Source organism: Macaca thibetana, chromosome 2 (assembly GCF_024542745.1).
Source record: "Macaca thibetana thibetana isolate TM-01 chromosome 2, ASM2454274v1, whole genome shotgun sequence".
Classification (NCBI taxonomy): Eukaryota; Metazoa; Chordata; class Mammalia; order Primates; family Cercopithecidae; genus Macaca; species Macaca thibetana.
The window spans coordinates 11445355-11508292 of record NC_065579.1 but is presented as its reverse complement, the minus strand read 5'-3'; the positions used below and the strand labels follow the sequence as shown (position 1 = coordinate 11508292).

General features: G+C 43.4%; 2 protein-coding genes, 6 non-coding genes and 1 pseudogene across 11 annotated transcripts; 7 read left to right on the top strand and 2 right to left on the bottom strand.

Moving 5' to 3' along the window:
• The first annotated feature begins 16824 nt into the window (after positions 1-16824).
• LOC126946432 (26S proteasome non-ATPase regulatory subunit 10-like) lies at positions 16825-17692 on the top strand (annotated as a pseudogene).
• Positions 17693-27063: 9371 nt separating this feature from the next.
• On the bottom strand, positions 27064-27170 carry LOC126949453 (U6 spliceosomal RNA). Its single transcript, XR_007723751.1, has one exon. It is a non-coding gene; the product is annotated as a U6 spliceosomal RNA (small nuclear RNA).
• Positions 27171-38281: 11111 nt separating this feature from the next.
• EIF4A2 (eukaryotic translation initiation factor 4A2) lies at positions 38282-44590 on the top strand. Of its 3 annotated transcripts, none has more exons than XM_050776650.1 (11): positions 38282-38344; positions 39139-39184; positions 39271-39403; positions 39677-39816; positions 40599-40767; positions 40877-40986; positions 41215-41358; positions 41820-41957; positions 42184-42273; positions 42494-42573; positions 43815-44590. In XM_050776650.1, exons 1-11 carry the CDS (start codon positions 38316-38318, stop codon positions 43957-43959), a joined length of 1224 nt encoding a protein of 407 aa, XP_050632607.1. In that variant the 5' UTR covers positions 38282-38315; the 3' UTR covers positions 43960-44590. The 3 variants fall into 3 exon arrangements, with proteins under 3 accessions (XP_050632607.1, XP_050632599.1, XP_050632617.1); XM_050776642.1 differs by having other exon boundaries at positions 39136-39184; XM_050776660.1 differs by lacking the exon at positions 43815-44590 and adding an exon at positions 43001-43118 and having other exon boundaries at positions 39136-39184.
• Positions 39508-39576, top strand: LOC126949568 (small nucleolar RNA SNORD2). Its single transcript, XR_007723843.1, has one exon. It is a non-coding gene; the product is annotated as a small nucleolar RNA SNORD2 (small nucleolar RNA).
• On the top strand, positions 41032-41158 carry LOC126949497 (small nucleolar RNA SNORA63). The gene has a single exon (XR_007723776.1). It is a non-coding gene; the product is annotated as a small nucleolar RNA SNORA63 (small nucleolar RNA).
• Positions 41384-41561, top strand: LOC126949565 (small nucleolar RNA SNORA81). Its single transcript, XR_007723840.1, has one exon. It is a non-coding gene; the product is annotated as a small nucleolar RNA SNORA81 (small nucleolar RNA).
• Positions 41993-42124, top strand: LOC126949496 (small nucleolar RNA SNORA63). Its single transcript, XR_007723775.1, has one exon. It is a non-coding gene; the product is annotated as a small nucleolar RNA SNORA63 (small nucleolar RNA).
• On the top strand, positions 42301-42439 carry LOC126949512 (small nucleolar RNA SNORA4). Its single transcript, XR_007723791.1, has one exon. It is a non-coding gene; the product is annotated as a small nucleolar RNA SNORA4 (small nucleolar RNA).
• A 2-nt stretch (positions 44591-44592) lies between the features above and the next one.
• RFC4 (replication factor C subunit 4) lies at positions 44593-61321 on the bottom strand. 2 transcript variants are annotated; one of them, XM_050776682.1, is made up of 12 exons: positions 61056-61132; positions 60921-60974; positions 59205-59347; positions 55915-55993; positions 51859-51938; positions 48955-49074; positions 47331-47474; positions 47017-47137; positions 46251-46376; positions 45017-45097; positions 44832-44945; positions 44593-44754 (listed from the first exon to the last, which is right to left on the bottom strand). In XM_050776682.1, the coding sequence occupies exons 3-12, from the start codon at positions 59333-59335 to the stop codon at positions 44659-44661; spliced, it is 1092 nt and encodes a 363-aa protein (XP_050632639.1). In that variant the 5' UTR covers positions 59336-59347; positions 60921-60974; positions 61056-61132; the 3' UTR covers positions 44593-44658. The 2 variants fall into 2 exon arrangements, with proteins under 2 accessions (XP_050632639.1, XP_050632633.1); XM_050776676.1 differs by lacking the exon at positions 60921-60974 and having other exon boundaries at positions 61056-61321.
• Between the last annotated feature and the right edge of the window lie 1617 nt (positions 61322-62938).

Genomic DNA, 62938 nt, shown 5'->3' with positions numbered 1-62938 from the left:
TACAGTGAGCCAAGAGTGTGTCACTGCATTAAGGTGTGGGCAATGGAGTGAGACCCTGTCTCAAAAAAAAAAAAAAAAATTAGCCAGGCATGATATACAGTATAGTACAGGTGTTTACCTGTAGTCCCAGCTACTCGGGAGGCTGAAGTGAGAAGATTGCTTGATTCCAGGAGGTTGAGGCAATAGTGAGCCTTGATTGCACTACTGCACTCCAGCCTGAGTGACAGAGCAAGATCCTATCTAAAAAAAAAAAAAAAAGAGCATCCTAGGCGCAGTGGCTCACACCTGTAATCCCAGCACTTCGGGGGCCGAGGCAAGTGGATCACAAAGTCAGGAGATCGAGACCATCCTGGCTAACACGGTGAAACCCCGTCTCTACTAAAACTATAAACAATTAGCCGGGTGGCTGAGGCAGGAGAATCACTTGAACCCGGGAGGCAGAGGTTGCAGTGAGCCGAGATCACACCACTGCACTCCAGTCTGGGTGACAGAGCGAGCCTCCATCTAAAAAAATAAAAAATAAAAAAATAAATACTCATAATAAGCAAGCATTAGTAGGGGAGGAGGGATTGAACCCAGGTATCTCTGACAACAGAGTCCATGCTTATAACCATCATATGTCAGCACCACATGGGCCTCACAGAAACACTGCCCCTGATTTGAATATTGAATGGTGAGTAGAACTTCTCCAGGCAGGCAAAGGAGGAAAAGCATTTAAATACTGAGCTCCACACCTCTGGAGATGCCAAAGGAGAGGCAGGAAGTTAGAGGTATACTAGGAGGGATTTCTGAGCTAGGTAGGAGGGCAGGATGAGATGATCACTGTGGCCCACCTTCCTCCAAGAGCCTAGAATTGTAGAATGAGGCAATCTAGAACCTGATGGCTGCTTTATTTGTAGAAACCTTTCAAGAGGAAAAGGAGAAAAATAGGAGCGCTGACATTTGCTCAGAGTTGCCCTCAAAGAATAATGAGCATATGCTCATTTACAGCATTTAGTTATTTTTTGAACATCTACTGCTTGGTCCTGAAATCTTATCCATCCGAAAACAACTTTATGCTAGTTATCATGCTCTATAAATATTCACAGATAAGAGCCAGGAAAATGTAGGACAGAGGCTACCATATTTATTCATTTAAGTGTTAAAATCATGATTAATTTTTCTCCAAGTTTCCTGATACGTGTATTCTTTCTTTTCATATGCTAGTTTATATTATACACTTTAGTGTTTAATGTGGAAAATTTAGAAAATACAGAACAATGCAAAGAAGGAAATAAAAACTATTGTAATCTCACTGGCCAAAGGAAACTACTGTTGAAATTTTGGGCTGGGTGTGGCGGCTCATGGCTATAATCCTAGCACTTTGGGAGGCTGAGGTGGGAGGATCGCTTGAGCTCAAGAGCTCAAGACCAGCCTGGACAACACAGTGAGACCTCACCTCTAATTTAAATAAATAAATAAATAAGGCCAGGCATGGTGGCTCACACCTGTAATCCCAGCACTTTGGGAGGCTGAGGCATGTGGATCAACTGAGGTCAGGAGTTCAAGATCAGCCTGGCCAACATGGTGAAACCCCGTTTCTACTAAAAATACAAAAATTAGTTGGGTGTGGTGGTGAGCACCTATAATCCCAACTACTCAGGAGGCTGAGGCAGGAGAATCATTTGAACCTGGAAGGAGGAGGTTCAGTGAGCGGAGATCATGCCATTGCACTTCAGCCTGGATACCAAGGGTGAAACTCCATCTCAAAAAAAAAATTAATTAATTAATTAAAAACTAAATTAAAAAAAATAAATTTTGGTTATGACTTTCAGAAATGTTTTCTCCAAGTGTATGTATGTATTCCAAAAACGAAATCAGGCTGTAAATACAATATGTAATCTCTATTTTTTACTTGATATATTGTGATCTTTTTTAAGTCTTTAGATTTAACTCCTATAAATTATTTTATAATTATAAATATGTGAATACTTTTGTTTTTTTTTTTGAGATGGAGTCTCGCTCTGTTGCCCAGGCTGGAGTGCAGTGGCACGATCTCGGCTTACCGCAAGCTCTGCCTCCCGGCTTCACACCATTCTTCTGTTTCACTCTCCTGAGTAACTGGGACTACAGGCACCCGCCACCAAGCCCAGCTAATTTTTTGTATTTTTAGTAGAGACGGGGTTTCACCATGTTAGCCAGGACGGTCTCGATCTCCTGACCTTGTGATCCACCTGCCTCGGCCTCCCAAAGTGCTGGGATTACAGGTGTGAGCCACCGCGCCCGGCCGTGAATACCTTTTAATAATGATGCACTGCCGGAAAACTGCAGTGGGTAAGAAAAGTCAGTCAGTATGGTATTTGTCATTGTTATTATTGTACTGTCCTGAGGCTGCCGTCATGAAGTGTGGATCCATAAAATAGGTGGAGACTCATCTGTGAGTCATTAGTAGCTGACTCAAGAGGAACCAACAATGTTTACTCTCTGAATAGGTGTTTCTACATTTGTGAGGTGATTCAACTTACATTTTTAATCTTGTTGGAGTGAGTAAGGATTGTGAACTTGGAGCACTGGTAGAGTACTTTTCCTCGTTGCTAGTAAAATAGGAAATGGAGGGACTCAATGCAGAACTCCCTTCCCAGGGAACTGCTTTCCTCCTTCGCAGGGAACTGCTGCCTCCCAGAGGATAAATGCACAGTGAAGGTCTTAATGCGAAGCCCGTGGCCACTGCATGTGTTTCCCTTCTTAATGAATGCATTTCCCTCCTTTCTTTTACTTGTTCTTACAGGGTTTCTGTGTAATTTCAGTTTACCCAAGAGTTTTCTAATTTCTTTTGTTATCTGCCTGTGATTTTTCTTTTTTTTTCCTGAAGCCCATATGTATCTGGGAGGACCTGTGACTCCAAAAGGGACTCCACCCTTTCTGAAGACTTCAGTAGTAAAATCTTTCTATTCCTGGAGAATTGCTGTGGATATGTCACAAATAACAGAGGCAGGAGCCTCCTTCGAGAGAGGCCTTTGACTTAAATATAGAATAACTCACCCATGGAAAAATGAGAAAGTCAAGTCCAGTAAAGTACCTAAACTCGAGGGGGCTTTTACAATTGCTTTCAAAAGACCACTAAGACATTACACATATCTAAGAAAAACAGTCGTAAAGATTATCAAGAAGAGCCCGGGCATGGTGGCTCATGCCTGTAATCCCAGCACTTCGGGAGGCTGAGGCAGGTGGATCACCTGAGGTCAGGAGTTTGAGACCAGGCTGGCCAATATGGTGAAACCCCGTCTCTAATAAAATACAATAAATAAATAAATAAATAAGCTGGGTGTGGTGGCGGGCACCTGTAATCCCAGCTACCTGGGAAGCTGAGGCAGGAGAATTGCTTGAACCTGGGAGGTGGAGGCTGCAGTGAGCCAAGATAGCATCATTGCACTGCAGCCTGGGTGACAGAGGGAGACTCTGTCTCAAAAAAAAAAAAAAAAAAAAGATTACCAAGAAGAGTGAGTCATTGGCCAGGCACGGTGGCTCATGCCTCTAGTCCCAACACTTTGGGAGGCTGAGGCAGGTGGATCACTTGAGGTCAGGAGTTCAAGACCAGACTGGCCAACATGACGAAACCCCATCTCTACTTAAAAGCACAAAAACTAGCCGGGCATGGTAGTGCACGTCTATCATCCCAGCTACTCAGGAGGCTGAGGCAGGAGGAGAATCGCTTGAACCTGGTAGGGGGAGTTTGCAGTGAGCCAAGATTGCACCACTGCACTCCAGCCTGGGCGACAGAGCAAGACCCCATCTCAAAAAAAAAAAAAAAAAAAAAAAGGTGAATAATAAAACCTGAAAGGAAAAGGTAAATGCTCTTCTGTTACCTTGTCTATAGGTGCCCAGCAGTAAAATTACACTCTATGCCTTATGGAAATGCATCCAGTACATGCTCGTCTTCAGAAGATGAAAACTTTAAAAAACTTTATTTAGGCCAGGCACTATGGCTCACGCCTGTTAATTCCAGCACTTTGGGAGGCTGAGGCAGGCAGATAACTTAAGGTTAGGAGTTCAAGACCAGCCTGGCCAATATGGTGAAACCCCATCTCTACCAAAAATACAAAAATTAGCCAGGTGTGGTGGTGGGCACCGGTAGTCCCAGCTACTCGAAAGGCTGAGGCAAGAGAATCTCTTGAACCCAGGAGGCGGGGATTATAGTGAGCCGAGATCGCACCATTGCACTCCAGCCTGGGCGTCACCGAGAGACTCTATCTCAAATAAATAAATAAATAAAAAGTAAAAAAATTTTTAAAAACTTTTTTTAAATGTATATTTTTTCTTTTTAAAATAATCTAAAGATTACTTTAGAACCTGTGGTGGAAAAGCAAACAAAAATTTTGACTAGGAAAACATTATTTCCAAGAGGAAAAACTTAAGTTCAGATGAGAGTAAAAACTATATGTGACCAAAATAATATTTAAAAGATATAAATTGGCTGGGCACGGTGGCTCACACCTGCAATCCCAGCACTTTGGGTGGCCAAGGCGGGTGGATCACCTGAGGTCGGGAGTTAGAGACCAGCCTGACCACAGCCTCGACCTCCCAGGTTCAAGTAATCCTCCCTCCTCACCTCCCCCAGCAGCTTCTCTTAATGTTAACACCTTACAGGATCAGAGTACAATGATCAAAACTAAGATATTAACATTGGCGCAATGCTATTAACAAAACTACAGATTTTATTCTGGTTCCCAGTGAGCTTTTATTCATTTTATTTTATTATTATTATTATTGAGACAGTGTCTTGCTTTGTTACCCAGGCGGAGTGCAGTGGCGCCATCTCGGCTTACTGCAACCTCCACCTCCCAGGTTCAAGGGATTCTCCCGCCTCAGCCTCCTGAGTAGCTGGAACTACAGGTGTGTGCCACCATGCCCAGCTAATTTTTGTAATTTTAGTAGAGACAGGGTTTCACCATGTTGGCTAGGCTGGTCTCGAATTCCTGACCTCAAGTGATCCGCCCACCTCGTTCTCCCAAAGTGTTGGAATTACAGGCATAAGCCACAGTGCCCAGCCTATTTTTATTTTTATTTTTGAGACAGAGTCTCGCTCTGTCACCCAGGCTGGCTGAAGTGCTACGATCTTGGCACACTCCAACCTCTGCCTCCTGGGTTCAAGTGATTTTCGTGCCTCAGCCTCTGGAGTAGCTGGGATTACAGGTGTGCACCACCACACACACCTAATTTCCTGTGAGCTTTTAAGTTATGTTTTAAAACCTACTTGGTTGGGTGCAGTGGCTCATGCCTGTAATCCCAGCCCTGTGGAAGGCCGAGGGAGGCAGATCACCGGAGGTTGGAGCTGTACAGCAGTGATTTTGTATTTAAATTTTAACTTTCTGTCACAAATATTTTTGCAAATGTTTAAAATACTAGATGATATTCTGAAGATTTTTAAATTTTCATATATGTAAACAACAAAACATACAATTTATATTGGAAAAAGTGGCACGTTATAAAATTAGGAGTTTGGCTTAAAGGATCCCTTAGATTATCACCTGAGAAAGACTTTTATCTGTTTTGTCACTTGATCACAAGGTGGGTTTTTTTCTTTTTCTTTTTTTGTTTTCAGAGACAAGATCTCAGTCTGCGGCCCAGGCTGGATTACAGTGGTGTGACAATAGCTCACTGCAGTCCCAAACTTGATCTTCCTACTTCAGCCTCCCAAGCAACTGGGACTACAGGCAAGTGCCACTGTGTCCAGCTAATTTTTTTTTTTTTTTTTTTTTTTCTGTAGAAACAGAGTCTCACTCTGTTATCCAGGCTGGTCTTGAACTCCTGGCCTCAAGTGATCCTACCATGTTGGTCTCCCAAAGTGTTGGGATTAAAGGCGTGAGCTGCTGTGCCCGGCCAATCACAGGTTTTGAAAGTAAGAAACTATAATTATCCACTTAATTGTAAAGATTCCATTCCTAAGTCTCTCATCAAAAACAGTGGTTCTCAAAGTGTAGTCCTCAGATCAGCAGCACCAGCATTATCTGGGAACTTGTTAGAAACGCAAATTCCCAGCAACCTATGTTTTAACAGAATTGGGTGATTCTGAAGGCGAAAATTTAAGAATTTCTGATTTAAAGAGTTGTCTTGATGACAAAAGGAGGTGAGGGGAAGAAGAGACTAAAAGAGAAAAAAATTCCAATGGGACATTCAACCTGACTGTTAACAGGAAGGTCTGTTTCACACTTTGTTTTTAAGGATTTAGATTGTACTGGCGGGGCACGGTGGCTCACGCCTGTAATCCCAGCACTTTGGGAGGTCGAGGCGGGCAGATCACAAGGTCAGGAGTTCGAGACCAACATGGTGAAACACCGTCTCTACTAAAAATACAAAAACTAGGCCGGGCGCAGTGGCTCAAGCCTGTAATCCCAGCACTTTGGGAGGCCGAGACGGGCAGATCACGAGGTCAGGAGATCGAGACCATCCTGGCTAACACGGTGAAACCCCATCTCTACTAAAAAAATACAAAAAACTGGCCAGGCGAGGTGGCGGGCGCCTGTAGTCCCACCTACTCGGGAGGCTGAGGCAGGAGAATGGCGTGAACCCAGGAGGCGGAGCTTGCAGTGAGCTGAGATCAGGCCACTGCACTCCAGCCTGGGCGACAGAGCCAGACTCTGTCTCAAAAAAAAAAAAAAAAAAAAAATACAAAAACTAGCTGGGCGTGGTGGCACGCACCTATAGTCCCAGCTACTCAGGAGGCTGAGGCAGAAGAATCACTTGAACCCAGGAGGTGAAGGTTGCAGTGAGCCTTGATCACGCCACTGTACTCCAGCCTGGGTGCCAGAGTGAGACTCCATCTCAAAAAAAAAAACAAAATTCCAATGGGACATTCAAGCTGACTGTTAACAGGAAGGTCTTGTTTCAGACTTTGTTTTTAATAACTTAGATTGTACCGGCTGGCCGCGGTGACTCACGCCTGTAATCCCAGCACTTTGAGGACAGTGTAATTTGTACTTTATGTAAGTCGTTACAGATAAATGTACTTTGGTAACTGAAATTTGCACTGTGTTGTGGGAGGACTGGTCATGTCTACCTGACATTTTTGCATATTGGAACCATGCAAAGAGAGGATTGCCTACATTGATTTCTTTTATTTTTCTGAGATGGAGTCTCGCTCTGTCGCCCAGGTTGGAGTGCAGCTGGAGACAGGTGGATCACAAGGTCAGGAGTTCGAGACCATCCTGGCCAACATGGTGAAACTCCACCTCTACTGAAAATACAAAAATTAGCTAGGCGTGGTGGCACGTGCCTGTAGTCCCAACTACTTGGGAGGCTGAGACAGAAGAACTGCTTGAACCCAGGAGGCAGAGGTTGCAGTGAGCCGAGATCGCACCACGGCACTCCAGCGTGAGCAACAGAGTGAGACTTTGTCTCAGAAAATTTTAAAAAATGAAAAAAAAAATTAGATTGCAGTTTGTTTCTCGTAAGTACAGACTCACCTTTGTGACACAGCAAGGTTTGGACTTGGCCACCTTTGACCTGAGTGAACTGTTTCCAAAAACTACAAAACAATTTACATACACCTAATATATTGATAGCCTCTTCTGCCAGAAACCAATTTGATCATTCTCTTGTCAAGAAATCAATGTAGGCAGGTCGGGCGCAGTGGATCACGCCTGTAATCCCAGCACTTTGGGAGGCCGAGGTGGGCAGATCACAAGGTAGATCAAGACCATCCTAACTAACACGGTGAAACCCCGTCTCTACTAAAAATACAAAAAATTAGCCGGGCATGGTGGTGGGTGCCTGTAGTCCCAGCTACTTGGGAGGCTGAGGCAGGAGAATGGCGTCAACCTGGGAAGGTGGAGCTTGCAGTGAGCCGAGATCGTGCCACTGCAGTCCAGCCTGGGTGGCAGAGCTAGACTACGTCTCACAAAAAAAAAAAAAAAAAAGGAAAGAAAGAAAAAAGAAATCAATGCAGGCAATCTTCTCTTTGCATGGTTCCAATATGCAAAAATTTCACGTAGATATGACCAGTCCTCCCACAACACAGTGCAAATTGCAGTTACCAAAGTACATTTATCTGTAACCACTTACATAAAGTACAAATTTCACTGTCTTCAAATAACAGATACGTGTTGTGAGCAGTTACCAGTCACATCAATTCTTTCAAAGTGTATTGATGAGTCACTGTGTACTTGTTATTTGGTTCATCCACAGTCTAGCAGAGTATGTAGTTGCTTCTTTGTCTCCAAGTGATAAATCCACATGACAGTTTGCAAAAATAGGTCATCAAAAAAGGGAGGAGCTGGGTAGTGGCTAGCACCTGTAATCCCAGCTACTGGGGAGGCTGAGGTGGGAGGATCGCTTGAGCCCGAGTTAGAGAGCAGCCTGGGCAATACAGTGAAACCCTGACTGCAAAAAAAAAAAAAAAAAAAAAAAAAAAAAATTTAATTTAAAAAGAGGGTACTGCTCATTAGCCAGGAATGGTGGCGTGCACCTGTAATCCCAGCTACTCAGGAGGCTGAGGCAGGAGAATCACTTGAACCGGGAGGCAGAGGTTGCAGTGAGCCAAGATTGCACCACTGCACTCCAGCCTGGATGACAGAGTGAGACTCTGTCTCAAAAAAAAAAAAAAAAAGAGAGAGGGAATTGCTCAATGAAGATGAAAGTGAAGCAAAGAAAGAAAAAGTGATATTGTTAGAAGTGGAATGGGATGTGAGTACAAGATACCCCACTTGGGAAATGTTGATCCTGCTGTCATTCTTGAGATAAGATATGAAGCCAGAGGAATTTTGTGAAGGGGAATTTATCGACATAAATGTGGAACATGATTGTGAGAAAAAGGATAAAGATGTCCCAGATAAAGTGATGTCTCCAGAAAAACTTCACATTGAAGAGATCCCTCAGATGTCATAGCATTGAAAACACAAAAGATAAAACCTTGTAAGCAAAAATAAGTTGTCAAATTGTACTACCCAGAGAGCTGGGACCTAGATCAATAGGTTTTCAGGGAATTAGGGGTTGACAAATTTTATATTAAATTGGGAATGTGTTAGTTCAGAAATTGTTGTGTCTTATATGCATTACCTTTATCCTCTAAAGTTTTGTGTCCTCTTGGTTGACATTCTTAATAAGTAATTGATCTTATAATAATATTTAATTCGTTGTCTTTTTTCTAAAACATAGAAATACTTGTGAATTTTCTTAATTAAGCCAGCAAAGGATTTTTGGTGCTTCTCTCACATTTATGTTGGTTAAAAAGAAGGAAGTGGAGGAGAAAGGAGAGAGAAAGGGGAAGACTCTCGCTTCCATTTTTTTTCTTTCTTCTTCTCTTGAGACAGGGTCTCATTCTGGAGCCGTGACCTCTCCTGGGCTCAAGCGATCCTCCCATCTTAGCCTCCTGAGTAGTTGGGGCTACAGACATGTGCCACCATGCCTGGCTAATTTTTGTATTTTAGTAGAGACGAGGTCTCTGCTATGTTGCCCAGGCTAGTCTCAAACTCTTGGCCTTAAGTAATCTGGTCACCTGGGTATCCCAAAGTGTGGGGATTACAGGCTTGAGTCATCATGCTTGGGCTCAATTTTTTTTTTTTTTAGACAGAGTGTCACTCTTGTTGCCCAGGTTGGAGTGCAATGGCACAATTTCAGCTCACTGCAACCTTTGCCTCCCGGGTTCAAGCGATTCTCCTGCCTCAGCCTCCTGAGTAGCTGGGATTACAGGCATGCGCCACCACGACCGGCTAATTTTGTATTTTTAGTAGAGATGGGGTGTCTCCATGTTGGTCAGGCTGGTCTCAAACTCCCAACCTCAGGTGATCTGCCCACCTTGGCCTTCCAAAGTGCTAGGATTACAGGTGTGAGCCACCGCACCTGGCCCACGTTTTCTTTTTTGTGTAGTATATAATTACTATCTTAGGGATTCAATTCTTCTATGTCTTAGTCTTTTTTTATTATTTTTTATTTTTATTATTATTTTTTTAACAGAGATGGGTTTTTGCCGTATTGCTCAGGCTGGTCTCTAACTCCTGAGTTCAGGAAATCCTCCTGCCTCAGCCTCCCAAAGTGCTGGGATTACAGGCATGAGCCACTGTGCCCAGCGTATTTTAGTCATTTTAAATGTGCTCATTGCATGTTCTCTTTTAGATAATCTTTCCATAATCCGAAATTCACGACCATGCACCTGGCTGTTTTTTGTTGGGACTGACTCACAGGCATGGTGAGCAGTTTCCATGTATGTCTGGAGCACAAGTTCATCGGTAGCAGGGCTTGCTTTTTCCTGAGAGAATTCATCGTGAGAAAGAGTCCTGGCACGTCTGTTCTCTGTTGACTTCTGCCGAGAGTCTTGGAACGTCACTGGGCTTGTACACATTTCTATAAGTTCTCATATTAGAGTTTGGGGTACCACATAGGTAAAAAAAATTCAAACTCTAAACGCCTATGAAAAACTAAACTCTGAGATGTTAACAGTGAGGGAACACAGGTGAGACGAATATGGAGAAACTCTGTGTACTACCTGTAGCTTTTCTGCAAACTTACAGTTATTCCTAAATAAAAAGTATTTTTTAGGCCGGGCACAGTGGCTCATGCCTGTAATCCCAGCACTTCGGGAGGCCGAGGAGGGTGAACCACTTGAGATCCGGAGTTTGAGACCAGCCTGGCCACCATGGCGAAACCCCGTCTCTACTAAAAATACAAAAATTAGCCGGGTGTGATGGCGCATGCCTGTAATCCCAGCTACTCGGGAGGCTGAGGCAGGAGAATTGCTTGAACCTGGGAGGCAAAGGTTGCAGGGAGCTGAGATTGTGCCACTGCACTTCAGCTGGGGCGACAAAGTGAGACTCTGTCTCATATATGTATGCATATGTACACACACACACACACACACACACATATATATATATATATATATATATATATTTTTTTTTTTTTTTTAACGAAGCCCCTAGATTACTAAAGCCAATTCAACCCTTAGGTCGTTTGGAAGGAAAATAAATCTCCCCAAAATCAAAGTCAAGCTGGGAACTGCGTAGGGCAAACCTGCCTCCCGTTCCATTCCTAAATAAGATAGCTACAAAGAGTTTAAAAAGCTACACACCTCCCTCGCAATCTGCCCACCAGGAAATTCCCTGCGGACAAAGTACAGGCTGAACTCAAAGTCATCGCTCTGCTCACATGAGACAAATGCATATCTGATTGCTTCCTTTGCCCTGCTGTTTCACCAAGCCAGACTAAGACATAAGTGACTATTCTGGTAAATTGTGCCTTCAGTGAAAGGCTAATCAGAAACTCAAAAGAAAACATTTGTCTCTTATCTACCTATGACCTGAAAACCTCCTCCTTGCTTCGAGTTGTCCCGCCTTTCTGGACTGAACCAATGTACATCTTACAATGTACATCTTACAATGTACATCTGACATGTCTCATGCCTCCCTAAAGTGTATAAAGCCAAACTGTGCCCAAACCACCTTGGGGCACCTGTTGTCAGGATGTCCTGAGGCTGTGTCACAGGTGCATCCTTAACCTTGACAAAATAAAGTTTCTAAATTGAATGAGACCTGTCTCAGATACCTTTTGGCTTACAGTAGTCAGAGTCAGCTTATATCCTTGTTGGTCTTCACTTTCCTCCTCATTTGATATATCTGCCAATAGTCCTTTTGCCTTGCACGCTCAGCTATGAATTTAAAATAATTTGTGTTCACCAGGTTCAGTGGCTCACATCTGTAATACCAGTGACTCAGGAGGCTGAGACAGGAGGATTGGTTGAGATTAGGAATTCAAGACCAGTCTAGGCAATATAGCAAGATCCCCATTTCTTAAAAAATTAGCCAGGTGTGGTGGCACACGTCTGTAGTCCCAGCTACTAAGGAGACTAAGGTGAGACTATAGCTTGAGCCCAGGAGTTTGAGGCTGTGGTGAGCTACGATTGCACCACTGCACTCCAACCTGGGCAACAGGCCAAGACCCTGCCTCTGAAAAAGAAAAATTGTGTCATAATTTATCTAGTATTTGTGAAAGTTATCAGGTCATGTTAATTCACTACACATAGCCTTAATTCCACATTTTCTCTTTAACCGGCACTAATCAAGCTTTCATCCCTACCACTGAATTTTATGTTTAGTCAACATTACCAATAGCATCCATCTTGCAAATCCAGTGGTCATTTCTTAGTAGTCATATTAATATTTCATCAGCATTTAAACCTTTGAGAAATCCCTCCTTGAAACTCCATATTCTCTTGGTTTGTCACACTCTCTTCTTTTTCCTACCTCTCCTCAGTCTTCTCTGTGGACTCATACTCCTTTGCTGACCTTTAAATGTTGAATATGGCCGGGCGCGTTGGCTCACGCCTGTAATCCCTGCACTTTGGGAGGCCGAGATGGGCGGATCACCTGAGGTCAGGAGTTCGAGACCAGTCTGGCCAACAAGGTGAAACCCTGTCTCTACTAAAAATACAAAAATTAGCCGGGCACGGTCGCAGGCACCTGTAATCCCAGCTACTCGAGAGGCTGAGGCAAGAGAATCACTTGAACCCCGGAGGCGGAGGATGCAGTGAGCCAAGACCTTGCCATCGCACTCCAGCCTGGGCAACAAGAGTGAAACTGCATCTCAAAAAAATTAAATAAGTAAAAATAAATGTTGAATATTTCTGGACTCAGTCCTCTATCCAGTCTCCTAATTCTATGCTCATTCTCTATTTGATCCCATCCAGTCCAGTGATTTTCAATGCCATATATATGTCAATGACTCCCACACTGAGATCTTCCAACCTGATTTCTCACTCCCAGTCCCTGTTTCAGGCTTACATATACAACTTTATATAACTGCCCACTCAACATCCCTGTTTGAGTGTCAGACTTAATATGACCCAAACAAAATTCTCAGTTTGGTGTCAACAATAGCAGCAAACAGAAGGGAGAAGTAAATCACTATGGCATAGCAAAAACCTCTTCGTGGGATACTAGGTAGGCTTTTGAGTGCACACATGGCCCTCCCCAAGTCTAACAATATGACACAGAAAAAAAAAAAACAGTTCTCTACATGATCACCAAATGTCAGGTGTACCTTCACGAGGGCCCTCAATCCAGAGGTCTTTTTATTCACTATTTTTGGAGAATAAACCTCTAGCCAGAGTGGAGGAGGGAAAGTTGCCTAATTACCTGGGGCAGGGGGAGAAATTCCTGAAGTTCCACTGCATTTTCAACAGATTTTCAACCCGCGTCTGTGTTTTACTCTCACGTCCCCATGTCCAAAGGCGCCTGGTGCCACCAGTTCCTGGTTTTTGGGTCTTTCCGCAGCTTAGATGAAGTTGCTTATCAGCTTTCCTCACTTCCCTTTTAGGACTAAGCTTTCTCCCATCTGCTAATTTCGTCATCGTTTTCCCATTTGCTTTCCAATTTAAGCAGCTTTGTGGGCTGTTGTCTCTTTTCCAATTTTTTTTTTTGAGACAGGGTTTTTCTCTGTCACCCAGGCAGGAATGCAGTGGCATGATCTTGACTGACAGCAGCCTCCACCTCCCCGGACTCAGGTGATCTTCCCACCTGTAATACCACACCCAGCTCATTTTTTGTTTTTTTTGTTTTTGTTTTTGTTTTTTTTGTAGAGGTGGGGTTTCGTCATGTTGCCTAGGCTAGTTTCAAACTCCTGGGCTCAAGGCATCCACCTGCATCAGCCTCCCAAAGTGCTGGGATTACAGATGTGAGCCACCATGCCCGGCCTTTAAGTCCTTTTTAATAACACTTTTTACTGTACTTTAGTGAGCTTTCAGGAGAGAGTAGAAGTTAAATAGCAATATTCCGATTTTAACCAAAATTCAAGACTGTAATCCATAGAGACGAAATTCCGTTTGAAGAGGAAGGGCAAGAAGGAGCGAAGGTAGGGCCATGGGAGCCCCTGGGAGCCTCGAAATCCACCTAGATCCACACACTATTCAGAGTTCCCTGGGAAGCCCTGAAACCTCAGTTCTCACTAATTAGCCTACAGGATTGCCCTGGGGAACTCACATTTCGGTTCACTCAAGCACAGCACTTAAGCAACTATCTTGAGATAAATCCTTTAATATCCATACAATCCAACCCTTTCCAGGCCTTTTACTTATAAGAACCAAGCGGACTGCAAAGAAAGCGGCCAAAGTTGGAAAATAGGTGCCCCGAAGGCATAGTTAGTAATTATGCCTCAGGTGTACCCTGTTGAACATCCATTCCTAATGATTCCTCACTGTCTACAAACACAGCTGAGACATCAGATAGAGATTGAGTACCTCTATTTTATCAGACTGACTTAGATCTGATTAATCTAAATTCCCATATACTTACAGAAATACATGCCCTGACTCTGCTTTTGAAACCTGGAACATCACTAGGTTCTCTTTCTTTTTTTTTTGAAACAGGGTTTCACTCTGTTGCCCAAGCTGGAGTGCAATGCTGCGATCTCGGTTCACTGAAACCTTCAATTCCTGGATTCAAGCAGTGTTTGCACCTCAGCCTCCAGAGTAACTAGGATTACAGGCGCCTGCCACCACACCTGGCTAACTTTTTTGTATTTTCAGTGGAGCCAGGGTTTTGCTATGTTGGCCAGGCTGGTCTCGAACTCCGGCCTCCAGTGATCCACCCACTTTGGACTCCTAGAGTGCTGGGATTACAGGCGTGAGCCACCGTGCCTGGCCTACTCAGTTCACTTTATTTTTTTATTTTTTGAGATGGGGTTCCGCTCTTGTTGCCCAGGATGGAGTACGATGGCGCGATCTCAGCTCACCGCAACCTCCGCCTCCCGGATTCAAGTGATTCTCCTGCCTCAGTCTCCTGAGTAGCTGGGATTACAGGCATGTGTCACCATGCCTGGCTAATTTTTTGTATTTTTGGTAGAGACAGTGTTTCTCCATGTGGTCAGGCTGGTCTTGAACTCCTGACCTCAGGTGATCCGCCCGCCTCAGCCTCCCAAAGTGCTGGGATTACAGGCGTGAGCCACTGTGCCAGGCCATACTTAGTTCACTTTCGATAGATTTGCCTTTCAATATCTACTTCAGTGAATCTAATAGATTCAACAGTTGAAGGCAGGAAAATCATGAAGTTCCTGTTGAAGAACTCCAAAGGATCTTTTGCCTTTTACTTATTCTGGAATGAGGGAGTTCAGACAGGGAGCATCTCCTTTGCTTTCTGCAGGGAGTTTGCCAACTGAGTTTATCACAGCACCAGCCTTATCCGAAAACCAAGTTTTGAGCTGTGTTCATATTAGAAGCACCCTGGGCCAGGCAGCTTAAGACCAGGAGTTTGAGACCAGCCTGGACAATGTGGCAAAAACCCTGTCTCTACACAAAATACCAAAATTAGCTGGGTGTGGTAGTACGTGCCTGTAGTCCCAGCTACTGGGGGGCAGGGGTGCTGAGGCAGGAGGATGGCTTGAGCCCAGGAGGTTGAGGCTACAGTGAGCCACGATCATGCCACTGCACTCCAACCTGGGCCACAGAGTGAGACCCTGTCTTCAAAAAAGAAAAAAGAAAAAAAAAAAAAAGACTGGACATGGTGGCATGTGCCTGTAATCCCAACTACTTGGGAGGCTGACGTGAGAGGATCACTTGAGCCCAGGGGGCAGAGGGAACAGCTCAGGAAAAGTTTCAGTATTTCTTATTATATATAATGAGAGACAGAGCCTTGTGTTAGAAAACAAACAAACAAACAAAACTTTTTTTCTCTAATGTCTCACTACAACAATCAACACAGAAGACTTCTCTCACCAGACATGTGGAGATGTCCCCCCACACACCAAGCAGAGGACACCAGCTGAGTGTCTTCCAGTTTAATTCAATTCTGACGTTATCTTCCTGGATAGCCTCAGAAACCACAGGTTGAGGGCTCAGTCCTGCAAGTCTGCGCCACCCCTTCTCACCATTCACAAGTCCATGCCTCAGGAACTTCTGACCAACAGGCTTCAGGTTGGGGTTCCCACAAACTCCTCTTTGGGTTTGATTAATTTGCTAAAGTGGCTCATACAACTCAAGGAAACATTTAAGTTTACTGGTTTATTATAAGGATTTTTAAAAAATATGAATAAACAGATGAAGAGATATTGATACATACCTACATACTGAGAGGTCTGGAAGGGTCCTGAGCACAGGAACTTCTGTGCCTGAAGAGTTGGTTGAAATAGTTCTTTTTATTTTTTTTGAGATGGAGTTTCGCTCTTGTTGCCCAGACTGGAGTGCAATGGCGTGATTTCAGCTCACTGCAACCTCTGCCTCCCAGGTTCAGGCGATTCTCCTGTCTCAGCCTCCTGAGTAGATGGGATTACAGGCACCCGCCACCACGCCCAGCTAATTTTGTATTTTTAGTAGAGACGGGGTTTCTCCATGCTGGTCTCGAACCCCCACCTCAGGTGATACACCCGCCTCGGCCTCCGAAAGTGTTGGGATTAAGGGCACGAGCCACCGCGCCTGGCTGTTCAACGAGTTCTTATTCACCTTCCTGTCAGCCTCCATGTGTTCAGGTCTCCAGAACTCCCTAAACCCTGTCCTCTTGAGCCTTTCATGGAGACTTCTTGGATAGGCATGACCGAAGCATGGACAACCATGTTGAAATGTGATTGGACAAAAAGGGAATGATCTAAACCCAGCAAGGCCTGTCTGTTCAGATTCTTCTTGGCTCTTCAGTGCAGCATTCTTACCTCCAGGTTATGAGGCAGAACTTCCTCTGGAATGGAGAGTTTTATGACTCACAATTAGAGTCCTGTGTCAGGCAAGTGAAAGAAGGCAAGAGAAGGTCAAAGAGAGAGAGTCTGTTTACTGTGACATGGGCTATGGGAGTTATAAGTCACGAACCACGGATGAAAACGCATATATTGGCCAGGTGCTGTGGCTCACAACTGTAATCTTATAGCACTTTGGGAGGCTGAGGTGGGAGGATCACTCGAGCTCGGGAGTTCTAGAACAGCCTGGGTAACATAGTGAGACCTCATCTCTAAAAATAAATAAATAAGTAAATAAAACACACACATACACACACACACACACACTAGTATCACAAGTTCCTGGGAAAGCAAAATGGATGGGTGTGTGTCTAACCTAATGGTCTGCAACCTGGCCTACAGAGGAAGCTGGAAGAGTTGAAGGAGAGTATTCTGGGCTATTAATTCCTGGCTAGTAGAACTGAACAGAACAGCAGAACTGCATTGCACTGGGCATGCTCAGCCAGACAGGCAGAAATTGTTGAATTTTTGTTGCAACTTGGAGTGCCAGTGAATGATAAAGGCGATGCAGGTTGGTCTCCTCTTCATACTGCGGCTTCCGCTGGGCAGGATGAGATTGTAAAAGCCCTTCTGGGAAAATGTGCTCAAGTAAATGCTGTCAGTCAAAATGGCTGTACTCCCCTACATTATACAGCTTCCAAACACAGGCATGAGATTGCTGTCGTGTTACTAGAAGGCGGGGCTGATCCAGCTGCTGAGGACCGTTGTGAGGCTACAGCAATGCACCAGGCAGCAGCCAAAGGTAACTTGAAGATGATTCCCATCCTTCTGTACTACAGAACATCCACGAACATCCAGACACTGAGGGTAACACTCCTCTACACTTAGCCTGTGATGAGGAGAGAGTGGAAGAAGCAAAACTACTGGTGTCCCAAGGAGCGAGTATTTACACTGAGAAGAAGAAAAGACACCCCTGCGAGCGGCCAACGGTGGCCTGGGTTTAATACTCAAGAGAATGGTGGAAGGTTAAACAGCTTGGATTTATTCTTAACTTTTTTTTTTTTTTTTTTTTTGAGACAGTGTCTTGCTCTGTCACCCAGACTGGAGTGCAGTGGCACAATCTCGGCTCACTGCAACCTCCGCCTCCCGGGTTCAAGCAATTCTCCTGCCTCAGCCTCCTGAGTAGCTGGGACTACAGGCATGTGCCACCACGCCCGGCTAATTTTTTGTATTTTTAGTAGAGACGGGCTTGCACCATCTTGGCCAGGCTGGTCTCGAACTCCTGACCTCAAGTGATCTGGCTGCCTCGGCCTCCCAAAGTGCTGGGATTACAGGCATGAGCCACCGTGCCCGGCCCTATTCTTACTTTGTATGTTGTGTTGTTGTTGTTCCCAGTGTCCTGGAAACTAATGTACTTGTGCACAAGACATCATCTATGAACGATAAAGTTTTCTCACCTTCAAAGTCGTATAAACACATTGACCTGCTGAGTTACTTGTTCTAAGCTTACAGCCTGCTTTCCAGGCATCGAGTAACTGTTGAGATTGCTCTACTGCTGTCATATATTCTTGTGTATTGAATTCTGGTTAATTTTGAGTAACTAATTCTGTGGCTGTTGTGGGTTTTCAGCACCCTCCCATGTACCTTATATCCCTTTTTGAAACAGCTCCAATAGAAATAAGCCAGCGGTTCTGCCAGATGTTTCTATGTGGATTCTGTAATGTGCCTCCATACAGTTAAAACACCGTAACTTGTTGTTCACTCTTACTCAGGCCTACGCCAACATTTCTGGTTTTGTTCTTTTGTTTTTGTTTTTGTTTTTTTGGGTTTTTTGTTTTTGTTTTTTTTTTGAGATGGAGTTTCACTTTTGTTGCCCAGGCTAGAGTGCAATGGTGCGATCTCAGCTCATTGCAACCTCTGCCTCCTGGGTTCAAGCAATTCTCCTGTCTCAACCTCCTAAGTAGCTGGGATTACAGGCACATGACACCACGCCCAGCTAATTTTTGTATTTTAAGTAGAGACGGGGTTTCATCATATTGGTCAGGCTGGTCTCGAACTCCTGACCTCAGGTGATCCGCCTGCCTCGGCCTCCCAAAGTGCTGGGATTACAGGCGTGAGCCACCGCGCCCGGCTATTGTTTTGTTTTTTGAGACGGAGTCTCGCTCTGTCACCCAGGCAGGAGTGCAGTGGCGTGATCTCGGCTCACTGCAACCCTTCCTCCCGGGTTCAAACAATTCTCTTGCCTTAGCCTGCTAAGTAGCTGGAATTATAGGCGCGTGCCACCACGCCTGGCTAGTTTTTGTATTTTTAGTAGAGATGGTTTTTCACCACGTTGGTCAGGCTGGTCTTGAACTCCTGACCTCATGATCTGCCAGCCTCTGCCTCCCAAAGTGCTGGGATTACAGATGTGAGCCACTGTGTCCGGCCACATTTCTGTTTTGTTCAGCCATGAGATTTAATTTATTTCTGTGATAGGAGGAACATTTCTTTTTTTTGAGATGGAGTTTCACTCTTGTCACCGAGGCTGGAGTGCAATGGCGTGATCTCAGCTCACTGAAACCTCTGCCTCCCGGGTTCAAGTGATTCTCCTGCCTCAGCCTCCCAGGTAGCTGGGACTACAAGCATGTGCCACCATGCATGGCTAATCTTTTTTTGTATTTTTAGTAGAGACGGGGTTTCACCGTGTTGGCCAGGCTGGTCTTGAACTCCTGACTTCAGGTGATCCACCTGCCTTGGTTTCCCAAAGTGCTGGGATTACAGGCGTGAGCCACTGTGCCCAGATGAACATTTACACATTTTAGTGGACCAAATTTTAAGTTGGAGGGAGTGCTCTAAAATAATAAACAATAATAGCCCATGTACCCACGTATTTTTTTGATGAGCTATTTACTCTAAAATAAAATGTATGACTTTTTTAAAAAGGAAGTTTTAAAATACCTATATCGAGTAATCTTGTATTGAAAAGAATGTTAAGCTTGTTAAAATGATATGTAACAAAAATGTATTTTGATTTGTATTTCGGAAACTAAAAAATAAAATGTTGAAAGAAAAAAAATCCCAAGCCTGATAAATTATAATGAAGTTTTTCTTCACCAATCTGTTTCCTTTAATCCTGATCTCACCAGACTGTACATATTCCTCACCCCTTCTTTTTATTTATTTTATTTTATTTATGTATTGTTTTGTTTATTTATTTTTTGAGACAGGGTCTCACTCTGTCACCCAGGCTGGAGTGCAGTGGAGGATAACAAAGTAATGGTGAATACTTTGAAAATTTGAAGTACTTGACATAATAGCTTTCTTACAACACATATTAAGTGATATTTTAACTTACAGTTTCTTTCGTTTAGATCAAGGCTAAGCCCAAAATTTTAAAGGAAAATAAAAATGAAAGGGCACTACCCCTGACTCTTTTCTCTCTTTAGGGAAGACTCAAAGATCTTCTAGGAGATAGTATCAGAAACTACCAGCGACTTATACATCACTTCAAGTGTTTCAATGGGGACAGACAGGAAAGTGGCATAGTGGTGGTTCTAGGAGATATTTTTTCCCCCAAATCCTAGTAGCATAATCAAAAATAATCTTCACCAGCAACAACTGAAAATACTTATGTGGCTAGTTACAGACTTCAGCAGTCCCACTATTTAGAAAACAATATCTAGCTGGGTGAGGTGGCTCATGCCTATAATCCCAGCACTTTGGGAGGCCGAGGCAGGCAGATCACCTGAGGTCGGGAGTTTGAGACCAGCCTGGCTAACATGGAGAAACCCCGTCTCTACTAAAAATACAAAAAATTAGCCAGGCATGGTGGTGGGTGCCTGTAATCTCAGCTACTAGGGAGGCTGAGGCAGGAGAATTGCTTAAACCTGGGAGGTGGAGGTTGCAGTGAGCTAGGATCGCGCCATTGCACTCTAGCCTGGGAGACAGAGCGAGGCTCTGTCTCAAAAAAAAAAAAAAAATTTACCTTTGGCTCTGCCATGATTTGGCTAATGACTACAGATTCCAGTAGGCTACAATTTGTCAGTACCAGCATATCCCAAACAGTCAGAAGATTTCAGATAGAGTATTCATTTTGATACTTATCTGATTATTTTAATCAGCATTGAAAAAAGATAACAAATTAAACCTGTGATTTCACTGAAGCTAAGTAAATGCAAATTGTAACTTATAGTTACAATAATTTGTTAAGAAAAATTAGCCATCCCAGCACTTTGGGAGGCTGAGGTAGGAGGACTGCTTGAGGCCAGGAGTTTGAGACCAGCCTGGGTAAGACCGCATCTCTTAAAAAAAAAAAAAAAAAAAAAAGGAAAAAAAAAAGAAAAATTAGGTAAATATGTCAAAGAGTATTCAGGTATAGCAAAAATTATGAAGCCTGAATAACTGAAGAATGACTGGATTTATACCAACAAAAATAAGGTCTGTAAACTGCTGCTTTGCTTCTGAGTTGGCTGCACCTCAGCCTTAGATGCAGGGACTACATTTAAGGGGCACCCTTACCAACCCATGACATAGGCTCAGCTTTGAATTTGGGCAAACACCATACAAAGTCTACAGATAGTATCAGCAGAAGTAACAAACAAAACAACTCATGTGGGAGTAAATAGGACGAACTATTCTGTCACCCTGAGCCTGGTTCCTTAATATAGTAGGAGGCAGAGGTAGCAGTGAGTGAAGATGGTACCACTGAACTCCAGCCTGGGTGACAGAGCAAGACCCTGTCTCAAAAAAAAAAAAAAAAAACCACACACAGGCTGGGCGCGGTGGCTCACACCTGTAATCCCAGCACTTTGGGAGTCTGAGATAGGTGGATTGCTTGAGGTCAGGAGTTCGAGACCAGCCTGGCCAACATGGTAAAACCCCATCTCTACTAAAAGTACAAAAATTAGCCAGGCATGGTGGCTTGTGCCTCCCTGCTACTTGCGGGGCTGAGGCAGGAGGATCACTCAAGCCCAGAAAGCAGAGGTTGCAGTGAGCCGAGATGGTGCCAGTGCACTCCAGCCTGTGTAACAGAGTGAGACTCTGTCTCAAAAAAAAAAAAAAAAAACCGATCTTGAGATGGAAAGATTATCCTGGATTATTCAAGTGGGCCCAGTGGAATCACAAAGTCCTTATAAGAGGGAGGCAGGACATTGGGAGGCCAAGGCAGGCGGATCGTGAGGTCAGGAGATTGAGGCCAGCCTGGCTAACACAGAGAAACCCTGTCTCTACTAAAAATACAAAAAATTAGCCGGGCGTGGTGGCGGGTGCCTGCTAGTCCTGGTTACTTAGGAGGCTGAGTCAGGAGAATGGCATGAACCAGGAAGCGTAGCTTGCAGTGAGCTGAGATCGCATCACCGTACTCCAACCTGGGCGACAAAGCAAGACTCCGTCTCAAAAAAAAAAAAAAAAAAAAAAAAGAAGGAGGCAGGAGGGTCAGAGTCAAAGGTGTAACAATGATGAAAGCAGAGGTCAGAGTGATGTGGCTACGAGCCAAGAAATGCAGGCAGTCTCTAGATAATGAAAAAGGCCTGCCCCAGAGTCTCCAGAAGGAACACATCTCTGCCTGCTGCTTGATTTCAGCTGTGAGACCCATTTCAGATCTTTGGGTTTTTTTAACTAAATATTCAGACTTCAAGGAGACCATTTCAGATTTTTAATATCCAGAGCTGTAAGATACTAAATTTGCGGCCGGGTGCAGTGGCTCACACCTGTAATCCCAGCCCTTTGGGAGGCCAAGGCGGGTGGATCACCTGAGGTCAGGAGTTCGACACCAACATGGTGAAACCCCGTCTCTACTAAAAAAACAAAAATTAGCCGGCCGTGGTGTCGGGCGCCTGTAATCTCAGCTATTTGGGAGGCTGAGGCAGAAGAATCGCTTGAACCCGGGAGGCAGAGGTTGCAGTGAGCCGAGATCATGCCACTGCACTCCAGCCTAGGTGACAGAGTGAAACTCCATCTCAAAAAAAAAAAAAAAAAAAAAGATACTAAATTTGTGTTGTTTTTAAGTCACTAAGTTAGCAGTTTTAGTTACAGCAGCAACAGAAAACTAATACAAGCACCAAGGCACTGGGCTTTATATTGTGAGAGACACAAAGATTAATAAAACATAATCTACCCTCTCAAGGTGGATACAATTTAGAAGAGACAAAACACATTACTAAATAAGCTAGAACATGATGAATATCATAAAAGCAGCAGAAAGAATGGCTGTCGGAGTCCAAAGGAAAGAAATCACTGTTTCTAGGGTTATTCACAGTGGAGGAGGAGGAGGTTTTTGAGCTGATCTTAAAAGGATAATGTAAATTTTCTTTTTCTTTTTGGGGACATGGTCTCGCTCTGTCACCCAAGCTGGAGTGCAGTGGCGTGATCTCGGCTCACTGCAGCCTCCACCTCCTGGGTTCAAGTTATCCACCCAGATCTCGGCTCACTGCAGCCTCTGCCTCCTGAGCTCAAGTTATCCACTCACCTCAGCCTCCTGAGTAGTTTGGACTACAAATGTGAGCCACTGCACCCAGGCAAGATAAGTAATTTTTTTTTTTTTTTTTTAATGGAGTCTCTGTCACCCAGGCTGGGGCGCAGTGGCGCCATCTCGGCTCACTGCAACCTCTGCCTCCTGGGTTCAAGTGATTCTCCTGCCTCAGCCTCCTGAGTAGCTGGGACTACAGGCACGTGCCACCACACCCAGCTAATTTTTTGTATTTTTAGTAGAGACAGGGTTTCACCATGTTGGCCAGGATGGTCTCGATCTCTTCACCTGTGATCCACCCGCCTCAGCCTCCCAAAGTGCTGGGATTACAGGCGTGAGCCACCGCACCCAGCCAATAAGTAAATTTTAAGAGACAAACAAAAAAAGGTGGACAAAGTGGCACACTTTTACAAATTAAATCACAATATAAGGCATTTTTAAATAAACCTATTATTAGTCATTGATAAAGGAAATACTCCTATAATAAAAAATAATCATGCCGTAATATATCTTCTGTTCTAAGAAAGACACAATTAGATTTGCTTGGACCTAAATGATGACAGCATTGTAATTACAGTTTTAAAAATTATAAATGTCACTGGGTCCGGTGGCTTATGCCTGTAATCCCAGCAGTTTGGGAGGCGGAGGTGAGAGGATTACTTGAGGCCAAGAGTTCAAGACCAGGCCGGGCGCGGTGGCTCAAGCCTGTAATCCCAGCACTTTGGGAGGCCGAGGCAGGCGGATACCAAGGTCAGGAGATCGAGACCACAGTGAAACCCCGTCTCTACTAAAAATACAAAAAATTAGCCGGGCGCGGTGGCGGGCGCCTGTAGTCCCAGCTACTCAGGAGGCTGAGGCAGGAGAATGGCGTGAACCCAGGAGGCGGAGCTTGCAGTGAGCCGAGATCGCGCCACTGCACTCCAGCCTGGGCAACAGCGTGAGACTCCGTCTCAAAAAAAAAAAAAAAAAAAAAAAAAAAAAGAGTTCAAGACCAGCCTGGGTGACAGGGCAAGGCCTTATCTCCACAAAATAAAAATGAAAAAATCACCAGGCATGGTGGCACCTGCCTGTAGTCCCAGCTACTTGGGAAGCTGCGGTGGAAGGATGGTTTGAGCCCAGGAGTTTGAGGTAGCAGTGAGCTATGATTGAACCACTGTACTTCAGCCCGGCAACAGAGGCTGACTTTGTCTTAAAAAAAATAATTTATATATATATAAAAATTATTATATATATATATAATAATCCCAGCCTCCCAAAGTGCTGGGATTACAGGCGTGAGCCACTGCACCTGGCCTACTCCTCCATTTTTTCACACAAACAGGATCTTGCAAAATATAATGATCTTTGAGCATTTACAATATGTAAACATCTTTGTATATTGGTACACAGAGATCTAGTGACTTCATTGTTACTGTTGTTTTTCACTAATGTCATTTTGTTACAGGAAGGGGTTCCCGATCCAGACCCCAAGAGAGGGTTCTTGGATCTCACAAAAGAAAGAATTCAGGATGAGCTCACCGTGCAAAGTAGAAGCAACTGCATTAAGAAAGTAAAGTAGTGAAAGTACAGCTATTCCATAGACAGAGTATGACGTTCCCAAAAGTAAGAGGAGAAACGCGTCCACCCTAGGTACAATACTTGTATATGTAGAATAAAAAAAGATCATGGGAAGATGTGCTGTGCTCAAGGGTTTGTGATAAAGGATTAATTTTCTTAATTACTTTATTTTGTAAGAATGATCTTATTATCTTTAAAGGAAAATTAGGAATGCCTTTGTTCTCAAGATATTGGGATATTAGGATACTACCACATCTGGGGCTGTTTAGTAAACATTATCAATTTATTCCTTTAGTAAACACCTAGAGGCTAGGAATACCGTTCTGGTAAAGCAGCCCAGCAAGTTCCAGCCTCATTTTCCTAGCCCTCGCACAAGATGGAGTCTATTTAGAACGCCTCTGGCAATTCTATTGTACCAGGATTCACTCTAGGAGACCATTTTACATTTAACAATCATTCTCTCTCTTTATTTTTTTTGGAGACAGTCTCATTCTGTCACCCAGGCTGGAGTGCAGTGGCACGATCCCAGCTCACTGCTCACTCGGACTCCTGGGTTCAAGCAATCCTCCCACCTCAGTTTCTCAAGAGGCTGGGACTACAGGTGTGCACTACTACACTCAGATAATTTTTTATTTTTAAATTTTTATGTATTAACTTTTATTTATTATTATTATTATTATTATTGAGATGGAGTCTTGCTCTGTCACGCAGGCTGGAGTGCAGTGGTGTGATCTCGGCTCCCTGCAAACTCCCCCTCCTGGGTTCAAGTGACTCTCCTGCCTCAGCCTCCCGAGTGTTTGGGACTACAGGTGCACAGCACCATGCCCAGCTAATTTTTATATTTTTAGTAGAGACCAGGTTTCAACATGTTGGTCAGGCTGGCCTCAAACTCCTGACCTCAGGTGATCCACCTGCCTCAGCCTCCCAAAGTGTTGGGATTACAGGCGTGAGCCACCGGGCCTGGCCCATGTTGCCCTTTAATAGCCACAGTTCATCTCTCTCCTGCCCCCAATCTCTCCTTAACCCCTAACAACCACTACTGTTTTCTATTTCTATAATTTTGTCTTTTCAAAAATGTTATATCATGCAGGAGGTAACTATTTATTTATTTATTTAGAGACGGAGTCTCACTCTATCACCCAGGCTGGAGTGCAGTGGCATGATCTTGGCTCACTGCAACCTCCACCTCCTGGGTTCAAGCAATTCTCTTGCCTCAGCCTCCAGAGTAGCTGGGATTACAGTCATGTGCCACCATGACCGGCTAATTTTTGTATTTTTAGTAGAAATAGGATTTCCCCATGTTGGCCAGGCTGGTCTCGAACTCTTGACCTCAAGTGATCAACCTGCCTAGGCCTCCCAAAGTGCTGGGATTACAGGCATGAGGTACCGCGCCCGGCCAGGAGGTAACTTTTTAGCATGGACTTAAAATTCAGCATAATTCTGGAGATTCATGCAAGTTGTGATATGTAATAATAAATAGACCCTTTCTTTTTATTACTGAGTAGTATTCCACAGTATGAATATGTCACAGTTTAACCATTCATCCATTGGAAGACATCTGGATTGTTTTCAGTTTCTGCCTATTACAAATAAAGCTGCTACGAGCATTCATATCAGAGTCTTTGTGAGAACATAAGTCTCCATTTCTCTCATCTAAATGCCCGAGTGAAATTGCTGGATCACATGGTATGGTGGTGGTTACCTGTTTAGCTTTTTAAGAAACTATTACTGTGGCCAGGTGCAGTGGCTCACATCTGTAATCCCAGCAGTTTGGGAGGCCAAGGCGGGTGGATTATCTGAGGTCGGGAGTTTGAGACCAGCCTGGCCAATATGGTGAAACCCTGTCTCTACTAAAAATACAAAAATTAGCCAGGCATGGTGGCAGGTTCCTGTAATCCCAGCTACTCCGGAGGCTGAGACAGAAGAATCACTGAGCCTGGGAGGTGGAGGTTGCAGTGAGCGAAGACCATGAAACTGCACTCCAGCCTGGGCAACACAGCAAAACTCCATATAAAAAAAAAGAAAAAAAGAGAAGAGAGAGAGAGAGAGAGAGAGAGAAGAGAAGAGAGAGAGAGAGAGAGAGAGAGAGAGAGAGAGAGAGAGGAGAGAGAGAGAGAGAGAGAAGAGAAGAGAAGAGAAGAGAAGAGAAGAGAAGAGGACGAGACAAGACTGTTACTGCTTTCCAGGTGGCTACACTTCATTTTACATTTCCACCAGCAGAGGACGACAGATGCAGTTGCTCTGCTTCCTTGTCAGAATTTGTTGTCACTGTTATTTTAGCCATTCTAATAGGTGTATAGCAATATTTCATTATGGTTTTTATTTGCATTTCTCAAATGGCTAATAGTGTTAAACATCTTTTTGTGTGCTTGTGTGCCATCTGTATATCCTCCTCAGCGAAATGTTTGTTTTCCTTTTTACATTTTGTTTAATTTGTTAAAAATATGCAACACTTCATGAATTTGCGTGTCATCTATGTGCAGGGCCCATGCTAACCTCTCTATCGTTCCGATTTTTTAGTGTATGTGTGCAGAAGTGAGCACAGACTGTTTTTCAAATCTTTCGCTCATGCTGTATTAGGACTGTTTTGTTTTTGTTTTTGTTTTTGAGACAGTCTCTCGCTCTGTTGCCCAGGCAGGAGTGCAGTGGCTGGATCTGGGCTCATTGCAACTTCCGTCTCCCGGGTTCAAGAGATTCTCCTGCCTCGGCTTCCCCAGTAGCTGGGATTACAGGCGTCTGCCACCATGCCCGGCTAATTTTTGTATTTTTATTAGAGACGGGATTTCACCATGCTGGCCAGGCTGGTCTCGAACTCCCAAACCTCAGGCCATCTCCCCACCTCAGGCTCCCAAAATGCTGGGATTAGAGGAGTGAGCCACCGCGCCCGGCCAAAACTGTTGTTTTTTTACTGTTGAGTTTTGTGCGAGTTTTTTTATCTATTCTAGATACCAGTACTTTGCCAGATATGTGGTTTGCACATATTTTCTCCTCTATAGCTTATCTTTTCATCCTTATTTTAACAGGGTCTTTCAAAAGCCAAGGTTTTCCTGTGCACTCGGAGGAGCTGTGGCTGCCAGCTGGGCTGGTGGCGGGTGCCCCCAGGCCCTGTGGCCGACGGGACGAGCTGGCCTGCGCCGGGTCCAGCGGGGGGTCGCGCAGGCAGTGTGCCCGGAGCGCCCCCAGCGGGAGCGCAGGCTGCGGGGCGAGGAGGAAGAGGAGGAGGCGGATAAGGTGATGGCGAGAAGATGGAGGAAGAGCAGACGAAGGAAGAGAAAGGAGATGGAAGGGAGAATGTCACCAGAGGAGACGGAAGGAACAAATTCTGACGCTGCAGGAGAAGCTGTGGGCCCGGCAGAAAGAGAAGGACCAGCTTTTTCTGCAGATCTAGAAAGTTTCCATGAGGAAGAAAAACCGAGGCGAAAGGAGCAGAGCGACCCGACCTCTGACATCCGCTGTGGGCCGGCAGAGCCCGATTATTCAGGCGGGGACTCGCCTCCTCCTCCGCGTGCGGGCAGCAGGCAGCGCTGGAGGGCACGATCGCCGGGCATTGTCATAGCAGCTGACCCAGCCAAGCAGATTTTCAGACCCCACGTACTTGCGACCCGGAAGTCCGTGGGCTCAGCGGCGGCTTTTGCAGGGACCCCAGAGCAGGCAGCCTGGGCGGTGCCGCTGGGACTGCTCAGCCCCCACCTCAGTACGGACCCACATAGCTAGCCTATGGCCCTAGTCAGCAGCTCAGAGCAGTTCAGTGCTCCCTGAGGTGCATAAATGTCCCAGCCACAGCCTTATGATCTGCTGGGCCACTTTCAGCACACCCAAACAGGGTTCCTCCTCTGGTGGTGCTTTGTCTTTGAAACCGCAGATAGACCATGCTAACCAGCACATGGGTTTGTCTGGTCCATCCTCCCTGACCCCCATACATCCCCAGCCTCTGCATCCAGGCCTTAGAGTCCTTGCCTAATCCCAGCTCCCGTGAAGATGCCGCCGGCAGGAACGACTGGGCTTTGCAGCTACCCACCAACCAGGCCCTCAGCGACTCATCATCCAGCACAGCCAGAACCTGTTAACGCTGCAAGTGACCATGAGATAGCTTCAATCTCGCCCTGCCCACACACGCACCATGGGTGTGGGTTCCCCCTCTGAGTGTCCCAGTCCAAGGCCAATATAATCTACTTGCCATTGGGAGAAAGAGAAGGAAAAGGAGGAGATGGAGAAGGAGGAGGAATGAAGAAGACAGCAAAGGGTTTTCAGGATAAGTCCAGTTTATCAATTTTTCCTTTTTATTTTTTCATTTGTCTCAAGCATGTTCATAATTGGTCACCAAAGAATTTTCGTTATGGCTGCTTTACAACCTTGACCAGATAATTCCAACATTTCTTTTTTTTTTTTTTTTTTGAGACGGAGTCTCGCTCTGTCGCCCAGCCCAGGCTGGAGTGCAGTGGCGCGATCTCGGCTCACTGCAAGCTCCGCCTCCCGGGTTCACGCCATTCTCCTGCCTCAGCCTCCCGAGTAGCTGGGACTACAGGCGCCCACAACCGCGCCCGGCTAATTTTTTGTAATTTTTAGTAGAGACGGGGTTTCACCGTGGCCTCGATCTCCTGACCTTGTGATCCGCCTGCCTCGGCCTCCCAAAGTGCTGGGATTACAGGCGTGAGCCACCGCGCCCGGCAATTCCAACATTTCTATCTCAGAGTTGGCATCCATTGTCTTTTTCATTCAGTTTGAAATCTTCATGTTTTGTTTTGTTTTGTTTTGTTTTGTTTTGTTTTGTTTTGTTTTGTTTTTGAGACGGAGTCTCCCTGTGTCACCCAGACTGGAGTGCAATGGCACAATCTCAGCTCACTGCAACTTCCACCTCCTGGGTTCAAGCGATTCTCCCACCTCAGCCTCCCTAGTAGCTGGGATTACAGGCACCTACCATCATGTCCGGCTAATTTTTTGGGTATTTTTGTGAAGATGGGGTTTCACCACGTTGGCTAGGCTGGTCTTGAACTCCTGACCTCAGGTGATCCTCCCACTTCGGTTTCCCAAAGTGCTGACATTACAGGTGTGAAACACCACGCCCAGCCACAATTTTTGGTTTAAGTGATTTTCTATTGAACTCTGGAGACTTCTGTATTGTTATGTGACTCAAGATCTTTTTTTTCTCTCTGTGTTTCTTTCTTCCCTCCCTCCCTCCTTCTTCTCTTCTCTTCTCTTCTCTTCTCTTCTCTTCTATTCTCTTCTCTTTGTTTTTTGAGATGGAGTCTCACTCAGTCACCCAGTCTGGAGTGCAATGGCGCGATCTCAACTCACTGCAACCTCCGCCTCCCGGGTTCAAGTGATTCTCCTACCTCAGCCTCCCAACTAGCTGGGATTACAGGCGCGTGACATCAAGCCCGGATAATTTTTGTATTTTTAGTGAAGATGGGATTTCACCATGTTGGCCACGCTGGTCTCGAACTCCTGACCTCAAGTGGTCCACCCACCTCAGCCTCCCAAAGTCTTGGGATTACAGGCGTGAACTACCACCACCGTGCCCAGCCTGTTTTTTAAATCAGTAGACTAACAACTACAAGTAGGTGGGAAAATATTCTAATGGATTAACTTCATTCTAACTAGATTATCTGGCTAGGAATATATTTTTATTTTGGTAAAATAGGCATAACACATAAAAGGTACCATTTTAATCTTTTTTTTTTTTTTTTTTTTGAGATGGAGTATCACTCTGTTGTCCAGGCTGGAGTGCAGCGGCACGATCTCGGCTCACTGCGAGCTCCGCCTGCTGGGTTCACGCCATTCTCCTGCCTCAGCCTCCCGAGTAGCTGGGACTACAGGTGCCCGCCACCACACCGCGCTAATTTTTTATATTTTTAGTAGAGACAGGGTTTCACCGTTTTAGCCAGGATGGTCTTGATCTCCTGGCCTTGTGATCTGCCCACCTCGGCCTCCCAAAGTGCTGGGATTACAGGCATGAGCCACCGCGCCCGGCCCATTTTAACCATTTTTAAGTGTAGACATCAGTAGCATTCCGCACATTCATGATATGATACAACCATGACAGGTATTCATCTGCAAACCTTTCTCCCCAAACTGGAACTCTGTACACATTAAACAGTAACTCCCCATTCCTCCTCCCCCAGTCCCTGGTAACCCTCCTACTTTCTGTTTCTATGCTCATATAAATGGAATCATATACTACTTGTCCTTCTGTGTGTGGCTTATTTCAGTTAGCATAATGTCTTCAAAGGTGCATTCGTACTGTAGGATTGATCGGAATTTCATTCCTTTTTAAGGCTGAATAATATTCCATTGATGTATAAAGCACAATTTGATTTTTTGTGTTGTTTGTTTTTTGGAGACAGGATATTGTTCTGTTGCCCCGGGGCTTGAGTGCAGTGGCGTGATCATGGCTCACTGCTGCCTTCACCTCCCAGGCTCAAGCAAGCCTCCTGCCTCAGCCTTCCCTGAGTAGCTGGGACCCCAGGCACATGCCACCACACCTGGCTAATTATTTGATATTTTTGTAGAGATGGGGTCTTCCTACATCGCCCAGGCTGGTCTCAAACTTCCGGGTTCAATGGATCTTCATGTCTCAGCCTCCCAGAGTGCTGAAATTACAGGCGTGAACCACCGCGCCCAGCCACATTTGTTTTATCTACTAATCCATCAATGGATGCTTGGGTTGCTGTCACCTTTTGGCTATTGTGAATAATGCTGCTATGAACACTGGTGTACAAATATCTGTTTGCATCCCTGCTCTCAATTATTTTAGGTATATACTCAGAAGTGGAATTGGTAGATCATATGGTAATTTTGTAATTTTTGGAGTCACTGCCATACTGTTCATAGTGGCTACATTTTACATTTCTACCAGCAATGGACAAGGATTTTGGTTTTCCACATCCACACTAACAATTGTTATTTTCTATTTAAAAAAAAAAAAAAAATAGTCATTTTGGTCAGCCAAGCTGGCTCGCCCCTGTAATCCCAGCACTTTGGGAGGCCGAGGCAGGAGGATCGCTTAAGCCTAGGAGTTCACGATCAGCCTGAGCAACATATTGAGACTCACCTCCCAACCCTTCCCACCCCTTCTCTATTTAAAATAATAATAGCCATCTTAATGGGTGTGAAGTGGTATCTCATCGTGGTTTTGATTTGCATTCCTCTAATGATTAGTGGTACTGAGCATGTTTCACATGCTCATTAGATCTTACTTCAATCTCTGGCTCTTGCTGGCTTTCTCTGATGCCGCTCTGGCAGGGGAAGGACAGCACAGCCTCCCTACTGCCAGCAGGGGGTGGAAGTCCAGATTTCTCACTCACACCAGAGGGGATGATCCTTGTTACTGCTGGGTGGGGGCTGGAGTTCCTCATGTGGTCTCCACCGACACTACAATGAGGTGGTCTCATGACGACTGTGCGATCAAGTCCTGATTTCCCAGCAGGCTTTCTATGACACCACCTTAGTGGGATCTGAAGGATCACCTTTGTTCCTGCCCGGTGGGCCTGGAAGTTGAAGCTACTCCGTGGTCTCCTCTGACAATGTGGTAGTGGTAGTGGCGGGGCTCTGGAGGTGGAGGTTGTCAGAGAACCTCATTACAGCCTCCTAAGGGTAGAATCATGGGCTCTTCAGTTGGCTTTTGCTGGCATGGGTGTGGGTAGGACCACAGCTGTTTCTGTGGTATTTAGCTGAAATAATGGAATTACTGTCTAAAACTTTTCTATCTTCCTAGAATGCCTCTGTCCTGGGTAGAGAAAGCAGCCCTTTGCTGGGGCTTTTCTTGTCTATGCCTGTTGGCTTTTCTGGGTTGCTAGCTTCTTCAGTTTCAACTCAGGATGGGTGAAGCAAGAAGAAAACCCAGGGAATTCACTATCATGTGTATCTTGAGGTTCCTACCTATCTGCCTTCTTTTCCCCACCTCCCAGAGTCTTCTCGTGTTTGCTTTATAATGTAATGTCCAGGGTGTTTAGTTGCACTTAGTAGGAGGAACAGGAAAAATTTTGTCTACTCCATCTTTCTAGAAGTAGAAGTAGACCTCATTGTTTTTAATGACTAATACACAGCATACAATTTACTAACCCATCTCCTTTTGACAGCCATTTAGGTTGTTTATAGTTTTATTATTTCAATAGCTTTTTTTTCCTACTAAAATAATGAAGGGCTGGGTGCGGTGACTCATGCCTATAATCCCAGCACTTTGGGAGGCCAAGGCAGGTGGATCACCTGAAGTCAGGAGTTCGAGACCAGCCCGGCCGACATGGTGCAACCCCATCTCTACTAAAATACAAAAATTAGCTGGGTGTGGTGGCGTGCACCTGTAATCCCAGCTACCTGGGAGGATGAAACAGGAGAACCACTTGAATCTGGGAGGTGGAGGTTGCAGTGAGCCAAATCGCACCATTTGCGCTCCAGCCTGGGCAACAGAGAGAGACTCTGCCTCAAACAACAAAAACAAACAAACAAACAAAAAGAGAAAAGAAAAAAAAATAGAGGAAAAACTTTTTACCTAAAGTATGATTTCCATTATGTTTAAAAATAAACAGACATTCTTGGGATTGGTGATTGTTTTCTTTTTTGTCATTTCCAAAAAACAATATAACTATTACTTTTAATGAACTATATAGGAATATATATAGTTTTTATATATATATATATAAACTTTATCTCATATATATGGTAAAGATGAAAGATGAGGCCAGGCGTGTGATGAGAATTAAAAGAGATAAATTCTTGACCGGGCATGGTGACTCACGCCTATAATTGCAGCACTTTGGGAGGCCGAGGCAGGCAGATCACCTGAGGTCAGGAGTTTGAGACCAATCTGACCAACATGGAGAAACCCCGTCTGTACTAAAAATATAAAATTAGCTGGGCATGGTGGTGGATGCCTGTAATCATAGCTACTCGGGAGGCTGAGGCAGGAGAATCACTTGAACCCGGGAGGCAGAGGCTGAGGTGAGCCGAAATTGCACCACTGTACTCCAGCCTGGGCAACAAGAGCAAAACTGTCTCAAAAAGAAAACAAACAAGCATGAAAGGTGAGTTGGTTGTGTCACATGAAGAGGGCAGTATAGAGCCCCAGGTAATGGGGCATAGGAGTGGGATTCCAGATACCAGGCCTACATTTTAGGGGTAAGATTGCCAATCAAGGTCTTTCTTCCATCCCTCACAGAGGTGTAGGTTTGTCCTGAGGACAAACTTAATCCTGGAGACTTCATGTAATCTAGAAGAGACATGCAAATTGATGAAAAACAGTGATTTTTTTTTTCTTTGAGGCAGAGTCTTGCTCTGTCACCCAGGCTGGAATGCAGTGGCGTGATCTCCTCAAACTGCAACCTCCACCTCCTGAGTTCAAGCCATTTGGCCTCCCAAAGTGCTGGGATTACAGGTGTGAGTCACCATGCCTGGCCAAAATATTGAATCTTTGAGGTAAAATAAAGATGTTGCCCAGGCTGGAGTGCCACCATCATGCCATTGTACCCTCTATCTCCCAGATTCAAGTGATTATCCTGCTTTCCTGCCTCAGCCTCCCGAGTAGCTGGGACCACAGGTGTGTGCCACCATGCCCAGCTAATTTTTGTATTTTTGGAGAGATGGGGTTTCACCATGTTGGCCTCGCTGGTCTCAAACTACTAATCTCAAGTGATCCGCCCACCTCGGCCTCCCAGAGGGCTGGAATTACAGGCATGAGCCACTGCTCCCAACCTTAATTTTTCAAAATAAAAAGCTGGCCCCACCTCAGTTCAGATCCAGTGAATCTGGGTGAGAGGGCAGAGTCCACAAGTATCTGCATTTCAAATAGATGTTCCCATTGATTTTTATGCATACCACAGTTTCTGATCACCTGATTTGAAGTACAGCAATGTACTTTTATTTCAGTCTTCCTCTATAAAGGTAGAAAAACTTCTGTATCTTGGCTACACAATAGAGTTTAATAACCTTGGATCAGTGGATTCAAACCTAGTTCTTAGCTAGTTTAAAAGTCCTTCCGTGGTCCTCCTCAGTTTTCTCTATTTTCTTCAACTCTGTTAATATCTTTACCTATCTTCATGCAAATTATTATTATTATTATTTTGAGACATAATCTTTCTCTGTCGCCTAGGTTGGAGTGCAGTGGTGGGATCCCAGCTCACTGCAACCTCCGCCTCCCGAATTCAAGTGATTCTCTTGCCTGAGTACTTGGGATTACAGGTGTGCGCTGCCACAACTGGCTAATTTTTGTATATACATATATATATATTTTTTCCCCGAGACGGAGTCTCGCTCTGTCACCCAGGCTAGAGTGCAGTGGCACAATCTCGGCTCACCGCAACCTCCACCTCCCGGGTTCAAGCAATTCTCCTGCCTCAGCCTCCCAAGTAGCTGGGATTACAGGCGTACGCCACCACGTCAGATTGATTTTTGTATTTTTACTAGAGAGGGAGTTTCACCGGGTTGGCCAGGCTGGCCACGAACTCCTGACCTCAAGTGACCTGCCCGCCTTGGCCTCCCAAAGTGTTGGGATTAGGTGTGAGCCACCACGCCTGGCGTAATTTTTATATTTTTAGTAGAGACTGGATTTCTCCATGTATGCCAGGCTGGTCTCGAACTCCTAATCTCGGTTGTTCGGCTCACCTCGGCCTTCTAAAGTGCTGGGATCACAGGCGTGAGCCATCACACCCAACCACAAATGTTTTCTAAGTTATAGTGTAAGAACACGGCAGTAAATGCCACCCTCCAAATTGCGTCAGGGGTCACAGGCAAGCAGAACCTAGCCTCTAATTTCCTCAAAAACTGTGTAATAAAAAGAAGTTACAGAGATTATCCTGGGTTTGCCAAAAAGGAAAAGAAAAAAAAAAAAAAAAAGAGGTGAGTAGCACCAACATCTCTATCCAGCTCCAGGCAGTTCTTTTTTTCTTTTGTTTTTCTTTCTTTTTTTTTTTCCTCCCTCCCTCCCTTCCTTCCTTCCTTCCTCCCGGTGGAGTCTTGCTCTGTCACCCAGGCTGGAGTGCAGTGGCACCATCTCTGCTCACGGCAACCTCCGCCTCCCGGGTTCAGGCTGGAGTGCAATCTCCACCTCCCGTGTTCAAGCGATTCTCCTGCCTCAGCCTCCAGAGTAGCTGGGACTACAGGTGCCCGCCACCACACCCGGCTAATTTTTGTACTTTCAGTAGAGACAGGGTTTCACCATGTTGGCCAGGATGATCTCGATCTCCTAACCTCGTGATCTGCCCATCTCGGCCTCCCAAAGTGCTGGGATTACAGGCATGAACCACCGTGCCTGGTTGAATGCATATTCTTTTAAGGTTTTGTTATTGTTTTTCCATGTAGCACTGACAGATTTGTACTAATTCTTTGCTTCTCTGGTTGCTAATTGGCTTTAGAATTGTTAGCTGATGCTCTTGAAGAGCAAAACGAAACTACCTTAGTTGGCTTAGATATGGAAATAATCTGAGCTTTAGGATTATTTGCAGTATAAATGGTTTCAAACACTAAAATTTGACAAAGAAGCATTTATAGTCCACTGAGAAGGCTATCTAATTTCAGATTCCAGGTAAGCAGAATCACTTAAATTTAAAAGAGCACGCTCTGTGTTGATACGCAAAACTTTGTTAAAGTATACGTTTTGATCTTTAATTCATTTATTAGTTACTAATGTTTACTATTTAGTAAGCACAGGCAAATGTGGTAAGCACTGCACTTATTAGGAATACACTGTAAGGTTACAGGCAGTGTGGGTGTGGATTTTGACTGTATTTGAAGTTTTCTTACCTTGAAACTTACTCAGCACTTGCAAACCTATACCACAGAGTTTAGCCCTTACTTCTTCTTTTTTTTTTTTTTTGAGACGGAGTCTCGCTGTGTCTCCCAGGCTGGAGTGCAGTGGCGTGATCTCGGCTCACTGCAAACTCCGCCTCCCGGGTTCACGCCATTCTCCCGCCTCAGCCTCCCAAGTAGCTGAGACTACAGGCGCCCGCCACCACGCCCGGCTAGTTTTTTGTATTTTTAGTAGAGACGGGGTTTCACCATGTTAGCCAGGATAGACTTCTCCTTAAGAGGCTTGAAAATCCTCCACAGCATCTAGTGTAGTGCTAATCCTAAAGAAAACAACCAACAATTAAGTGTTAATTGTTGATTGGTATCACCCTGTGACCAACTGTTTTCACCCAAGTGAAACCAAACGGTTGGTCACTTTTTTGATTTAGTATATTTTTCAGTTTCTTAGATCTCAGGATAGTTTTAGTATATTTTGGATGAGACAACAAGGATCTCTGACAACCATCATTCTCAGAAAATGTCTGGCATCACCTCAAATATGGCTTTCGAACATTACAGAGGAATGAATGAGGAGCAGTACCAATAGACTGAGGGCCAGGCCCACTTTGCCATTTTGGCACTCTTCATCTTTGTCCCAATTCCTGGCACGATAAGAATTTTCAAATGAATAAATAATTTTCGTATTAAAATAGTATTTAGAACCAAATATCTTCAATAATACAGAAAATTGAGTCAGCTTTCCCAGTAATGATTAAGTTGGCCTTCTGAAATATGATAAAATGTTTCCAGATATTCTCGATGATATTTTGCACCATGGGTAGGGTTGTATTTTAAAGTTAAATGACTACATATATTGTTTTTTTGTTGCTGTGAAGGGACCTGAGATGGGGCTAATTGAAAACATCTGGAGCTCAAAGACTCGTGCAGCTTACGCAGCAAGGATATTATTGCTCTGAATTTCAATAAATCAACATTTCACTATATATCGGTAAAGCTCAAAGCCCTTAAAAAATGACCAATATAGACGGAATCAACACCGATGTAGTCCCAAAGCGGCACAGAGCTGTATCCGCCAAAGCGTCCATTTAAATTCGTGCGTTCCACGGAAAATTACTGCTCCTTAGCTTCTATCCATTTGCAAAAGTTTATGATTTTTTTCAGGCATTCCTCACACCTGTTAGGTTAAAATCATTAACACTCTTTTAAAAAGAAAGCGAGAGACCGGAAACGATATGAGAATAGAATTGGCTACTCCAGAGACATCTGCAAATGACACTCCATTTTTTTTTTCTCGCTGCAAAATGTACCGGTAAACCAAACTTTCCGGGACTCGCTGGGTGGCCGACATTTTCCCTAGCAGGAATTTTACGTTTCCAAGATCTGAAGGGATGTTAATGGTCGGGCTAAATGCCAGGCAGGTCTTCACTGTCAAATTAAACAGCGGTGGGAGCAAGTGGAATAACCGAGTTCCCCTCCCGCACCTGAGCGCCGGCAGCGAGCCGCGAGTCGGCACCCCTCGCACGCGGGAAGACCCAGACGCCCAGCGGGCAGCGTCTCCGGCTTCCGCCTCCGGCTCCGGCTCGATTCCCCCGGCCCGCCTCTGCGTCAGGGACGCGGAAACCCCGTAGGAGCAGGGCGGGCGGGGAAAGTGGTGTTTGACTAACGCCGCAGCGATATTCTTCCGCCGCGAGGTAAAGAATCCCAACCCAACCCCGGGCCCTAGGATTTCCAGCGACCCTATAATATCGAGAAATTACCACATTTGGATTTTCCAACCGTCTTGCTTAGGATTTTATCCGACGTAACGACCCCAGGATCACAATTTTGTGGCTGACCGAAGCACGGCGAGAAAATTCCTCCGCAAGAAACGGGTTCCGGCCACGAGCCTATAAAAAACGGGTGGCGGGGCTCTGCTGTCTTTTCAGTCGGGCGCTGAGTGGTTTTTCGGATCATGTCTGGTGGCTCCGCGGATTATAACAGGTATGGCGCTCTGTTGGCGGTCGCGGTCTGTAGTGAAGGTCGTAGGGCGCCAGGAGAGATTATAGTGGATGGCATGGAGGCAAAAACTCCAACTTAGTGCACGTTTCCTTAGGGTACAGCACCCCTGTGCCCTTCCAGAAGCTTCCATGATGGGTAGGGCCCGGATTGTGGGGAGACAGGACGATGGTGCGAAAGCAGTGGCTAAAGGGCGTTTCTCCTCCCTAAGACATTACGGAATTTTGGCTGCTTCCCCTCCCAGTGTAGAGCACGGGAAACATGCAGTAAACAGCCGTGGCGCAGTCTGCGTTCGGTACAGTGTAACCAGGACCCGAAGCTTTATTTTTGGTCAACCACAGGAGTTGGGGGTCCTTGGCTTCAGTTGGGGAAGGGTTGGAGGCAGCGGTCTCCACTCGGCCACGGCGCGGAGGCGATGGGACCGGACCGGCACGGGTGCCGGCGAACCGTTGGCATCGCTCTCGCCAGGCCGCTCCGCCCGCGTCAATCACCCGGCTTGCGCATTGTTGGGGGCGGAGCTCGTCGCCCCGAGCTCTCGCGAGACGCTCCGCCGCCGAAACGGGATCCCCATGCGCTGGGGCCTGGGGGGCTGCCTTTCCGGACATCCGCGGCCCCCAACCTTTAGGGAAGGCGCGCAGTGTGATATTCGTCCTGCGGCTGCTGCTTTAACTTGTGCAGGGGAGGCTAATGTGCTGAGACGGGTTGCAAAGGGCTATCCCTTTAAGATGCAGTTAAGGTGGCTTGGAAGGGATGTCTGACTGCAGTATTCTTGTCAGCAGAGAACATGGCGGCCCAGAGGGAATGGACCCCGATGGTGTCATCGAGGTAAGAAACGGTTGTGGATGTTGAAGCTTTGAAAAGGTGAATGTGTTCATCTCATTCATGCGTGCATTATTTTTTCTAACTTACAGAGCAACTGGAATGAGATTGTTGATAACTTTGATGATATGAATTTAAAGGAGTCTCTTCTTCGTGGCATCTATGCTTACGGTTTTGAGAAGCCTTCCGCTATTCAGCAGAGAGCTATTATTCCCTGTATTAAAGGTAAAAGAAACTGGAATTTTTAGGAAATGACTTTATTCTACATAGTCATGGACCGTAAAAGGGAAAGTAACCTCTGGGGGACTAGCACCTGTTTGTATTCCTTAAAGTGAAATGATGGCAATCATCTTTCGGGACTGACCTGAAATGAAGAGAATACTCATTGCTGATCACTTATTATTTGGGCATAATTCATGTTCCAAATGGAATACATGGTGTAAAGTAGAAGTGACAATTTGATGTGGGATCGGTAAATATGTATCCTACTTTTTTTAGGGTATGATGTGATTGCTCAAGCTCAGTCAGGTACTGGCAAGACAGCCACATTTGCTATTTCCATCCTGCAACAGTTGGAGATTGAGTTCAAGGAGACCCAAGCACTAGTATTGGCCCCCACCAGAGAACTGGCTCAACAGGTATTGATAGTGTAGTTCAAAAAAACTGCTTGCGTGTTGCATAGGTTTCAGGTTTCACAACTGTGAAGAATTTAAAACTTAGTATAAATTGGTCCTACCAGATCCTTCCTTTTAATTGTCCATGCATGCAGGGAGTTTTTGTTGAAAGCTTTAAAAGAACTGGGTATGCAGGTATGGTTTGTAGGGTTGTATACTAATAGATTGAGAATCCGAAACACTCTCTTGGATGTACTAGATCTGTCCCCATTTTTTAAGTTTGAATGCAGTTGTGCAACATGAAAACTGCAGTGACATGTTACCATTTGACTGTCTCCGTAGTTTGTGATGCATCTGTTGCATGCTATGTTTTCAAAGCTCACTGCTATATTGGCTTTGAAGTAAACCTTCCTAATAAAGCTGGAGGCTTTATTGAGGTCAAGATTATATAAAGCACAATACCCTCTGGGGGAAAAAAATTATTTGCCCTAGCTGTAATTACAGAACATATATTTCACTATGTACTCCCTACACACAGTGAAGAATAATGTAGGAAATGTTATTCTTGAATTGTCTAGCTGATGCGTGGGGCAGCAGCATCCCAAGTTTGACAAGGCAGAAGAAAGACATTAAGGGAGTTTTACCTTGAAGCAGTTAGGTCAGTCTGCGTTTTAAGCTTGGAAGTAGTTTCGTGCTGTGCATGCATAAAAGCTGTTGGCAGACCAGTTTAAATTTGCCATTATGCTTTAAAAAGTAGTCATTGTTCCTGGAGTTCTTCAGGATAATAATTAAGGCTTGGTTTTTAGATCCAAAAGGTAATTCTGGCACTTGGAGACTATATGGGAGCAACTTGTCATGCCTGCATTGGTGGAACAAATGTTCGAAATGAAATGCAAAAACTGCAGGCCGAAGCACCACATATTGTTGTTGGTACACCTGGGAGAGTTTTTGATATGTTAAACAGAAGATATCTTTGTAAGTATTGTCTTTAAAAGAGTTTTTTTTTTTTTTTTTTACTGTTACAGTTGAAAAGTCATATTACTGAGTAGATCTAGAAGTGACAGTATGACTTTGTTTCTAACAGCTCCAAAATGGATCAAAATGTTTGTTTTGGATGAAGCAGATGAAATGTTGAGCCGTGGGTTTAAGGATCAAATCTATGAGATTTTCCAAAAACTAAACACAAGTATTCAGGTAAGCATTACTTCACTCCCCTCTTAAAGGTACAGATGGGGTTTAATGCAGGTACTGTTACAATACAACTGACGTGTTTTATTGTCGTTCCCCCTGCTTAAAGCACTTGATGCATAACTATCTCTGTCTAACTCCATTCTGTAGTGAGACAGAGACGCTTGGCTTCAAACATTTTCCCTTGGGTATTACTGTGTAAGTTGTTCTACAACATAATTTTCTCTTTTCAAGGTTGTGTTGCTTTCTGCCACAATGCCAACTGATGTGTTGGAAGTGACCAAAAAATTCATGAGAGACCCAATTCGAATTCTGGTGAAAAAGGAAGAATTGACCCTTGAAGGAATCAAACAGTTTTATATTAATGTTGAGAGAGAGGTAACTGATTGTTAGACATTATTTTACCTTCTTGTATAAGCACTGTGCTAAAATTGCAGACACTAGGACTATGTCTTGGTTTTTGCAATAATGCTAGCAGAGTACACACAAGAAGAAAAGTAACAGCACTAGATTGTAAAGACTGGGATGGACCTCTTTCTTAATGTCCAATGTCCTTTGTCTTAAGATTTGGTGCAATATCTCATTAGACCTAATAGAATGAAGTTAATTTTTATAATTTCTACGTTTTATGACTGGCTAAGAGGGGCCAATTTTGGTATTTTGGGTAGAGACAGGGTTTCACTATCTGGAAACTGGTTGGAACTCCTGGGCTCAAGTGTTGGGATCCCGAAGTGCTGGGATTATGGGCATAAGCACTGTGCCTGGCCCAGAATGTATTTTTAACTGAAGAAAGTTGGAAAAGCTAAATGACTGTTAACTTTCTCTTCTAAACATTATAGGAATGGAAGTTGGATACACTTTGTGACTTGTACGAGACACTGACCATTACGCAAGCTGTTATTTTTCTCAATACAAGGCGCAAGGTGGACTGGCTGACTGAGAAAATGCATGCCAGAGACTTCACAGTTTCTGCTCTGGTAAGAGGTGTTCTAAAATGTCTGGATTTCCACTAAAGCAGGATTCAGACTACAATATAGCTGCTAAGTGCTGTGTTGTCGTTCCCCCTGCTCAAAATAAAGTTGTTTCTTAACTATACCTGTCTGCTATATTCCTGTAGCAGCCAGGGACGCTTGGTCTCATACATGTTGATTAAAATTACTGACCTGACTGGTGATTCTTGAATTAAGGTTTATTAATTTGCAGCATGGTGACATGGACCAGAAGGAGAGAGATGTTATCATGAGGGAATTCCGGTCAGGGTCAAGTCGTGTTCTGATCACTACTGACTTGTTGGTAAGTCTCTTAATGCTTTTTAAAAATCTACCAAAAGTTAGCTTTTTGGGGGGAAGGTTTTTAAGTAACCTTTGCCAGCTTGGGCTATTTGGAAGAGTAAAAGGACCACACTCCACAGTGGGCTATACCACTTAGTATAGTTCGCTACTATTTTGTGGCCTACATGACAGGTACCATGTTTTTTGAATTAGAATTTTTAACATATGCCATTGTGTTTCAGGCTCGCGGGATTGATGTGCAACAAGTGTCTTTGGTTATAAATTATGATCTACCTACCAATCGTGAAAACTATATTCACAGGTGAGAAGCCAGCATCTTGGATGTATTGAAAAAAAATTCATACATTTTTCTACTGTGATTTGTATGAAAGGTAACATCAAATCAAGGAATAGATTCAGTCAAGTCAGTAGTGTTCAGTAAGATGATGTAATTAAATTTGTACTAGGGGAAGGCTGACGAGAACAAAGTGGGAAAACTTGTAAACATTGCTCAGATTGTGGGCATAGGTTTTTTTTTCCCCCGCAATTGTTGGTCTTAGCTTATGCTTGAGCTTTTAGTGATGTTCTTGTGTCCATGTGCTTTTTCTTGATTTTTTCCATAGTTGGGATTTTCTTGGTGTCGCCTGGTAGCAATTTGAACCCTGGTTTAGTTATAGTGGCTTTATCCCTAAATAAATTGAATCGTACTTTGTTATGTGATGTAAAAAAAGACTTTTTAAAAAATACAGGAGTCGATAGCAGCAGTTGATGACGAGATGGCACTCAGAAACGGCGTTGACGTAATTTAGGACGTGGAATCATAAGCGAAACAGCACACTGTTTGAATAAAGAGCGAGTCGGTATTTATATTTGTTTTTCTTTTGTCATGATTATTTATTTTAAGTTGCTCCAGCTGAGGCATCTTTCGTATTAGTATTTCTGTTAGGGAACTTTTCTTACTAGGTGGTTTGTATTGTCTGGTTTCTAACATGAAGGTAGCTGTTTGGCGGTTAAACACGTTTTGAGTAATTTGAGTTACAACGTGTGAAACTGAGCAAAAAAGCAGTGATAAGTTTGGGTTACCATACCAAATACTTGTTTTCCCACTGGAAAAAAGTAAGTTTTAGAAAATAGTTAACCTTTGCAGCATTTGTTTACAGTTTACAGTTCCAGAAGTGCGTCGAAATGGATTACATAACTGCTCTTTTATTCCTGGTGTTTACATCTGTCCCAGGCTGACACCTGCTCTTGGCTGGCCCACTTTGGTATGGGCTTTAATTTCACTACCCCAAACACAATACTGTCATCTGCTTTATAATAATGCTCAAGATGCCTGATAAAAATCTCATTTTGCAGCCAGACAAGCCTTGAATCCTTTTGGCACTAACTGCAAAGGAAGATTTTTTTCTCTAGATATGCATTAGCAGCTAGTGCTCCAGTTAGAAGCACGAACTATAACCTTGATAAGTAAACAGCAGCTGATGGTTAACAAGTGGATCGTCATGTTCAGTAGTTCATAAATTATGTGAGAAGTAACATTCTGATTGTTTTTTTCTTACACAGAATTGGCAGAGGGGGTCGATTTGGGAGGAAAGGTGTGGCTATAAACTTTGTTACTGAAGAAGACAAGAGGATTCTTCGTGACATTGAGACTTTCTACAATACTACAGTGGAGGAGATGCCCATGAATGTGGCTGACCTTATTTAATTCCTGGGATGAGAGTTTTGGATGCAGTGCTCGCTGTTGCTGAATAGGCGATCACAACGTGCATTGTGCTTCTTTCTTTGGGAATATTTGAATCTTGTCTCAATGCTCATAACGGATCAGAAATACAGATTTTGATAGCAAAGCGACATTAGTCGTGAGCTCTTGTGAGGAAAGTCATTGGCTTTATCCTCTTTAGAGTTAGACTGTTGGGGTGGGTATAAAAGATGGGGTCTGTAAAATCTTTCTTTCTTAGAAATTTATTTCCTAGTTCTGTAGAAATGGTTGTATTAGATGTTCTCTATCATTTAATAATATACTTGTGGACTAAAAGATATAAGTGCTGTATAAAATCAGCCAATTATGTTAAACTAGCATATCTGCCTTTATTGTGTTTGTCATTAGCCTGAGTAGAAAGGCCTTTAAAATTTTTTTAGAAAGCATTTGAATGCATTTTGTTTGGTATTGTATTTATTCAATAAAGTATTTAATTAGTGCTAAGTGTGAACTGGACCCTGTTGCTAAGCCCCAGCAAGCAATCATCCTAGGTAGGGTTTAATCCCCAGTAAAATTGCCATATTGCACATGTCTTAATGAAGTTTGAATGTTAAATAAATTGTATATTCACTTTAAAGGTGCTTTTGGTCATTTTTATTACAACCCCCTTATTTACAAAACCCCACATCAAAATATATTCACTTTTTAACAATTCTGAGATAATTGCTGCATCACAGTTGCACAAAGGCTGATGAGTTGCAAATGTTCATCAGCACCATCTGCTAGGCATTTGTCAACTTCCTACAAGAAAAATTTAAGAAATTAGCATCCTTCAGGTAGTTAAATGTTTAATTGACATGTGCAAAGTACCTACTTACGGCAAGTTTTTCTGTAATAATGGACTTCTGTTTATCAGATAAATTATTCTCTACAACCACATCATGGAGTTGACTGACGAACTGAGTTGCTGCATGACCCTCATCTATTAAGTCCTATTAAAAAAAAAACTTAATGGTATGATCATTTAATATTCCTTTCCCCAAAGTTAGTAAGCTGACTTTACCTTGACCACAGCTTCTAGTTTGTCAAAAGAGCCACTCTGACAGGCAGCAAATACTCCATCAATTTTCTCAGCTGGTATTACCTAGGTAATTGAACGTTCAGTATTAAAGATGTTTCTCGGTGAGACTAACACATACAGTCCCCCCAGTCCTTTCTGTTCCACAGCTAAGTTCCATACTTAGCTAATGTTGTGATAACCCTGTAAAGTTGGGAAGGCTTTGGGAGAACAGCCAGAGTAACTCCAGTCACCACTGAAGTAACCAAGGTGCTAACAGTTGTGCTTTTAAAGCCCAAGTTTGGACACACATGGGTTATAGCTTGTTCTGGTCAGTGGATGAAGACTAGTGGCCAAGATCAGCCAAAGAGACTGATTTCTTTAAAGGGGAAGTGCCTTTTCTCTAAAAATCCATGTAAATATGCCACTAATGAGATTGGTTTAAAAAGTCCACAATATCCAGAAAATTTAAGATGATTAGTGGTACCAGTCTTGTCATATGGAAGGCCTACGTTTTTAAGTAGTAGTGGTTCTGAGGTGAGTTTTGACATGGGAGTATCCAAAGACAGGTGGGGTACTCCATTCTCTTTAATGATTACTGTAAGTTGGATATGCCTTTTGTTTATATACAACTGGCAAAATAGTTTTCATGTATAAGAACATCTGCTAAAATTGATGTAACTGCCAAAGGCATCTCTTAAAAAAATCTAAAAACTGAAGGCTGGGCACTGTGGCTCCCACCTGTAATCCCAGCACTTTGGAAGGCTAAGGGGGGCAGATCACCTGAGGTCAGGAATTCAAGACCAGCCTGGCCAACCAACATCGTGAAACCCCATCTCTATTAAAAATACAAAAATTAGCTGGGCATGGTGGCAGTTGCCTGTAATCCCAGCTACTTGGGAGGGTGAGGTGGGAGGCAGAGGTTGCAGTGAGCTAGTATTGCGTCACTGCACTCCAGCCTGGGCGACAGATCAAGACTCCGTCTCAAAAAAAAAAAAAGAAAATCTGAGGACTGAAAGTGTCCTTTTCTTTCCTGAAATGTCTATTACATGCCTGACAAACTGAAAAGTTAAGTGTCATCTCCTCACCTGAAACACTCTGATACTCCCAGGTTATCCCCTTATACTTCCTAGTGCAGTACTTGGCACTTACTAAACATTCAGTATTTGTTGGATGAAAATTTCCTAAAAGCCACAAAAAAGCCAACTAAAAAGAAATTTGGAATATCCAGTACTCTTACCCCAGCAATGTCTGTGATCACTCTCTCTGTGATCTCCTTTCCACCTGTTAATCGAGTAGCGCTTTGAAGAAATGTAATGGCTTTTCTTAAGTCTCCTTCTGACACTTTAACAAGATAAGTTATTCCCTGAAGACAAAAAAGTTGTTTTTAACCTATCATGGCCAATTAAGGATTTATAACTTTAATTTTAAAGTGTTTAATAAAAGTGAAAAGCCCTATGTTTTAGTCTAGAGTTAATGAGAACACCCATGTGTGTTTTGGAATAAAATCTGATCAGTCTAGAGGCCGGGTACGATGGAAGGATAGAGATGTCTTGCTTCTGAAATAAATCTGCAGAGATGAAAAAATGTTCCATATTTATCCCATTTTCTTGCTCACATAGAGCAAATTCAAATTATGCTTAAATTCTGTTATAATTAATAAGGGCCTTATGTTTCTATCAATTTTAGGGAAGTACTGAAGTATGAGCTAGAAGACTAAAATCTTGTCAGCATGCAGAGATTTATATTGCAGAATTTGCATTATATGTATGAAATCCACCTCAGTTTTGGGTCTTTGATATATTAAAAGTAATTAACTCAAAAAGTAATAGAAAAGCTAAACCTTGTAATTCCTACACATTTCAATTGTTGCCCCTTTAGCTTAAGTTTGTCTGAAGAACTGGCATCAGGATTGAGGCAACACATATTTAAATCCTTCAGGGTCTCTTTAGATGCATTCATTGAAGGAATTAGTAACTCTAATAATTGTAATAATTAGTAATTACCTCATCACTAATTTTGACATTTTCCTTCTCAGCAATGTCTAGTAATCGCTGCTGTTGAATTTTATCTGACAGAGGCTTGAAGCGGAATTTTGAACATCTAGAGGTCAGAGGTTCAATTATTCTGTGGAAGATGAGAAAAACCAAGTTGGTGTCTAAAGACAGAATTTCCCCAAAAGAACTCATTTTTATCAAGAACAAATCAAGATTTGATGGAGGAAAAATTAACGTAGCCTTGAAAATTCTAAATTTCCTTCCCCTAATTGGGTTATGAAAATGAGGCTGCCTAGCATCTGTCTTCAGGGCAATATACATACCGACTGACATAGTTACAGATAAGACAGAATCGGGTGGTTTTAGACTCCTTCTCCATGGTACGTCTTAAAGCTGCCTGAGCAGCTGAGGTCATAGAATCTGCTTCATCCAGAATCACAATCTTAAAAGGTGGACACGGCTTCCCACTGATTCAGAGAAACACGTAAGAGTTGAACATTAATAGGTCTATTGGTTTCAACAGCTTTGTTGAAATATACATACCATACAATTCACCCATTTAAAATGTACAATTCAGTGTTTTTCTGTATATTCACGAAGTTGTGCAACCACTACCACAATCTAATTTTAGAACATTTTTATCACTAAAAGAAACTTTGTACCTATTAGGAGTCACTCTTCTTCCCCCAGTCTTTCCCAGCTCTAGGCAATCACTAGTCTACTTTCGTCTCTATAGATTTGCCTATTCTGGACATTGTATGAATGGAACCATATAATATGCAGTCTTCTGTGGCTGACTTCTTTCACTTAACATATTTTAAAGATTCATCCATGTTGTAGCATGTGTTTGCTTCATTCCTTTGTATTGTCAAATACTATGGCAGATTCATCCATGTTGTAGCATGTGTTTGCTTCATTCCTTTGTATTGTCAAATACTATGGCAAACGGATATGCCACATTTATTCATCCATTAATCAGTTGGACATTTGGGTTGTCTCCATGTTTTGGCTATTAGGACTAACGCTGCTATGAACATTTGTGTACGTTTTTGAGCAGATATGTTTTCCAAGAGGCTGCACCATTTTATTTTACATTCCAAACAGCAATGTATGAGGTTTACCATTCCTCCACATCCTTGTCAATGCTTGTTATTTTCTGTATTTTTTTTATCATAGCCATCCTAGTGGGAGTTACCTGGTACTTCAGTGTGGTTTTGATTTTCATTTCCCAAATAGATAATGATGTTGATGAGCATCTTCTCATGTGCTTATTAGGCATGCATATATTCTTTGGAGAAATGTCTATGCAGATCCTTTGCCCATTTTTTAATTGGGTTATTTGTTTTTATTACTGAGTTTTTAAAGTTCTTCATATGTTCTAGACATAGGTACTTTTTAGATATATGATTTGTATTTTCTCCCATTTTGTGGGTTATGACCTTCTGCACACTGATTTTTGGTAATCTGCCATTAAAATTTTTCTCCCACCAAAAGTGGCATTAACATAATTATATGAAAATTATACCAAGAAAACAGATTTCAAGTATTAATGGTAGAAGGGATCTCAGAGTCTTTTAGTCCACCTCCCAGTCTTCATTTCACATAAAAATAAATTAGGTGCTATAGAGGTTGTGACTGACTGCACCATCAATTCAAGGTGGATATCAAAAATTAGTCATTCACTTTCAAAAATTTTGAAATGTGCTCATGTAAATTTTACATATATGTTTAGGTACCACCAATGTAATTCTGGACCTTTGCCACCTAAGGAGCATAAATAGTTGATTAAATCAGTTTACCTCAGGCAGGATAGTCTTCTAACATGAAAAGGGAGTTGACAATTTGGCAAAAATACACTTGATCTTAGCCAAAAGGCTGAGGAGCGATGGCAGAAACACATATTTAAGATAATACATGCTATGGAGGAGGCAGGGCAAATTTACTTACTCTGAACGACTTCCCGACACAGTTAACTGAGCAAAATTTTTCACTTTCTCTCGAACTACTTGTATTCCACGTTCATCAGATGCATTTAACTCAAGAACTCTTAATCGGAAAAGTTCAGGTCTATCTCAAAATGAAACAAATATGAAACATAGAGCACAAGGAGGCTTAAATCACATTTTAACATTTGCACACTTTGCAGATGTTTAAAATCCACTTAGTAAACAATATGGATAGAAGGCACACAATCACTTTTGTATTCTCTCTCGGTAGAGTGCTGCAGTTACCATTTTGGCTTTTTCCCATGCATTTAAAAAAATGTAGACATTATTACATAAAATATACAATTTCTTTTCTTTTTATTTTTTTGGAGACAAGGTCTTGCTCTGTCACCCAGGCTGGAGAACAATGGCATGATGATGGCTCACTGCAGCCTTGCACTCCTGGGCTCAAGTGATCCTCCCACCTTAGCCTCCCAACTAGCTGGGACTATAGGCACATGCCATCACACCTGGCTAATTTTGTTTACTTTTTATAGAGGCAGGGACTCATTATGTTGCCATGCTGGTCTCAAGTGATCCTTCGACTTTGGCCTCCCAAAATGTTGGGATTACAGGTGTGAGGCACCACACCTGGCCCCACATATAAAATTCTAAATCGATTTTCCACTTCGCATTTATAATAAGTATCTCGGCATATTATCAAAACCACTGTAAATAACATTTTAACAGTCGTATGATATTCCATCTTATGACTGTACCATCATTTACTTAACATTCTTCTATTGTTAGAATCTAGACAGTTTTAAATGTTGTAATTTTAAACAATGTTAGAATATAGCACATTTTAAATTATTTCCAGACGAGTATAGTGGCTCATGCCTGTAATCCCAGCACTTTGGGAGGCCGAAACAGGTGGATCATGAGGTCAGGAGTTCGAGACCAGCCTGACCAACATGGTGAAACCCTGTCTCTACTAAAAATACAAAAATTAGCTGGGCGTGGTGACAGGCGCCTGCAGTCCCAGCTACTCAGGAGGCTGAGGCAAGAGAATCACTTGAACCCGGGATGCAGAGATTGCAGTGAGTCAAGATCGCACCACTGCACTCCAGCCTGGGCGACAGAGCAAGACACCATCTCAAAAATAAGTAAATAAACAAACAAATAAATAAATAAATTCCAAAGGGTAGTTTGCTATAAGGAAACTTACTAGATTAAGGAAAACTAATAGATTAAAACATGAGCAGGTTTTTAAAGTGAGTTTTAATAAAAATTACTAAAAGTAATATATGCTTACTATAGAGAAATCTGATAAATCAAAAGAAAAAAAAAAGGGCACACTGTCAAAGCACTGTTTTGAAACTTCCCTCTAGTCTTTTACACACACACACACACACACATTTTTAAATAAAAAACAAGAGTTGTGATTTAGTTTCATCTCTATTTTTCCTAATCAGCATGGTATCCTAAGCATGCTTATGGACATAAACATTTACATGCATCTATTTTCTATTTTAAAATCACAATATTAAATATGAAATTCACTGTTAAAGTAAGTTCTTTAAAGACAAACATTATTTTACAAAGAATATAGAAAAAGTTGTATAATCTGGACTGACCTACTCTAAGTAATAATAAACAACTGTTAAGGCTGATTCAGATTGGTTCTATCTGACTGAGTTGAGGAATAATCAAAAAAGTTCTTTTATAATTTTACTGAGCATCAAAAGTTGCTGTCAAATAAAATATTAGGCACACAGCAGCTTCTCCGTTTGTCTTTTACATTTTGACATAACTAATAATCCTTACACATTCGGTGATTTCAGTGGCATCCTTTTTTTTTTTTTGAGACCGAGTCTCACTCTGTCACCCAGGCTGGAGTGCAGTGGCGTGATCTCGGCTCACTGCAACCTCCACCTCCCAGGTTCAAGCAATTCTCCTGCCTCAGCCTCCTGAGTAGCTGGGACTACAGGCGCATGCCACCATGCCTGGCAAATTTTTGTATTTTTAGTAGAGATAGGGTTTCACCATGTTGGCCAGGCTGGATTGGAACTCCTCACCCTAGGTGATTCACCCGCCTTGGCCTCCCAAAGTGCTGGGATTACAGATGTGAGCCACCGCGCCTGGCCTATTTTCATATGTAGGATTTCAGATATTTTTATCAGTTGTATGTCTAATATTAATTCTGGAAAAACTCAAGACAGCCTTTGTTATGTTGGTGCATGTTTCATGTATATCAGACCCAGCCCACTACACATCTTTCAACTCTAGGTAAAGGGCTCCTCTAGAATGGCTGGTTAAGCCAAGATGGTCAATCTAGGAAGAGGAACCTAAGAAGGTGACTCACAGGAAGATTTTCTGGTGTACCTGGAATCATACTACATCAAATACCACTTATGCTCAGGAGACCTGAGGCAAGGAGCTGGCCTGGCCACTCCAGAGTCACAGCCTAGGAAGTCTAGAGCAGGACTCAAGAATGGATGGTACAAATAGTACCATCAGAAACAGCAGATTCTATCATACAGCCACACAGATGTGAACACAATCATTAAGAGGGTTATAAAACTATCAGCACAATTGAACATTAAGTTGGACCCTCTGGACTCCAAAATTATAATGGAAAATTTAAAGAAAGTGATGGAAAAAATCATAGGCTCCCAGTGTTGTAGTACATTCAAACACGTGAACAAGATTCAGAATGAAGGTTACAAAAGATGCAGGCAAGCTGATTTCTTCAGGGGAGTGAGGGAGGAACAAAATGGGCTCATGGGATTTTAAAAAATCAGAAATAGAAAGAAAACTGTCCTACAGAAAATGAAATGCAAATTTTTAGAGGAAAAAAAAGCAGTATCAGAGAATTTTGGTGTCAAATCTTTTAAAAAAGAAAAACAGACTGATTTCAACGTACCCAAAGAGTTCTCTAGCTGCTGCCAAAATAGTGGATGTTTTTCCAGTTCCAGGTGGTCCATAAAACAAGAGATTAGGAAGCTGTAGAAATTAAATTTGTTTTTAATAAATGGTTTTCTGGCACAAATAGATGAAAAGGAAGATTGAAAAAACTGTCTGTGGAACAGTGCAACAACTTCTCTAATAGGGCACGTAACTTCTAAGTATAAAGATTTCTTAATATAACTGACATCATAGTGTTGACAGATCTAAATCCTGCTTTTTCATATACTACCACTTTTTTCCCCAAGTGTCTTTTTAATCTCTTAAGCTGAACCAATATTTATGTTTGCTCTATAGCTAATCCACTTAGGTGAAATTTTCAAAGCTGGAATGAGAAACCTTTTATTTCTAAAGGGAATCTCAGTTTCCTATCACACCTCTATGCTCAAGATTAGGTAAGACTTTATATTACACAAAACATCAGCTGCTTCAAAGGGGAAGCAGATCAAAAGAGTAATGGGATTTGGCCAAAACTGAGGAAAAAGGACTAAAAAAGACATAATCAGGGCTTTGAATGAGCAGAAGTACCAAGAACAGAAATAGTAACAAAAAATACAAAACTAGACATACATTAAGTGCTAGGCACTGTCCCACATCATGATTATGTACTCTGTAAGGATGCTTGCATGTATCAGGGACAATTCATTAGAAGAGGAAAGGATAAGATTAAATAACTAGCTACCTTCTTTTATACCTTATATCTAGATAGTTTGGCTCCTATCAAGCAGTTGACTGATCTGAGGTGAAAATTAATAAGTCAACTAGGCCGGGCGCGGTGGCTCAAGCCTGTAATCCCAGCACTTTGGGAGGCCGAGGCGGGTGGATCACGAGGTCAGGAGATCGAGACCATCCTGGCTAACATGGTGAAACCCCGTCTCTACTAAAAAAATACAAAAAACTAGCCGGGCGTGGTGGCGGGCGCCTGTAGTCCCAGCTACTCGGAGGCTGAGGCGGGAGAATGGCGAACCCGGGAGGTGGAGCTTGCAGTGAGCCGAGATCGGGCCACTGCACTCTAGCCTGGGCCACACAGCGAGACTCCGTCTCAAAAAAAAAAAAATAAATAAGTCAACTAAATTCTAATGAGCTCTGCTATGAAACTGTACATTCTTCAGTATGTCCTTTCACATAAGGAAATCACTGTACACAGGAAACTAGGCATTAGAGTTTGTTTCCACTCTTGCCTAACCCTCCCTCTTCCCGCCCATTCATTCTTCACCTAAATCAGATACCACTCTGCTTGCTACTTAAAACTATTCCACTTAGAAAAACAAAAACAAACAAAAAAACCCTCAGCTTTTTACCATGGCCTAAAGGACTTCCATGATCTGCCTACCAGCCCCTTCACCTTCCAGGCTCCAGCTTACAATGGCCTCTAACAGCCTGGCACTTTCTGGCCCTAACATATGTTGTTCCCATGACCTGGAGTCTGATCCTCTTCTTTCTGCCTGGCCAACTCCTAATGCATTACAAATCAGAAACCATTCAGTCTAAAGTAGGTCTCTCCTATTATCTCATTAGTATTTGTTGCATTTTGCATTGGTTTATTGCTATTTAACTGTGGGGCTTAATTGTAAAATGCCTGCCTACTTCATTAAAAGACCAAGAAACTTATTTGTTCTATTCACATCTGTATCCTAGCATCTACTACAGTAGTCAATGTTGGCCAAATGAATGAATAAACCAATACATAGACAAATATGTTAATTAGAAGACTATTACTGTTACATTCATAACATATAGCTTATAGTACAAACTATGAGATTCATAACCTAAAAACCTCCTAGGCTTCTTAGTAATTAAGGTCTACAACTATTATTTTGATCTGTGCGTCCCTTAACAATGTAGTAATTCATCCAGGTTAACTATCAGATACAATAATTTAAATTCTTTGAAACAGAGTAAACTTATTAAACCTTACATTATACACTAGTCTAATATATATAGTACATTCAAGAACTGTATGTGGAATACCAGTTCTTAAAAGAAAATCAATTTCTGAAAAAATTATCTTCTTATAATTCTTTCAAACCTTTTTCTTTTTTTTTTTTTTTTGAGACGAGTCTTGCTCTGTTGCCCAGGCTGGAGTGCAGTGGCACCATCTCGGCTCACTGCAAGCTCCGCCTCCCAGGTTCATGCCATTCTCCTACCTCAGCCTCCCAAGTAGCTGGGACTACAGTAAAACCTTTCAAAGTAAATTGAATGAATTGTTTTCCTTTACTCTTTTGAATTAAAAAAACTATTTCACCTCTTTACAAAAGTTAGTCTGAAAAGATGCACAAAATATTAAACTGAAGTTCTTACTTCAGCCTCATAAATTACATGGCATAAAGTCAAGAACTAGATCTTAGGTTGGGCATGATGGCTCACACCTGTAATCCCAGCATTTTAGGAGGCCAAAGTGCGCAGGTCACTTGACATGGCTAAACACTGTCTCTATTAAAAACACAAAAATGAGCTGTGTGTGGCAGTGCATGCCTGTAGTCCCAGCTACTCGGGAGGCTGAGGTGGGAGGATCACTTGAGTCTGGGAGGCAGAGGGTGCAGTGAGTTGATACCACACCACTGCACTCCAGCCTGGGTGACAGATCAAGACTCTGTCTCAATTGAAAAAAAAAAAAAAGAACTGGATCTTAATCTCACTACATTTGCTGAAGATACTAGTAATTAAATTAGGTATTATCCTGCAATCTGTGTAATTACTACGCAACTGCAATTAAAATGGTATATACTGTTACCAAGATATACAAGCAGAATATATCAAAAAATAAAATGGCATACTATGATAGAATTAAAAGGTGTAAGAGTATTTGTGTTACTTATTTTTTTATTATTTATTTATTTATTTTTGAGACCAGAGTCTCACTCTGTCACCCAGGCTGGAATACAGTGGCACGATCTTGGCTCATTGCAACCTCTGCCTCCCAGTTTCAAGTGATTCTCCCGCTTTAGCATCCTGAGTAGCTGGGACTACAGGTGTGTGCCACCACGCCTGGCTGCTTTTTCTAATTTTTGGTAGAGATGGGGTTTCACCATGTTGGCCAGGCTGGTCTCAAACTCCTGACCTCAAGTGATCTTCCCATCTCAGCCTCCCAAAGCGCTGGGATTACAGGCGTAAGCCACTGTGCCTGGCCAAAAAGGTATGAGTATACGAATCAAATCAAAACACATACTGGTAAAGAAAAAGATTCTAAATAGTTTTATAAATTTAACTTCTTTCAAAATGTGTCCTGTAGTAATATAATTTCAGCAAGAGAATGATGGCAGCAAAACCCAAAAGAACCTCTAATTAAAAGCAGCCAGATTGAGAGGAAGGAAACAAATCTTGAAACTAAAGCAAAAACTACATTCCACTTCACCACTTTACTGAGCTGTTGAAGCACTTTGGGCATTCATCGTAACACAACTTTAAGTTGCTAATTCTCCACATGGGTTTATCTTATCTCAGAATAATTTACAGTGCAAACCATTCATGGATATTTTATCCTCCATATCACAGCAGAAGAGAGTGCTATAAGCAGAATTCAAAGCTCTGTTTTTTTTTTTTTTTTTTTTTGTATTATAGGTCAATCCAAATCCTAAAGTTAGTAAGCAATTATACTTTAGAGGAATCTCTGGCTCTTCTTTATAGCACATATTACTACCTAGAATTATTTATTGGTTTACTTGTTTATTCCCTCTTACCAATAAAAACCCATGAAAAAGGGGCATAGTTCGTCTTGCTCTATGTTTTATGTCTTGTTCTACGTCTATGTTTCATAGCCTGTCTTAATTACTATGACTTTTACTTGAATACTATGTAACACTGCTATGTAAGATTAAATAGGAGATGCTCAATAAATATTTGAACTAATTATCATTGTAGTAATTATCATAAGTACTAAGTATCATAGTTATCAAGGACCTACTGTACATAGAGCATGATATTTAATGAAGGCTAGAAGTTACAAAGGAAGAAAGAGGGTGAATAAATTAAGTCTTAAATATCCCAATGACATTAAACACCATTTGCAACTCACGTCGGCTCCTTCTAAAGACTTTTTCAGCACTGCAACCACTTCTTCCTGGAAAGCAACTTCATCCACACATTTTGGGCGACTTGCAGGGTGGGGAGGAGGAAAGAGGTTATTTAGTATATTATAGTAACCACAGAAAACTCTCAAGTGTTCTTTCTACTAAAATACTAATGACAATTCTCAAACATCAGCAATGAAATGAGAAACTTTTTCATAATTGGAAATAGGTGGAAACCCCATTTGTTGTTACCATAAGCAAACACACCCTGAAAGAGTGAAATAATGTTTTACTTCCTATCTGCATTACTTGACTCTGTTATACCACAAATATTAAGCAAAAGGATTTTATTTTATACACTACAAACACTAATTAGAAATTAAAGTGGGGGATCGAGACCATCCTGGCTAACACGGTGAAACCCCATCTTTTTTTTTTTTTTTTTTTTTTGACACGGAGTCTCGCTCTGCCGCCCAGGCTGGAGTGCAGTGGCCGGATCTCAGCTCACTGCAAGCTCCGCCTCCCGGGTTCATGCCATTCTCCAGCCTCAGCCTCCTGAGTAGCTGGGACTACAGGCGCCCGCCACCTCGCCCAGCTAGTTTTTTGCATTTTTTAGTAGAGACGCGGTTTCACCATGTTAGCCAGGATGGTCTCGATCTCCTGACCTCATGATCCACCCATCTCGGCCTCCCAAAGTGCTGGGATTACAGGCTTGAGCCACCGCGCCCGGCCTGAAACCCCATCTTAATGAAAATATAAAAAATTAGCTAGGCTAGGCCGGGCACGGCGGCTCACGCCTGTAATCGCAGCACTTTGGGAGGCCGAGGCGGGTGGATCACGAGGTCAGGAGATCGAGACCATCCTGGCTAACATGGTGAAACTTTGTCTCTACTAAAAAATACAAAAAATTAGCTGGGCGTGGTGGCGGGTGCCTGTTGTCCCAGCTACTTGGGAGGCTGAGGCAGGAGAATGTGTGAACCCAGGAACCAGAGCTTGCAGTGAGCTGAGATTGCGCCACTACACTCCAGCCTGGGCGACACAGCAAGACTCTGTCTCGAAAAAAAAAAAAAAAAAAAAAAAATTAGCTGGGCATGGTGGCAGGCGCCTGTAGTTCCAGCTACTCAGGAGGCTGAGGCAGGAGAACAATGTGAACCCAGGAGGCAGAGCTTGCAGTGAGCCGAGACTGCGCCACTGCACTCCAGCCTGGGCGACAGAGAGAGACTCCATCTCAAAAAAAAAAAAAAAAAAAAAAAAAAAAAGAAACTAAAGTGGGGCTGAGTGTGGTGGCTCACACCTGTAATACCAACACTTAGGGAGGCTAAAGCAGGTGGATCACCTGAGGTCAGGAGTTCGAGATCAGACTGACCAACATGGAGAAACCCTGTCTCTACTAAAAATACAAAATTAGCTGGGCATGGTGGCGCATGCCTGTAATCCCAGTTACTCGGGCGGCTGACGCAGGAGAATCGCTTGAATCCCAGACGCAGAGGTTGCAGTGAGCCGAGATCGTATCACTGCACTCCAACCTGGGCAACAAGAGCGAAACTTCATCTCAAAAAAAAAAAAAAAAAAAAAATTAAAGTGAACAACTGCTTAGAAAGCATTAATATTGGTTGGATGCGTAGCTCACACCTGTAATCCCAGCACTTTGGGAGGCCAAGGCAGGCAGATCACCTGAGGTCAGGAGTGAAGACCAGCCTGGCCAACATGGTAAAACCTCATCTCTACTAAAAATACAAAAATTAGCTCAGTGTGGTGGCGCATGTCTGTAATCCCAGCTACTCGGGAGGCTGAGGCAGGAGAATCACTTGAACCTGGGAGGCAGAGGTTGCAGTGAGCTGAGGTAACGCTGCTGCACTCCAGCCTGGGCGACAAAGCGAGAATCAGTCTCAAGAAAAAAAACAAACAAACAAAAACACAAAAAACATAGGAAGGCCTTACTCGGCCTATAGATAATCTGTAAACATTGGTAATTACTGAGGCTACATTCAACCAATAGTTACAATTACTTGTGGTAGTATCACTTAGATGACTGACATTATTTATTTGAAACAGAGTCTTGCTCTGTCACCCAGGCTGGAATGCAGTGGCGTGACCTCAGCTCACTGCAATTTCTGCCTCCCAGGTTCAAGTGATTCTCATGCCTCAGCCTCCTAGGTAGCTGGGATTACAGGTGCCCGCCAACACACCTGGCTAATTTTTTTTTTTTTTTTTTTTAGTAGAGAGGGGCTTTCACCATGTTGGCCAGGCTGGTCTGGAACTCCTGGCCTCAAGTGATCCTCCCACCTTGGCCTCCCAAATTGCTGGGATTACAGGATTACAGGCTTAAGCCACCGTGCTAGGTAGTGACTGACAATTTAAATGCCAATTCAAGTGTTGTTTGGACAAAAATGTATGAGCTAACCAAAACTGAATTTCCAGGGCTGGCTGAAACCCCCTCTCTACTAAAAATACAAAAAATTAGCCAGGTGTGGTGGTGGGCACCTGTAATCCCAGCTACTCGGGAGGCTGAGGCAGGATAATCGCCTGAACCCAGGAGGCAGAGGGTGCAGTGAGTCAAGATCATGCCACTGTACTCCAGCCTGGGCAACAGAGTGAGACTCCATCTCAAAAATAGTAATAATAGTAATAATCTCCACCTATTGTAATGAAAATGGGAAACAGATTACATATTTGGATTTAAGTAGAACTCCTGGCTGGGCATAGTGGCTCAAGCCTGTAATCCCAGCACTTTGGGAGGCTGAGGTGGGTGGATCATGAGGTCAGGAGTTTGAGACCAGCCTGGCCAATATGGTGAAAACCTGTCTCCACTAAAAATACAAAAAAAGCTGGGTATGGTGGTGGGTGCCTATAATCCCAGCTACTCAGGAGGCTGAGGCAGGAGAACTGCTTGAACCCAGGAGGCAGAGGTTACATTGAGCCAGAGATTGTGCCATTGCACTCCAGCCTGAGTGACAGAGTGAGACTCCGACTCAAAAAAAAAAGAACTCCTAACCAAGTATTTATAGCCAGTTTACTGAAACTTGTTTTCTTCACTTTTGTATCCCAGTCCCTACAATGGAAGCCTCTGCTTGTAGAGATCTCAGTTTATCTACAAAATAAAGGAATTAAACTAGATTATTCTCAAGTAACTTCAGTTCCAGGGTTCTATGACTTATATAATCAGGTGATTTTTTTCAAAGACAACTTCTAAACAGAACACAGTATTCCTCCATAAGTTTAAAAAAAAAAGTGATCAGAACTGGTTAGAGAGAGAATTTATTAATTATTTTAACAAAGACACAAGTGTTCTTACTATTTTTCCACCCAGGGAACGGGTTTGGCTTTCTTGTTCTCTCCACTACTTCCCGCAGTGGCAGCTACTCCTCGATCCTTGGTCAGCAGGGATTTAGTACTGATGGATGTGCCTTTAAGAAATGCCTGCATGGTTACTTCACCCTGGTCAGGTGCAAGACAGAAAAAAAAAAAAAAGCTTTTATCAAAACCATTTTCAGAATCAGCACCATAGGAAAGTGGGGTGGGGGGAGAACCATTATGAGAAAGTACAGCCTGAAAACACACTTAGCCTTGTGCAAAGGTGTTACATAATAAAGGACATCACCCCATGACCTAGAACACTCTGAATGCACTGTACTGAGGGCTACGAGGACAGAAAAGTGGTCAAAGTCCTTAAGGAACTTAGAATCTATTTATAGTGCAGGAGTTATAGAACAAAGATCATATGTCACAAAAATGTTTAATGAGTTCCAAATGCATTGATAAATATGATGTCGCTAATGACCAAACCACATGGGCCTCCATGGCTTCTTTCACAGTCATGGGCCTAGCTTTAGCTCAGACCCTGAAATGGACTCTTCAGCAATTAAAAGTGCTGTGCTTGCACCACAAATGAGAACCTTCACTCCTTTCCTTGTCAGAACTCACTCGAAGACCTTTTTTGGTTGTTGTTTTTTTTGAGACAGGGTCTCACTGTTTTGCCTAGGATGGAGTGCAGTGTCACAATCATGGCTCACTGCAGCCTGGACATCCCAGGCTCCTGTGATCTTCCCATTTCAGCCTCCCCAGTAGCTAGGACAACAGGTGCGCGCCACCATCCCCAGCTAATTTTTTTAATTTTTGGTAGAGACAGGGTTTCACCATGTTGCCCAGGCTAGTCTGGAACTCCTGGGCTCAAGTAATCCTCTTGCCCCGGCCTCCCAAAGTGCTGGGATTACAGGTGTGAGCCATCACGCCTGGCCAGGGACCTATTTTAATGGCAGAGTCAATGCCCACCTACCTTCAGAGACTTTCTGTGGGGAAAGGAAGGTGGGGGACTCTGTTGTTAAAATAGAAACAGCTGTTTTTCTCATAACACACTCACTTGAAGAAATCAAAACAATGCAGAAAAGCATCAGGGATTTTAAAGAGTAATACAAAATCCCACCCAGAAGGTAACTATTTCTAACATGCAGGTAAACATTCTTCCAGGGTGTTTTCAGGGATAAAAAGCATCATTAGCTTGCCTGAAAAATCCCCAGTTAATTCTATTTTTTTTCATTGCTACAAGCCCTGGTGCCGAGAACAGTGCCTGGTACATGGTAGATGCCCCATAATATTTGGTGAATGAATTACCATCCATGACACCCGGTTTCCTTTTCTGTTAAAGGAGCTAAGGCCTATTCCATAGGACAACCGAGTTAAATAAAATAATGTATGCAAATACATAGTTCCTTGCTTGGCATATGGGAATATACTCAATAAAATAAAATAAATTGTTAATATCTATTGGCAGCCAAGGTTTTTATAACGTTATTGGATTAGTCCATCCCTGCCTCGGGCTGTTAAACACGAATACAGCCCAAAGCCGGGGTCTGCAGGATGCTGTCCGGAACCACCATTTCACCAAAGGGCGAGGCCAGGGCATGAAAGCGCGGCTAGGTTGGGGCCCCGAAGGACGTGGAAGCCCTCACAGGGGCATCAAGGGCAGGAGTGGGGAAGGCGAAGCGGGCTTGCAATTCCTCCAGCCGGTTACCGGTGAGCCTGGCTTCTCGTGCAGGTCACCGCCGCCGGCTAGTTCCCGAGGTTTCTGGGATACAAAAAGGACAAGATGGTCTCAAAGTCTTAGTTCCGTTCCCTAATCTGAAAATAACGGGCCCAGGAGACTTACGATCACCGCCGTCCCCACAGTCGCCTCAGTTCCCGCCACGGAACGGCAAGCGAAAAGCAGGCCGGGAATACGCCGGTAGGAATACGCGGGCACGTAACGCGTCACTTCCGGTCCTGGGGCGCGCTGCCAGCGGGGAGAGTTTGCACGTATATGGTTTTATTTAAGCAGGTAATGAGCCAGCCGGACTTTCAGGGAGAACTGGACTGGAACAGGCATGACCTAGGAGGTGTCCCTGTCCCGGTGCATTGCTCCCACTTGAGACGTGAGCGCGACCCTCCCCGAAGGTCGCGCGGGCACGGCGCTGGGGCCGCTTACCTGGCAGGCTCAGCAATGGGGGCGGGGCAGCGGCGCGCGGGCCTCTGGAGCCCTGCGGGTCCACCGAAGGTCCCGATCCCGCTATCTTCGTAGGTGCGGGCCTCCGGAGGTGCAGGTCCCTATCCTTGTCCTGCTTCGTCGCAGAGCAGAACGCATGTGCTTTAAGGGCAGAGACATCTGAAGATGCCTTGCCTTGCCCTCTTGAGGGCACGTGGCTTTTACTTCTAATAGTGTCTGCCTGTTGTGGAGAGGGAAGACCATGCAGCTGTGGACATCTATTATAATTCCTGAGCCCCACTTAGAAATCTGGAAGTGCAGGCGTTCAATAAAAGTTAAAAGATCGATAATCATGTTTAGCCCCACCAAGGTTCATGCACTGTGGCTTCTAGGCAGGTGTCTGACACCACTGCTTTTCTCTCTTCCAAGTACTTGGTTTAGTCTGAAATGCTTCTTAATCCTATTGAAACCTGACCCTTCTCAAAGGCCGCCTTCTCTACAGGCCTTTACTAATTACTAACCCATAAGGTTGATCCGGGTCTTCTTCAAATGACTGTTTTGTTTGGCACAAACTCAGCATGATATCCATTGTTTTTTTTTTTTTTTTTTTTTTTTTTTTTTTTTTTTTTTTGAGACGGAGTCTCTCGCTCTGTCACCCGGGCTGGAGTGCAGTGGCCAGATCTCAGCTCACTGCAAGCTCCGCCTCCTGGGTTCACGCCATTCTCCTGCCTCAGCCTCCCGAGTAGCTGGGACTACAGGCGCCCGCCACCTCACCCGGCTAGCTTTTTGTATTTTTTAGTAGAGACGGGGTTTCACCGTGTTAGCCAGGATGGTCTCGATCTCCTGACCTTGTGATCCGCCCGTCTCAGCCTCCCAAAGTGCTGGGATTACAGGCTTGAGCCACCGCGCCCGGCTGATATCCATTGTTAACTGCACGTTTTTTTCATTTATCTTGCAACAAATGCTTACGGAATGTCCACGCACTGTGCTAGATGCCTGCAGATACAGCAGGGAAAACGCTAGAAGATGCCCTCAAGTAGCTTTACAGACTAGGAAAGTGACAGACAATGTGATGTGTGGTTATGCAGAGGAAGTAGGGGGCTGTGAGAACTTACATCCCAGGCCTAACCCAATCAAGGGTTTAACCAGAGTAAGGATGCTTTATGCTACTTTGTAACTTCCGCAGGGTCTGATACAATCTCTGGACAGTATAAAAAGCACACAGGTTACCTATCTGGTCACTGGTTTACATTACCATAACTCATCAAACTGTATACTTAATGCTTGTACATTTTATGTAAATTATACCACAGTACAGTTGATAAAACAAAGATCTGTGAAAACAGATAGTATTCATTTGCTACCTGAACGAACAGCACAATCACAGAGAGGGGGATGTTATGATCTCATTTAACAGACAAGCTGGGCTGGGTGCGGTGGCTCCCTCCTGTAATCACAGCACTTTGGGAGGTCGAGGCCAGCGGATCACCTGAGGTCAGGAGTTCAAGACCAGCCTGGACCACATGGTGAAATTCCATCTCTACAAAAATACAAAAATTAGCCAGGTATGA

Bases quoted from the DNA above. Each gene is read 5' to 3' on its own strand.
- EIF4A2 (XM_050776642.1), top strand. From the start codon at position 38,316: ATGTCTGGTGGCTCCGCGGATTATAACAG. The intron at 38,345-39,135 runs GTATGGCGCTCT...TATTCTTGTCAG, and splicing joins GGCTCCGCGGATTATAACAG to CAGAGAACATGGCGGCCCAG. The intron at 40,768-40,876 runs GTAAGTATTGTC...TGTTTCTAACAG, and splicing joins GTTAAACAGAAGATATCTTT to CTCCAAAATGGATCAAAATG.
- RFC4 (XM_050776676.1), bottom strand. From the start codon at position 59,335: ATGCAGGCATTTCTTAAAGGCACATCCATCAGTACTAAATCCCTGCTG. The intron at 47,475-48,954 runs GTAAGTAAATTT...TCTCTGAATCAG, and splicing joins GTGTCGGGAAGTCGTTCAGA to TGGGAAGCCGTGTCCACCTT. The intron at 47,138-47,330 runs GTATGTATATTG...CATCTTCCACAG, and splicing joins ATCTGTAACTATGTCAGTCG to AATAATTGAACCTCTGACCT.